This window comes from Galendromus occidentalis, unplaced genomic scaffold (assembly GCF_000255335.2).
Source record: "Galendromus occidentalis unplaced genomic scaffold, Mocc_1.1 scf7180000077501, whole genome shotgun sequence".
Taxonomy (NCBI): Eukaryota; Metazoa; Arthropoda; class Arachnida; order Mesostigmata; family Phytoseiidae; genus Galendromus; species Galendromus occidentalis.
The window spans coordinates 395,742-466,331 of NW_003805489.1; the positions used below are offsets into that span (position 1 = coordinate 395,742).

Here is a 70,590-nt window from a genome sequence, read left to right on the forward strand (position 1 = left end):
GAATGAATTACGTCGACGGCTGGGCGAGTCCTACGGTCTCGCCGAGTAGTCCTATTTGACTACGAGGGATTCAATCGCCTCCGAAGTTCGCCGACCGACGATTGAAGATGAGACCTCGAGCACGGAAATTATTGGAGAGAGAGAGGAGAAGACTCGGGAATCGAGGAATTAGGAATCGATGCGCGGAGTTGCTCCCAAGGAAGACTTCAAAGTCCCAGAGGCAGAGCGCTCGTATCGAAAGAGTCTTCGACTTGTCTGGGTCCCTTTCTTAGCTCGGAGACAGACTCGTCGACTCGAACTCGATTGTGAAACACTGAAAGATGTGATAATCCGATTTTAAACCGGCTGGGTAGCACTTTGCCGTTGTTCACGGTGAGTTCGGCCGAGTCTCCTAGAGCTGCCGCCGCCGCCGCCGTGGATCGAGTCGTCGCTAGGGCTCGTAAGATTTTAACGAGCTCCTTCTCCTCGTCTCGGTATCTCCCGCTCGTTGACTCGCTGATTTTCTCGAGTCGTGTTGCAGCGTTATTTTAACACCATCACAAGTCGAACGGGCGCCGAGTGAAACCCACCCCAACGGGAACCGACATTATGGTGTACGTCAGCGATGACGCTGACGACGGTGATGACGATGAAGACATTAACGTCGTCGCCGGCGGCCGGCCCCTTCCTACTCAGTCTACCTTGCCTTCTTCTTCGGCAATGCGTTCGAGTGGGCTGAGGCGTTTATGAGGGCGAAAATTGGCTCGCTGAACGTTTTCGGCTCGTTTTGAATGTGTGTTAAAGAATAAAAATAAAATCATAAAACTACCCCCGAGAGCATCGCCGAGAAAGAATCTGCTTCGACAGAGCGGAGGTGAATTCCTGACGAATAGGCCGGTCGATGGGAGGATGGACAGATAGGTACTAGAGGATTTTTACAATTTTCCCTTTTTCTTTCGCTCAACGCCGCCTTCAATAGCGTTTATGGCCCGGGAGAAAATGAGCGAAACGGAATCGGACGGAGTGGAACTGCCCGACACGGAGGTGTCCGCGTCGCGTTCGATGGAAAATAGATGCTGTAGTCGTAGGGAATCGGCGATTATTTTTCCTCGGATGACCGTTTCCGCATCTGAAAATTCGCCTCGGACCCTGCATTTTGCTCAAACTCAGTGGGATACGTATCGACCGAGCTACTGACACCGTTTTCGCTAAGCAGTAAACATTCTCGGAGCGGACGATATGCGGATTGACTGATTTTTCGAACCAATGTCTCGACAAATCAATGTATGCATGCAGTTTGACCTGAGGGACCCGACCAAGTCGATCTATTGTGGAGGGAATCGACTGGAGCAGCAACAACAGCAGCAGCGGCGGCGAACCGAAGTTCCCACCGTCCTCTTGCTTTGCGGGAAGCGCTTTCGACTCGTGATTCGTGATCGGTTCCAGTGTGGGGGAAGCAAAGCTCACCACAACAGTCGATCGAGAATCCCTCCCGACCTCATCGAACGCTTCACAGACAGTGCTATTTTCCCGCTCCCGCATATGACACACGATGCCCGCAACAACGACCACAACAAAAACAAATTCCCGTTTTGTCTGTTGAAAGCTCCGGGTCGATGACGGGTTCGACTCGTCGCAAGCCGACCGTCGTTCCGGGTGGCTCAATCATCGACTTCTCCTCCCGAGGAGCAATCGCCTGTTCGGGTCCCCGAATTGTCCAGAACCTCGACCCGATGGTAGGTACCTCAGAAAAGCGGGCACCCGAGATTCGCGTGCCCGAAAGACTGATGATCGCAGAGAAATTCCTGCACGCTCCCAATATGCAAACTCAAACAGTCCAAGTGTGTGGTCACGAAAAAACGCACACAATTTCGTTCAGCGGCGATTTTGCGGCTGGGAAACTTCTGCGATCGAAGTATTTCCGCACAACTCGTGCTGCTTTGTTCGCCGGAGAAACTCGAAAAGAGTTCAATCCGCCAGCTCGGCGAGCGTCTGTTTGTGTGTTTTCGTTAAATCTATAAGATCTAAAAGATAAAGACGAGGAAAGTCTCAAGATGAGTAGCACCGCTAGTTTGGCAGCCGTTTGAAATATGCTCTGTTTACGAATCCACCACAACCAACGACGGGTCTAAGAAGCAACGGCTCGTCGTGGAAGGAGCTTTTTCCCCCGATGTCGCGCTGGAGCAGATCATCCTCTTTTTTTCGCTCTTCCTCGCTCGCTCGATTCTGGGGTGAGTTCGAGAGAATGCATTAGTTCTCGTTTGGTTCTCACAACAGACTCTTTAATACAAATTGGCTGGATGACAAGTTGTCTCTTTATTTTGCCTGCTGCTGTCGATGCGGCCGTAGCTTGTTGCTGAACATCTCTCTCGCTCTGCCGTCGGTCCGCTCTCGTCCGGCTGTTCGCTCTCGATTTCTTCCAGCAAAGGAACACAGGGCGGCGGCAGTGGCAACAGAGTTAATGAAGGAGCCTTGGGCGGCTCGATTATTTATGACTCGAGGAACGTCTGCCACTGGAACAGCGAGCATGTCCCGAGCGAAGATAAAATTTGCGTCGCCGCCAAACAAGAGGGATTAAATTTCGATGGCGCGGCGGCGTGTCCCACAGTAGGGATTCGGTTTCCTAGACCCATAATCGGGAGAACACTTGTGCAAGTGGTTCGGAAGCGTCAGCGGGCGATCTCGTTTATCCTGAGCGTAGACGGAAAAGATGATGGAAAGTCGGGGATAAGCTCGTCGAACAGAACGGCTTTTATTCGCAGTGCGGATGCGAGACGGAATTTCAAGCTATACGTAACTATGAAGATCTCCTTTCAGACAATTCTGAACTCAATGCACAAGTACCAGCCGCGATTTCATCTGGTTCGGGCGAACGACATCTCGAAACTCCCCTACGCTAACTTCAAGACCTTCGTATTCCGGGAGACCGAGTTCATAGCGGTGACCGCCTACCAAAACGAGAAGATTACCCAGCTCAAAATCGACAACAACCCATTCGCTAAAGGCTTCCGCGATACCGGCGCTGGCAAACGAGAGAAAAAGTGAGTTGGCATTTATTATTCCGTTGATCCGGAACATTTGTCCCGGGGAAAACGGCGGATTTCTCCCTCGGCGTAGCGCAGAAGATCACGACAAGTCAGTCGGCAAGCGCGCTGAGAGGTTCCATCAAACTCATCGACGAACGGTTTCGTTTCAGAAGGCAGGCGCTCTTGGCTCAGACCGCTCACGGTCACCGGATTCTCACTGATCGGGATCGGTTGGCCGCTCAAAACGCTTCGGGCAACGTTTCGGCGTGCGCGGATTCTTCAGACGACGAGGACCGCTTGGACGTTGGAGAACCGTCGGACCTTCGGCCGGCGTCGTTAACTTCAACGAACGCCGAATCGGCGACCAGTTCCAGTCCAGTTGTAGCGACCCCACCTTCATACCTCGCTGGAAGTCTGCCGGGTCTTCCCGGTGTACCCGGTCTGGGCAACCCTTACGCAGCTCTGCTACAAAGTCTTCCACCTCAGCAGTTGTCCCTAGTGATGGCCTACCAAGAGATGACGGCGCGGCTGATGCTCGCCAAGCAACGCTTACCGTTCCCAGGCCAAGCGTGGCCGAACGTAGGGAATTTGCTGGCGCAGCCCGGTCAAGATCCGTTCGCCACTGCTGCGGCGGCCGCAGCACTGATGTTTTCCCCTTTCATGCAACAGCAACAACAACAACAACAGCCGCCGCAGCAGCAGGCGAATCTCAACGGAAGCGCCGGACTCCTGAACCAGAACGGCGCGAGTTCGCCGCCGAGCTCTTCCCGATGCGAGTTGAGCAACATGGAGGCGCTCGTGGACAGTTTGCAGCAGCAGCAGCAGCAATCCGCGGGAGCTTTGAAGAGAAAACGCGAAAGCTCGACAGAGTCCGACAACCGACGGCATTCCCCCAACGCGCTATCGTCAGCTGGCGCCGAGAGGTCCGAAGACGATGACCATGGAGACCATGACGATTCCAACAGCAGCAGTAAAGTTCCTAAAAATCACGCTTTCCAAACCGCAACCTCGCGTTCGGTTCTCCAGGAAGCGCACAATTCGGCAAACTCGGAAAGCGATTTGGACGATAATACCGATAGCGGTCGTGACGACGAATAGAGAATTTAGATCGATACTAATGGACGGCAGAAGAGAACGACGATTTCAACGACGCGACGCAATAGTGTCGCATTGGATTTGACAGCAATCCATCAGGTATCGGGTACAGATGCGAAGAGTTGATTTTTCCTCCGTCGACGTCGACCAATCGGAGAACGATTCAGAGGCGAACCGATTCGGTTCGAGCGAGGTGTGATCTCGGAGTGGAATCGCCTCAAGCCGATGACCTCCACACGTTTAGCGATCACAGGATCAGTTACCTAGATAGGTCAATGAATCCGAGGAGAATTCTTTTGACCGTTGCATCATCGAACAGTTCGGGGTGCGGGCGAGCAGACGGGACCGATCACGTTCAATTCGGCGTCATTGCGTATTTCCGCGGGGGAGTCGCGGTGGTACGAATTATACGTTAGGTGCTCCTCCATCGAGATAGACCAGATCCTAATGCGCGGGATAACGGCTGAATTTACGTGGAGCTCTAGAATCCTGTTTATGGGTTCGTTGGGAACTTTCATTTCCAATAGAACTCTCGATTTCCGAGAGGGGCTCCGGAAGGTTCCGACGTCTGACCCCTCGCTGGGATTGCGACCGCTCCGATCGCTAGATGCACCACGGCGCCGGCGAGATAGCCACCGGCCGCGATGGTTGAGCTGAAAAATCGGAGAGTGAACGAAGTTCCAACACGAAAGCCATTCAAGTAGTCTAAATCACGCACAATGATGTTTGTATATAAAGGGAGAGACCGAGGGAGTCCTCCGACTACTGGCATGCATACCTAGAGGGAAGGCTTCATCACCGAGAGGCGGTCCAGTTCCGACCCGAAAGGGGACGGCCGGGCATCTGCATTTCCACGCACGTTCACTCTTCCACCGAGATCAGTCGTAGCCGAGGCGTATCGGTCAAGAATCTCACTCAGGAACATACGAAGATGGGTGCCTTTAGTGTGATACATCGACTCTTTTCCGATGATCGCTCGATCGGATTTCGAATCTGTGTTCATTCGACCTCTTGGCAACCCGAGTCCGGAGCGTATCGTTGGCGTGGTTGATTATCGCGTCCGGCGAATCTTTGAAGGATAGCGGATGAGTGATCAAGCGAGCGGTCAGAACCTCGAGGAGCCGGAGTCCAGGAACCCGAATCTAATCCATCCGTCTGTACGACTCCCTGGATCTCGGAACTATTCACATTGTGATTTCCTCATGCTCCGGGGTGTCGAAGTATGTCGCTTCGAATATCGGAACGAATTTCTCTCTGGGGGAGACGCGCGGAGCAGCCGTTGAGACATAGGACTGTCACCGAGGCATCGGAACGGGCTCTCATTCGAGAGATTTGGTGGCTCTTTCTGGGGTGGCTCGGTATGGAAGCTTCCACCATCGCTGGACTTTCCAGAATCAATCCGATGTGTGTCATCGAGGCTACCTCACATCGCGACTATTGCGTGCATTTTGGAAAATAATTTCAGAAGTGATCGGTTCCGAAAATGATGATGACGACTGCCTTCTCAAGGCGTAGCCGGGCGGCATCAGCTCTCGGAGAGCACACGAAGTTGACGAGAAGCAAGATCGGTCTGATGCCTGCGGCTGTCGTATCGATGGCACGCTCAGAGTTCTCCCAAGTCATCCCAAAGATTGAAGACCTTAGGTAATGGCAGTATTCGTCATCATCTTCAACTTGGGAACTCTCACCACAACCATGCGGGTAGGAAGAAACTGCGACAAATGAGCGGAACTCCGTCGGAAATGTCTCGAATGTAGAAAGTTGTAAACCGTCCTGTACAGACGGATCTTATCGACGGCACTTTGAGGCTAGCGTCGCTCTGTCATCTCGTCACACGCAAACCGAGGCACAGATCCATAAATGTTCGCCTAGATCATCAGGATTTCCGATCACGATGATGGAACTGGAAGGAAGTAGACTCCACTATCGCTATTCTCAATGAGTATGAAGTATGACTGATCCATCAAGATCATTGAAATCATGTATAACGTAGGATATTCCAAAAGGGAGAGAGAGGTAGAGAAATCCCCGTAGCGATGTGCTCTTTGAGGGTTGAGGAAGAGCAACGGCGGAATGAGATGAGTTCTCGATTACGAAGAGATCTATATGGAGATGGGCTAGATGACAATTACGTGTCCGTGGGCTACGCAAATGCTGTCTTTGACTACTGGAGGAAACCGCGAATTCCAAATAAAGAATAACCCAGATCCTGAGGGGATTGAATAGCCGGAACCTACCGAAACGGAGTGTGCAATCTTGTAGCGTTCGTGTCGCATTGATAAGATTTTGGGTTCCTCAGTTGTGTAGATACTATGAACAAATGATCCTCACGGAGAAGATGGACCTCAGACCGGTGCGGACTCGGTTCGTCGGATATAGCTAGATTAGGTCTGAAGAAGCATCGATCGCTCGCAAGTGCGTCGCAGCGAGCTTCAAATTGAGTGGGGGGGGGGGAAACTTCCCTCCGACGGCTCCCGATTGGCGATGCGTTATGATTTCCCATCGAGATCCGAAGGCTCTCCTGGGAGAGTCACTTTCGAAGTTGCGGTCTTCGCCGCGACACATCTGCGGGACCCTTGTTGCACGCTCGTCGACGGGACGGCTCACGCAACTGCGAAGAGGATCGATGAATTCAATCAATCATGACGCTCCCGATGTAATTGATAGAATGATTGCTCGACTGACTGAGTGATTGATTGACTGACTGATTGATTGATTAACTGGTGTTTGTCTGGCAGGAATATTTACGATCTACGTAATCGGATGGAATTGCAAGGAACCGAAGACAATGTTGACGGAAGGATAGTTTCCAAATCGAGACACTTAATAATGCGTAGCCAACCCGTGAAAATGTCTACCAGCATTGACCCCACACACCGAAAACTCATTGAATAAACTGAACGCTATTTATTATTGCATTATTCTGGCTGTCATTTGTACAGATGAATGGAGTATGTACGTGAGACTATCCTCATGGCCCATTACGAGAGGAATATAATGCTTTGGAATCGTCCTCATCACCGTGGCAGCGATTCAGAGTGCCGAAACAGGGTCGTATCGCTTTTAATTCCCGCAGGTATGGAGCTATCTCGGAGTTTCGGATCGCGACGCGACGTACAGCCGCAGCATTCTCGCCGTGATGTTCTCCGTGTCCGAGCTCTCGGGTGAATATCGGATGTTCACACGCGCCCTTAATCTTCCCATCAGAGTGCGAACCGAGAAGAAGTCCGAAGGTAGCGGACTCCGAAGGTGATCGCGTCATCGAGATAATTTGGTGGTGAGACCGTGGTCAGGAGCGCGCCGGAACGCAACGCTCGTTAGTACCGACAGCGATGATGCAGCTGTAGGGTGAATCCTGTCGATTCTCATCTCCAACACTCTGTCACCTTGCACCATTAGTGGCGAATCACGTACGGAGCACGCCGAAGCGAGAGTGTTTCACTTTAGATTGGCACGCAGACCGTCCGGACGGGACTTCACAAGAGCTTCACACAGAGCGGTTGTCGCCAGCCCATGCTGAGGTGGGACGTTTTGGCCGAGAGGCCGTCTGACTCAACAATGAACAGCATCGATTAGCTCGCAAAGCAAACATACGTGGCGCCAGGGGCATTTGTGTCGTTGATTTTAGCGAATGCGCGGCAGGCGGTGGCTGCCGCTGCTGCTGCTGTCAAGTTTCGAATTCCACGACAGATGCGCGCCCATTGAATGCTCGTTGTCCGTGAGATTTGCCTTCGGTTGCGCTGCTACCACTTGCTGCATCGGAGTCCGGTGTGTCGGGACGCGATATTGGGACGGACCAAACGAGGACTGCTGAGCTAGACAGCTCTCCGAGAGCAGACATCAGGCTATTGCGCTCGCGAGCCGCTTCCACAACGGACGTGATACCCACGCCACTAGTCTCTAATGGTCTGACCGCAAGCGGAGGACCTGAGCTCCCTCGCCGGAGCAGGCGCCAGCGAAGTGAAGAAAAACACCCTTATGGTAGATGGGGACACCCGAAGGCGGGTGGAGGCATGAATAGGCGAATAATACTTGAGTAACTCCTTTCCAGCTGACTGCCTGATTCACCGGAAACGACATCATAGAAACGACTAGTCTGGCTTCGACGTGACGTGTCGTCAGCGCGACTACCATTTAGGAGCGTCGATTCAATCGGGAATACTACGATTTGACCCTCTAGTTTCCGAATCATTCACGCGATAGCCTCGGGCTGCACGAAGTGTGCAAGCCGACGGAATCACACTCTTCTCTTCGCGTTCCCTATTCCGCGTTCAAAGTCACAATAATTCCATTCCCGCTCAGTTTCTTTACGTTTTCGCAATATACGCTCCCCATAGACCGTCACGACCCACCATCGATAATTGCATTCATGCGACTCGGATCTGAGGGAAAAAATAGCAGTGGCACCAGTAGGCGTCATCGTAGCCGACGTAAAGAACTCCTGGCGTCAAAACGCATTCTGGTGGCACCAGGTACTTCATCGTCTGCTATGCGCTCCGCTATGTCATATCTCAAAGGTATATCTTCCGACGTAATATCAGCCGACAACTCGCTGTCGCGGCGTCTACCGTCTTGCAGCGGCAGCAGCACCACGCAGTCGAACACAAATAAATAACGGAGACGCCGAGCTCTGCGACAGCGAGATCTACAAAGCGGAGGAACTCAGACAGCGAACGACGACACATCAACAATAACAACAGTGCCAACAATGACGGGGCTGGAAACGGTGCTCACGACATTAGCAAACAGAGCAAAGAGAAAAGCTAGGGCCCTTCCGAAAGGCTTTCGTGCCTTGGCTGCGACGACTGGAACGTTCGCTCTGGAAGTGATGCTCACCGACTGAATGAGTCGCAGTATTCATCGGTTGAATCGGTGTCGCCCGAGAGTCAAATCATGGGTTTCGCATAAAAATCAAGCGATCGCGGGAGCGTTCCGTGCAATCCAACAATGGACACGGGGAAAACACGCAGGGTCTCGAGTCAATCTTCGATAGCCCGTAATACCCACGAAAAATACAGTAGATTAATGTTCGAATCTGAATGTCAGTTCTCGATGGACGCAGCGGAGGAAGCCGTCGCGAGTACGCTGACGGAGAGTGCAGAGTGGGCAACGTGCTGCGGAGCATTCGCGAGTGTCGGGACCGCTGTGTTCTCGGAGGCAGTCATCGGTTCTGCAGCAGCAGCGGCTCCGCTCGCCGCGAAAAGTCGCTTTCCCTATGGAGAATGCCGGCAACGATCTTTCTTCATGGATGACGCTCAGCTCATCGTCTTTTCTGATCGGTATCACGATCCGACTTCCCCGTCCGTCCATCCGTTGCCTGTCTGGTTGGCTGTTTCGTTCGTTCGCTCGTTCGTTCAAGTGACTCTCTCGGCGGAATGATATCTCTTCGCGGCTATCTACAAAGAGGCCAACTTTTGAAGACACCTTTTGGCAACGCTGGCCCACTAGACGGAATCCTCTACGGCGCGGAGGTAGCCGAAGATCTCAACCGGTTGACCTTCGACCGGCGACTCGTCGTACGGAGGCTCTTCAACGAACCCCAACACCTCATCGACAAGATCCTTCGAGGCGGACAGCCCCTAGCCCCATGTACGCGGATGATGGCATCGTTGCCGTCAGAAGCTCGAGCTCGTCCAATAGTTCATCATGCTTTCACTCGTGGCGAGAGTTCTGCTCTGATACGCCGACAAGTAAGCGACCATTCGAGAGAGCTGCGTATTTTTGGCAGGGCCCCGCAGTCGTCATCGAGGGCCCGGACACCTCCTCTGAGCAGGGAGCTGTGGGCGTTCGAAGGCGCCTCGAATGTCCGGGCGGCTTTGATATCACTATCAAATGCTTCAAGAGGAAATCTACGAGGACGATGTGACTGGCAGCACATTCCATAGCAACATCTCAAGCAGCGCCTCGGCAAATGGTCTTCGTCGTCTTGCTCGCTGCTGTTATGCTTGGGAACGCTTGTGTTCTCGCTGTGGTTTCTCCATCAGTCTGATGTGCTGTCTCTCGCTCGTCGTCAGTGTGAGTGTCCCGTCGCGGCTTCGTATCTACCTGTCTTCCCCTCGGGCCTGTTGGTGCGCCCATTTTTGTAAATAAGCCGGTCGACGGGCCGGCCGACCGTTCGACGACGCCGGCGGGCGGCATAAAGGCCCTTCTATCGTACATACGATGCATTCGATAAATGATGCTCGGCCGCCTCCACGCATAATGGACAGACCTCACCGAGATCCCGTGTGCGTGAGTGACTGACTGTTTGCTTGCATTGAGCGACATCACAAGGCTCACGAACTCGATAGGTCAGCGTCGAAAACGTAATCCTGCTTATTGAGATCACGACGATTATCCGAATCGAGTCCGGACGAGCGCCCCCGTCCTCGAAGAGGGACGAGTCCAGGAACTTTCGCAGATCCAGACATCCCTCGCAAATCGACCGTGGGAGATAGCTGCTTGGCAGGAACGGCCCAGCGAAGATTCTGCCAACTGTCTCTGAATGATAGTTTGGCGGCTGACTGAAGCAGAGCGATAGATTCCTGGCCTGATATATCGAGTGCCCACGGTCATCGATCACCGCGACATGTCCGGACGCAGAATCGAAAGAAATCTTAATGCTGCCTCAACCGACCCCGTATAAATCGCGGGTGCGAAAGGTTGCTGCGCAAATATGTCACTGATCCGTCCCATCCCTTTCGGTTGAAGGGCGAACACAGCTCGTTCTCGACGCACGGAATTCTGTTTCAGAAATGTGCGCGCAAACAAACGAAAATATTCGACTCATGTATCGGGAGTCGTTGGGCTTCGTGTATCCGAGCGACAAATCCGTCCCACGATCCGATGTCTCTATAAACTTTAAGTCGATACGATCATAATCGCAGGCGATAAATTGTTCAGCCGATACGGCAACAACGGGATGACTCCCCTTCCGAATGAGGCATTCAACGCGGCTTGTTCTACTCTGGAATGATCGTTCCGGGGATATTCCTCGATTTCCTAGTGTTTTTCGATCAGACCGCCCTTGGATATTGATCACAGTCTCGGACCGTGATATCGGAGGGGATTCCTATTTGTCCCGATGCATCAAATGACGGACGTCACCTACCGTGGAAGGATTACCGTCCGAGGAAGGTCCCTGCGCTCTGCTGCGAGCGTTGCGGCTAGAGTGAGATATCGGAGAGGGCTATGGGAACGAGATAGGAGGATGACATCCGGACTCTGAGGGGTCTCCATTCTGGGAGCGTAAAGCGCCAGGTGCTAGCAAGGAGTCGCTTCGAATGATTCTCCCTGACTAGATTCGATGATTCGCAAGAGCTCGTGACAATTATCGAGCCCTTCTGGCAGGTAATATTCGCGAGCAGGAACACTGCATATTCGCCTTTAAGCTGCCGAACACCTCTTGAAATTCCAGGAAGGGGGTGTCGGCAAGACGCAGGGAGTCCCCTGGAAGTGAAGAACGTGACCATGATACTGGCCAGAGGACTTTAGATCAGGCGCGTCCGTAGAGGGGGGGGGGGGCTACAGCCCCCTCCCAGATTGAGAGTTCGTAAAACTAAGGTATAGGAGCGAGTCGCCATATCAGCAATCAGCCCCTTGCGAGGACCCGATCTAGCCCCCCCCCCAAGAAGAATCCAGTGGACGCCACTGCTCAGGATCGATCAAGTTTACATGTTCCTCATTTGAGGAACTCTTATTTCCGAGACCTAGATTTGTATCCATGCGATCCCTGTTCCTCGGTAGCCTAAGCTAAGGAGTGTCCCCAGGTCATGAATTATGACCGAAACTATAAAGTGATTCTCGACTAATCGATTTTGGACGAACTTCACTAGTCCTCCAATCAAGTTCCCGTTATTTACAATGCCGCTCTGTCGGATTGGAGAGACCTCCACCCTAAACCACGCAAGGGGGTCAATCTCGAATCGGTGACTCTTCGGTGACGCCGCCGCCCCGACTTGAAATCGGCGTCCTGGCGGGTGCAACTGATTCCGGTTCGCGTTGGGTAGCTACGTCTAGATCCAGCGAACAATGAACCAGTGCCGAGATCATGCACCAGAGCTTTACAGGATGGATCCTGTAGACATTCTCCGACAGCGGGTCGCGATGCCGTCGAGTTCAGAGCGCCCAACTTAGCTTTCGGATCATGTCGATGCTGCTGGTATGGTGTAGGAAAAACGTTGTTCTGTTCCGTTCGCACGCTAATGCTCTCGATCGTTGTCTCCAAGTTCGTGCAGTTTTCCCTTCCGATGATGATCTCCTCATCGTTGTGGTCGTCGTCCACCGGCGCCGCGGTGGCGCCGTCCGCCTCAGCAAGGACAACGCAAGCTCCTTGTTCTCGCCTGGAAAGCAAGCAGACTGCTTTCCCCCTTTGACATGTCCCGTGGGTGTCTGTGTGTTTCTCGCTCAATGAGAATAGACCGCCAGTCAGCCAGCGGCAGTCGTCCGGGTGTATATTTCTGCTGCTCTTTACCTGGATGTGTGTTCGTGAATGGAAGAAGACGTTCACTGTCACGCCGACGACGAGCCGACGAGAGACAAAGAGAGCCGTCCAGGGAGGACGAGTCATCAATGAGCGGGAGTCGAACAATAACAAGAAACTCGCGATGAACTAACGACACCAGCGGAAAACTCTGCGTTCTACGAGACGGCTCTCTCGCCACTACGACGAAAAGCTGTTTCTGCTACTGGTAGTCGGCGACGACTGCGTCGCTAAAAGACCTGGAATACAACACCCGATTGATGACGGTCGGCATTTCTAGGTTTTCATCCGATCCGGCCGACCACACGATCGGAGATCTCGAGATAAGCCCGAACAAGTGAGTCGAGCGGAGAGTTTCGAGAGTGTCGGCTCTCTTTGAATCCGTGAGATGATACAATGGACTTAATAAAGGCACTCGATTCGGGCAGCTATCTACCTCCGGACTTTTTCGGACTCAGAGTTCGCTTAACGCTCAGCCAGACGCCGGTGACAAATATGTGGAATCGGAATCCGAATTTTCAATATCGATTGAAGGACCTGACTCGATTGGAATTATGACCGCTGAATCTGAAGAATTCCTTTCTTTGACGGGTAACGACTCTTCACTTGGAATCCCCCGGAGGGAGGGAGAATCCATTTCCGTCGATGATGAAAGCGAGGCTCTCCGCTCACGACGAGCCCTCTAGGAGGTCGGAATGAGCGAAAGATAGGCTCCTACCCCGCAGTGAAGGGACAACTTGTCGAGGAAGCGAGCCCTGAGATTGAAGCCTCAGTCAAGGAGCAGCGACAGCGGAGTCGGCTGGCGGTTGGGACGGCCAAAAGAGGATATCATATGAGGAAGACCTGGTGACATGCGATCCTCTTGTCGCTTAATCTCCTGAGGTCTAATTACTCTTTGTTTCCCTTGTTTAATTGGCTCTCTCGTATATTGGCCGAGCTTCGCTCAGCGGAGCCACGGCAACTCATATCAAGTCACTCATGGAACCGGTTGTTTGATGCTCGGCCGTAATGGAACCTTATGCAGAGTCCTACGCAGAGGAGGGTGATCGATATCTCATACCGAATAGAGTTCCGATCGATTCTACCGTGACTCCACCGGGAAACTTCTTATTTTTGTTCCATCCGATCTCTGCCATTTGGCAACCTTGACTCCATTACGGATCTCCGATTGCCCTTCCCGCTGCGTATCACCTGTTTCTGAGGTCGACAATACAGCTTGCCTCATTTAACGTAAGTAGTATACATAGCCGAATCGGGCTCCGCCATGTAGAGGTTCAAGACGCTTGACTTGATTCATACTTTCCGAAAGTTTGCCGGTCTTCGAAACCCAGGACGCATGGATGAGTTTCGGCGGGAATATTGATGATGGAAAATTAATATACCACAGCTCATCCTGTGAGAATCTCACCATCGATTCAAATCATCTGAGATAACTGTAGGAAGTGTCCATTTCACCTCATCCAAAATCCACAACGTCCGCTATCGGCTACAAACGCAGTAGCTCCCTCCAACAACGATTGACGACGTACCGAATGAATTACGCCATGAGCACATTTACATCGACAAGGCGATCTGACCGCGCGGAAAACGAAATTCGGCAATCGACACAAGTTCATCTCGTGCTCCACTGTTTCGTTTCATCACGAACTCATCGAGCTTCAGAGTCGGTGTCCGTATTGAGCTCCTGTCAGGCTCAACCTGGCGGAAACATTCGGTGGACAGCGGTAGGAATTCAGATAGAGATTTCGACACATATTGCCGCTCATTTTGACGTGAGCCTCCGGCCGTATGTTTGCGGGACTCTGTCTTGGGTCCATGGGATACCGAAGCTGCTCGGTGGGGTCTCCAGGAGGGTTCCTGCGGATTATCCCGTAGGAGAAGTTTCCGTCAGGCAGCTCTGCCATCTTCTCACGCAGATTCTTGCCCGGATGAAGACGCGCCGACATTCCTCCATCCTTCTACCTTCCGGATGGAGGCAGAACCCCCACCCTCTCGATCAACATCGAGACGTCCCTCGTGCTGAGCTCGAGCCAAGAAGATGCTCAACACACCAAATCTTGGCCAGTCTCATGAGGAGAATTTTTTTTTTGCGAGAAAAATGAGTCCGGCGTTCGTGCTCTCGAGTGGGCGAAGATCCTCGAAGCGTCCGTGTCACTCATTCTCCATGAGAGAACGGTTTTTCATTGTTTGCGCGACAGCGGATAGGGTGGCGCTGCCTGGCGGAGCAGCTCTCAACTACTCGCTGGCCGCGCCGAGTGGAAGCTCTCTTCCCTCTCGTTTTGCTGTTATCGTGAGGGCGCCAATTCATCGCGTAAGGGCGCGTATGAAAGCAGTTTCGAGTGGCACTCGATACGTCCGCACTGAAACCACTGAGAATGGCCTCGATGATCCGCTTACGGGTCGTTTAATGCACTCGGGCATTCGTCACAGCCGACATCAGCGAAAGGTTGTTCCGTCGCCTCCGGCTCCGGATTTTCAATCTCGATCAAGAGCTCAGGAGAGTTTCTGGGCTTTTGTCTCTCTCTAAGGTTTCCACAAATTCCTTTCATATCGCCTTGGGGGGAGAACGGGTCTCGAGCGCGGCCGGCGTAGAGAAGGAAATTACTTGATGGATTCTTCATGACCCGAACTGTGCTGAAAATGACCATATATGTCTTCCGGTCCGATTCTGTCAGACAATCTATGGAATGCTCCCTACCCGACTCGAGCTATCGGTGATTCGTCTGCCGCATCTAAGGGTCTGATTTGCGGCGACGACGGAGAAGATGAAGTCCTGACCCTGTCGATTGAATCATGCTTGGTAATTCGTCTACGTATATACCCCGGGCATGTATTGCATACGGCTGAGAAAATACAGCTGACGTGCGATGCTGCTGATTGAGCGGGCAGAGCCAGACTCAGAACCTCAGCAAAACACGGGACACGAAAATCATGTTTGCAATGGTCTTTTGCAGAACACGGTCTCTCGTGAACTCGACAATCGGTTCTTCCGTCCACTGATTTCGAGCGTCAATACTGTCACGGATGGACCCCTCAAAAACTACTATGAATGAATGCACTGAAGATCGGTTCACTGATGGGCTTCAGAGAGGGTGGGACACGGAGGGTTTTGAATGAACAAATCCCTTCTCGAGTTTTCCGGTCGTCGGGAACGACCGGACCGGTTTGCAACTTGCAATGTTGTTATCGTTCTTCCTTCTCTCCTAAACTCTGTTCCGCGTAACCCTCTCTGTGGCGCGCATTTATTCTCCATCGGAATCATGTAATACTAGAAGTTATATGTACATTTCTACTAATTAACCGGCCTTCCCGATTCAATCACCATGCGACTTGTTCGTATGCGACAAATACCACAAGACGGACGAGGTCAACCGAGTTCACATGGGTCGCACAGGATTCCGGAGCAACCTGCGGCTAGTTTTCCCATCGACTCCCCCTCCTCACCGAAAAATGCGGTCCCTTATCGTGAGGGCTCACAATCTATCCACAAGAGGGTCGACTCGGGTGCGCGGGGAAGAAGCGGGGCATCATCGTCCGTGATCGCATTGATTATCAAGACCCATCAAGAGATCTATTCTCCACCGCATTCAGAGATGCGACGGAGAGATCTCACGGATCGGTCGTGAGATCGTCCGACGATGGAATGCATGGATAGCGAGTCGGACGGAGCGATTCCCTTATTCTGAGGTCCGGAATTGCGAACGAGACTGTGGACGTTTCCGTGCTGAGATTCGCTGCTGCGGCAGGTCTCTAAACCTCCGGGACTGTGAGCTTAGGTCTCCCCGTCGCAGCTTGAATGCTTCAAATCGCGGCGGCAATCATAGAATTGGCGTAGCACCTAGCGCGGAAACAGCCAGATCTTCGGAGCCGTCCTGCCAGATCGCTTTCTACCGATGAAGTACTTCAGCTGCCGCCTTTGAAGAGAAGAACATCAGCGCAAAATCATCTGTTCCGGGTGATTCTGTCGCTGTTGATCCTCATCGCAGGTGTGCTTCGAAGGGTGCCACAATATTCGATTTCTTTTCAGACGTCGAACGGATGTTCTAGGCGCGCGGCTCCGATTACGTGCGAAACTCGAACACTGAGCGAGGCACTGGTGAAAACTAAGGCGGCCGATCCTCCATTACTGCATCGAATATTCCGCATGGTGAATCAAGCAAACGACTAGAGTAACGTAAGACTTGAAATCGGGACTCGGAGCAGCGAATGATTCTTCGGACGTCGGCGAGCAACAACTTGAAATGCATAATCGTAGGAAAAAAATATCAAGCGGTCGAGGGAACGAGCACAACCGGCATAAAAAGCCTCTTCGGCGCCCTTCATAATGGTTGTGCGTTTCTTTCCAGTGCGCTCTTTCGAACGGTTGGGCGTCCAAGCATCCATCTAAGCAACCAACCAAGCGGCCACGTCCATCTGTGGCTCCGTCCACGGACACGCGAAGCAAAGTGGACCACGTTACTTGAGAAGCTCCCGTCCTAATGATCGACAGCACGAAATCACGCAAACACGTTGCTGTGATCATTCGTCAAGCAGGCAACTGTTTTAGAGAAATTGTAATGCCAGAAGTTGTTGAGGGATAGGCGCGCGCACACACACACGTTTTACACAGGAACCCAGGCAGATGGATGGAAGCCCACTGACCATCGCTTGAACGATCTTGAGATAGCCACTCACAGAACAATTTAAGGGGGAGAAAGGGTGGGACTGTCAGAAGCTCGTAAAGTCTCCACAGTCCGTGTCTCTGTGTTTATGCGGAGCTTCCGATTTTTCTCGGGGATTCCACCCGGGACCGTCGCTGGTTTCCATGGGTCGAGTATTCGATTCCCATGCGCTCGATTCGAACGGGCGATTCGCGTCGAGCCAACGAATCAATGAGCCGTTCCCGTCATCGAATTCTCGCTGATCTCAGAGGTGATTTCCAACATCGAATCCATCAATAAACGTTGCGATGAAAAAAAAATTGAGAACATGACGCATGAAATATAGCAGAAAAAAATGGAATACAAGCATCAAGTCGGAAAGATCAGCTTATATGCTCTTAGTAAGCTCCACGTACAGAACGCGTCAGACTCCCGGAAGATGTCCCCTCCAATCTAATTCTCGAGCCCGAAGAATTTAATCTAATAGCTCTCGCGTCCAGCAGGATATTCTCGTGAATATCCTAGATAGCTGTGTGCTTTCGAGTGTTCCTCTGTTGGAAATTTCGAATATCTAGCGAGGTCGAAGCGGATGCCGCTAGTGTAGAGAGCGCTCCGGGCCAGCTCGCATTTTCCTGAGTGATCGTCTTGTTTGACGTTTAAGGGCCGGATAAGCGAATGGACGAGGATCATTAAAGTCCAAATAGGAGCGAAGAATAAGAGATAAGACACTCCGACATCCGCAACCACCCGCCGCGTCGCCGAAATTCGAGTTAAGGTAATTTGGCATCGATCGCTCACAAGCACCGAGTGAGCCGACTCGCGGTCGCGGCGGACAAGGTGCTGGCTGGAGAGCATTCAATCAGACGTATCTTATTTTGACTTCGTTGGGCTCGGAACGAAACTCTGGATGTAAACCCATTCAATACCTTCAAACTTGTGCAGGCCTGGGCTCCACGGCCGTGCCGATTATGGGGGCCCTCCGAACTTTGCGAGCGTCATGGAGTTCGCGGGACTCGCGTGATGATGCTCTCATACGTTGATTGTTGATTATATTCGAACGATCGTTGAAGAAAACATATGCGATACAGTAGCTCCGGACCCCTCGATGCTAACGAGGTAGATGAAAGACTTTTGTGGAGGCATGAATATCGAGGCAGAGATTCATTCTGATTGTGATGGTGAAATCCCTCATTCATTCATTTCCGAGGAAAATCACGATCTCAAGCCGATCTGAATCCAGCTCGTGTGAATTCCCTTCATTATAATTCTCGTCGTGGGTGGTCTTCCACAAGGAGGCAGAAGATGCATACGAAGCAGAACAGCGAGTAAATTATTCACCGGTCGACGACGAAACATTCCCCAGATGTAATGCCACCGAGACCGGTGCCGCGCCTCATTCTCACACTGCTCATGTGGCCACGCATGAGATTGTCTTAAGCGCCGAGTCATCCGGACAAAGATCTTCGTCCGCAGACGCGTGCGCGGAATTCCTCCGAAATCTTCCGAGAGCGAATGCCTCATGTCTGTCGAGGAACCTCGAAACATCTCTTATTCCGTTTCCCACTCTCTTATATGCGCCATTGTTCTCTCATTCATGATTCGGAACGAAAATTTTCGACTGGGAATAATCGCGCAAGTTCTGCGGATTTCATTGTGCGGTCATTATGAGGGAAGCCCTCCTCGCTACGGGGCTCTTGACCCTCGAACCCAATCGGATCCGAGCTTCCAGGATTACTTGGGAAGTGCCCCTTGGGTCTCCCTTGATTCCCTCCAGATTCGAAGTCAAATTAATGCTCTCGTCGTTACGATCCATTGTCCCTCGCGAAAGGACGCTCTGCCATCTCGCGAGCCGAATTCTCGAGATGCGGAAATCCTTCAAAGTACGAATTCCCATCGGAGGGAATGTGCAAGCGGGTCGAGTTTCGAGAGGAAATCTCTCACAGCAGCAACGGAATCAGTCCCCCGACTTAATCGGATGCGCTGAAGTCAGTTGTGACTCAGCTCCGACTCGAGGGAGGCATTTTTAGACTTGGCGACACTCAGCGCCTCACTCGCTCGAACATAATGCTGCAGATCAGTGCAAAGTTTTGGATTTACTCGCTCTCCGGCTGACTCGACGTTGTCTCCTCGATATATCCCATCCGAGCCCTGCATTGGAAGCTTGCGCGCTCTTTCGTTTGTTCGCTCGCCTGACTGACTGGCCGCCTGCCTCGCAGTCAGCTTTCACAAAGCTTTGCATAATGAGCGTCGCTCCTTCAGGCGCCTCTGGCTCTCACCGCTGGAACTCGGGCGTCAGCTTTGTTGTACATCGGAGCCGTCGGCCATAGGAATTGCCGAAATATCAGTTCGCAGGCTGAGGGTCCTACTATCGCAGCTGACCGAGGGGATGGCCGATGGGTGCATGCGTCAACGGGAGCGACACCTACGAGGTGATATCGCGAAGTTGAGTTCTCCGTGGAGTTGGAGGAGTCGGCCCGGAAAATCGCGGAGCATAATCGCAGGGATGTGCAATATATTGATGACGTGTTCGCTCACCGACGGAACGACATTCGCTGGCGTCGCGAGGGGTTCCTATGATGACCGTGCGAAGCAGTCCGGAGGAAGACTCCTTGAATGCGCGGATTTGATGCACGGCGGAATCATCGTGTTTTATTTTGTTCTCGTCGCGAGACGTCCCGAACGCAGTGACATGGATGAGCCGGTCAGCCAACCATGGTTTCGATCCGTCCGCCGATAGATGTTCTCCCAGACGGAGAGCCGAGACAAGCTGAAGAATGGAAAGTTTTTTCTATTCCGTTTAGCTGCTGACTGTTGACTTCGGACAGTCCGCCAACATTTGACAAAGCTGCGCCGCGAAGCGTATGATCATATCGGCGGAGTCAAGACATGAAAGCAAATCTTTTTTTCTGTTGCTGCTGCCCTCCTACTCTCGGGTTTGAATAGTTTAGTCGGCCGTCAGAGTAGAATAATCCGCTCTCGAGTCATTGTGGTCCGGATGGGATCTTCCTTTTGTTGCGCGCTCGGCGACGCTGTCGAACCCCAGGACGGCGGGAGCGGTGGCGGCAGCAGCGATGTCGACGAAGATGATCGGGATGGTGATGGCGAGCTCTCAGAATTGACCGAAGTTCCGATCGGTCACTCGGCCGGAACTGAGCTTGCGAGAGAAGAAGGACCCAGAGTTCTGAAGTTGGCGGAACAGACTCTAAAGTCGATCATACCCAATAAGGACCGTGATGCGAGGCTCAAGTTCAATTGTCGGAGAGGTTTATGTTGTCACCGCCCTTGCGACGATTCCGGTTTGTTGCCGCGATCATGTGGAGCCGGAGGCGCTCGCGACGGACGGGTGACGGCGCCTACTCTCAGCCGAGCTCCCGATGGAACTCCAGGAAACGTATTGATTCTCCTCACGAATAGAAAAGCTGCCTCGATATCAATCAGAATGTTCTGATTTATGCGAGACTCCGACGATCAGACGTCAGGGATGAAGTTTTTTGCAATGTCGAATTCAAGGGAAGGCGTAGCCGACACTCAGATGCGCATGTCGGTTTCAAGTGTTCGAACTAGGATAGAGAAATGATTCCCGACTTCACCGGGAGTCACCTTGATGACTGACCCGTATCGCCGAAAACCCTCGAAGTCGGCGGGAGTCACGAACGCTGATTTCAAGGCGATTTTCACTCGTTGCCATCGGATTGAGTTCCCCAATTTTTTTTCTCCGAGTTCGCGGCGCTTCCCCGAGAGGTCCGATGGCATCGAGCTTCACCTAGCAATAGCGATTCGTGAGCTCATACATTGACCGAGAGGATCGATTCTTATCGATTTCAATCAGAAAGTCGAGAGACCAGCGAAGCATCGTTCAGCGCTCCATGTAATTGGAGCGACGGCGAGAGTTCTGAGCTTCGGCTCGCATACGACTTCCTCCGTTTGAATTTCGAAGTCCGAATGCAAGTACCTGGTTAACAGTTCTGGCGCTGCTTGATGCTTACGCCGAGCGGCCCGACTCCAATCGATGATTTCTTTTAGCCGAGTTTCAAGATTGTTCCATTACTGTCGCATTCACGAGGAGAACCTTCCATTGAAAGCTGGCTTCCAAGTTTTACGCTCTGCGAGTCTTTTTGTGATTTTGAGCCTTGATTTACATGTCTCAGAGTGTTCAGGGTGACGTGCGGTCCACAGACTGGCTCTACGGAGACAATGTCGACGCCGCGCTGTCGACAGCTCGCCGGCTCGAAGGGTCGCTTAGCATAGAGTGGGAGGTGCCTGACTTCTAGCGGTCGCCGCCGCTCGCGCGGCAGCACCAGCAGCAGTCATTGTCACACCGCATAATGTTGCCAGTCTTCTTTTCTGCAGTGAGCAATTCTTTGAGGTGCTTGCTTCGCGGAGTTGAGGGAACGCTCACGCTTTACCGAGACCTGAATTCTTGAGCCCTCTTCGAGTCCGCAAGGTGGCTCATTCGAGATGGGATATCGCCGCTCTTATGTTAGACCACCTCCAGGTCCAAGACCTCGTTCGAATTCTCCATCCTCCCGTCGGCTCTAATTTTGCCACGAAGGGGAGAATTCCGTCTCGGCAAGACTAGAAGCCCGCCGTAGGTTCCTTGTTTCGGAGCGTACCGCGGAATGGCGAATGGAGGCACGCCGCTGCCGCTGCTGGGGCGGCAAGAATTGCACATAGCAACAATGAGCGTTGTTCAACGGGGCTTTTGTTCTTGTGTGCTGGCTCGAAGTAATTTATGCCGTTGTCACTTCGCAGCAGCTGAGCGGGAAGCCGACCAAGTAGCCGAGCGACCTCTGTAACAACTCGTCTCTGACGTCGCCAAACGCGTATTTAGTCCTTCAACGCATTTGAGCGGCACTTCTCGTCCTTTCATATAGGCGTCATGTTTAGTTTGACCCTGGCGACTGTTAGCGTATTGAGCACTGCAACTCCAACCGCGGCGCGAGAACCAATTCCTGAATCAAGACATCATGGCTCACCCTGTCGAAGCTGTCTTGCTTAAGTTTGACGGATGTATGTAGTACATCCCGGTTTTAACCGGCAGCCCTTCATTCTCGGAGGAAAGTTCCGATACGGAGGTCGTGGTGTGACCGGAAATTTTGCCCTGAGGGAGTGTGAAAAACTGATCCGTATACCTAGTCGACGATGCTCGAGGAAGAGACACTACAGCGAATCGAGAGATGTTACTCGACTCACCGCGTATTCAACGTCATGAAGAATTCGACTCGAGAAATGAATTCGTCGGAAACCATTTCCGATCCCACGATTCCACAGATGAGTATGTAGTTGATGCCGTACTCCCGGATTCTCGGGGAAGCTTCCTGAGTTCAATTCTTTATCCGCAATGTCCTTTTCGGACGTCCATATGTCCGACCACCGGATGGTCTGTCGCCTTCGCCGTAATTTCGAGGTCCCCGGGGAGAAATTCGGGAAGTTATCTGGGGAACTAGATCTATGAACTTCAGAACAAGAGCGATGATCGGGACGGCCTATCCTGGATCCACTACGAATTATTCGGATCCGGGGAACAGAGCAATCACGACTTGTATGCTCAGTACGCGAAGAGTCGGGTAAGATCCCATCGCATTCGTTGAGCTTTATTCGCTCTCAGGGACTTGTACAACTCATCGTCCCGGCGGTTGGTATCTCTGAGTTTTCGCCTAGACGTCGGTTTTTCCCGGCGATACGATGCAGCCAATGTCATCGTCGTCATCCACAGTACTTACTGCCTGGGTAGCTGGTTGACTGCTTGACCGGTACATTACGCGACTTGTTCACAGGCACCACTTAGCTTCTCCGGCAGAATTCTGGCGTTGTGCGCGGACCTCTATCGCGGACGGTCGCGTTACAGAGGTCGAAGTCAACGCTCGATTCACGTGCAATGCCTAGAGTGTCTTGATACCCTTACGACCCGAAATTTCACACTTCATGATGACCAGCCCGAACATAGATCGATCCGAGTCGGCGATCGCTCTCATCTAAAGGAGACCATGAAGGCTAGAGCAGATTGATGTCCGCGCGCTCCAGGAGACGGCGTCAAATTCTTCCATTGATTCAGGGGAGTTAATGTGTCTTAACCAGTACCATTCCCGCATCGATTCGCCTGTTCCCTTGTGCCGCGTCGCTCGGAGCTGTCGCGCAGAACTGTCCATCGTGAAAACGTCAATTTAACGGCGGTCCGCTGGTGGTCACTAGCTCGCTCGCTTCTATCGAATGGACGGAACCCATAGAGACTCTCGGGATGATAGGGATTCAGACGGACAGATGATCATGATGTCTCTATTAGTACCCCAGTCAGACGAACAGTCAGCGGAACAGTCGAGTCAACAAAAGTCGTCGAAATGACCGCAGGCACGGACCGACTAAGACTGTTTGACCATTTGACGAATAACTCCTCTTGTAGCAGCAGAAGCGGCGACGACGGCTGCTCTGTGCGAGCTCGTCACATTTCCCTCCATTCAGCACAATAACTCAGGACTTGTCCTTATTGAATTCGAAACGACGCGTCCATTCCCGATCCGTCCAGGGACGAAAAGCAGGAGCGGGAACTCTCCGTGAGCATCGCCAGGATGACGGCAGAAGACGAGATTCGGGAGCGTTTCGGGATTATTCCACTTGGGATTCCCAGGCTAGAATGACACGGCTGCACCTTTCGGAAGTTCCGATCCCGACAGTCATAGCCGGAGAACTTCGCACGGACGAGGAACTTCTCAATCGGTCAAGAAAGAGGTCTTCGGTCAGTAGTCTGGCAGTCAGTCGATTGTAATCCTCCGAGCTTGATTAGGACTTCCCCGAATGTTGTTCGACTGAGATTCGTGTTACCGTTATCAGCACGAGCTTCGCAAACCTCAATCGAGCAAACACAAAAACGATCGATCAGAGCCCCACTCCCAAAATACAGTGCGGTGCCACCCAAGAACCGAAAGTTCGCGATCGGTACTGACGTCTCCGTCGTTGTGTTGCTCGCGTTTCCCGAGACTCGTTCGGATCGGATTGGCCAATTCGAGCATCGCGAGTCGTTGACCATCATTATCTTCCGTAGCATTGTTGTTACCGTCTTCATTTTCTCCATAATCTTCATCATCATCGCGGTTGCGAGCAACCACCCACCAAGGGTTGGATGGGGATGAACAAAAGAAACAACTGTGTGACAGCGACAATATCCTAGACATTATGGCGTAGCGTGCCGGTATAAAACAATTAGGACATTTCCTGCGGACCTGCGTGCCGCGTATCTCGTCGGCGTATCGACGCACTGTGTGTTTAGTGATAAGTTCAGGTGGCGATTTTGATGAGGCATCTCCGATCCCACAGAATCTTTCTGTTGCCTAATGGACATGACTTCCTTACTGTGCTTGAAACTTTTAACCATCCGCCGTATTCAGATGCTTAGAAATGAAAACAGAAGGACCGAAAAAAATTGCAGGCTCACTAGCGGAGAGGAGACCGAAGAATGAGATCTTCCGCGCTTGATAAACGCCCGTCTGCATCGAAATGCACGAGAGCGCCGACCGAGTCCGCGGCCACGCCAGCCCCGACTTCCTGTCGACTGAAAACGCATACTCCCCACTCGGCAAGACCGAAAGCAGAAACTCAACCGGCGACGTGCCGACGGGCGAAGCACTCATCGAAAGAGTGAGCAACCGATGTAAATGGCTGCAACAGAAGCCTAACGTACACCCGTACTTTCACGGATGACCGCCGCATCGGTGACGCCGCGCCGCGATTCATCAAGGATGCGTCACGATGCGGGATGATCTTGCGAAAAACATCCATTATCCGATTGCTGATTCAGACAGCTACGGAATCCGGGCACACTGCTCGCGAGAGCGTCGCATCGAGCATGGCGAAAGATTCCACGCTTTTCTCAGTCGGAATCATTCTTTTGTTTCGCTGCAGACTTGCTCTTACCGACGCGGCATCAAGATGCTGCGCCTCGCAAGGAGTCTCAGAAAGTTCTCTGTTCTCTCCCTGGGGACGACCTCGCGGAAAAATGATGAGGACAGATACTTTCGAGGACGAAGTCCGTGTTCTCGGACTTCCTCCGTGGATCCGTGGAAATCGGTTGACCTCTCTGCTCGCTGAAATCTGCCCGGTGCGAGGAGACCGAACGCCGATCGGGGATAACGTCGGATCAGGGAATAGTTTTCATGAGCCAGAGATTCTTGCACACACAGACTTAGACATCAGTTGCATAGAGCTCCCTGCTCCCACTGGTCGCAACAAACTCAGTCAGAATATTTCGCTGCGGATCTCTGTGATTGTTCAACAGGGAAGCTCAGCTGCGGCTCCGTCGCACATGGTGTGGCCCCACATCGAGCAATGCAAATCGGCTTCGGAGCTGCTTTGCTTCAGAAGCAAACTGCGAGCGACTCGCGACAGAGAGAGGTAGATAGGCCAAAATCAAAAGTCAGTTTGCTTATCCCTCTCGGCCACCCCGCTGTGATCGGGACTCCCCGAGTCCGAGGCTCCGAGTTGCTTGGGGTGGCTCTACGCCAGAGGGTGAAGAATGGCCATTATGAAGCACCTCCCCCTGAGTCATGCACTCAGAACTGTCGCTGAGCGCACGGAAGCTCCGGCTGCCACCATCCATACAGAGGACAAAAATCAATGAATAGGAACCCCTCGAGAAGGAGCTCTCGAACGAAGCTCGCGTCATTATGGACACCAGCATCCGTTTATGTCTCCCGGCCCGTTCTATCAAAGCAGCCAGCGACTGCGAGCTGCGACACCAAACCGTCTGATGATTTGTTAGGAACGAAAGCTTTGAAAGTCAGCATTGGGTCGCAGACTGGCTCGTCATTCTAACAGCAGCAAGGGCTCATATTACCCGACGAAAGTTGAAATATCGATACGGCTGATGGCTTCGCTCATTGAAGCGGGTCGTCGTTCCGTCGTGGTCGCTGTCGCCGCTGCCGGCGCGGCGTTGTCGCGATGAGGACGGTGATGATGATAAGTAGCGCTTTCAAAGTGACCACGTTCGTTATCTCGGCATCAAAGGGTACACACAGGCAGCTGAAATCACTCCTTTTCAGAGGCGTGGCTCACATTTCGTCATCACGAAATTACAACACCGAATAGAGAACGCGTCTGCGACCAAACGGCCAACAGACTTCCATCGGGCATATATCACCTAGACAAGCTGTCTCTCAGTCCTTCTTTTTGAGGGTCAGACTCATCAACATACGATTTCTATGAGCAGAATGGACCAGAAAAAGTTTTTGCCGCGCGACATCTAATCGCCGATTTTCTGTGGTCTGGGAGAGCCATCCGAACTTCCGAAGACCCGGAGCTGGGTTTCGGTGCTAGCGTACCAGAGGATGCAGAGAAGCCCGGTTAGCTGGAGACCAGGCTTGATATCCCGAAAAGAAAACGGGCTCCTTTGGGAGTGGGCAATCTAGAATCTAGACCTAGACGGTCTTCCTGAGAGGGACAAAGACAGGCATTCTATAACTGGAGGGCTTCTGTCGAGTCAGTCGGAATCGGAGCGACTCCGTGTCCGAAGGATCAAATCCGACGTGATGCGATCCAATCCGCCTAGGACTCCGTCAGGCTGCTGAAGGAAACCCTGAGGAGGGGGAGTGGGGGTACGACATATATCGGTGACGAGCCGAGTATTCCGGGCTGCGTATTCTGTACTAGATACTCTAAACGCGGACTCCGATTGGCCACGCTGACATGGAGACGACCGGGAGGTCGCTGGTTGGAAGCCGGGAGACCTCGGAACTCTCGTGTCAGTCTCCTAAGCTCCTGTCGGTGGAGCTGGAGGTAGCCAGGCCAGCAGAAGTCTGAATCCGGCCAACGGCCGGGCATTGTACGTTGGAGGGATTGGCTTCGGCGGAGTCAGTAGGTGCATCTTCGTCGCTGGTCGACAACATCCACGGGGAATAATGATCGTCTTTACACAACAGCGCTTTGTTAACCTCGTTCCAGATTTCGCACGCTAGAAGTCTTTCACGGACTCCGCGGGCTTCATACAAAGATGCGACCACCTTCCGACGACCATTTTAATTGAGAAGTCAATCGTTGTATTAGAACAGCTGCTTATCCCGTTGATAAAATTTGGCCGTTTTGTTTCGAAACTCGGCAGACGTGGTTGTTGAATCAATCGAATGCTGGCTTAACTATCCGAGTGGATGATTCGTGAATTTTCAGAGGCTATCCGGCGTGGACGTCCAAACCTTTTTCTTCCCTTGAATCGCTGAGGTTATCGCGGCCATCGTTCCGGGGCGGCTCAGGCGAGAGCAGGAATTACGGTTGAAATCTATTTTTTTTCTGGGGAGCTCCAATGGCTATCCCGAAGTGACGGAAGTGATCATAGGTATCCGTCTTCGGCTGATTGCTCTGGATCGAACAGTGTTTTCGGATAACAGTACGGGATTCATTATGGTGCCTTTCCACGAAGTGAATTCCCCGTGCCATGGATCCCCTCGAGCCAGAATCGAGGATTTTCGAAGCGAGCGTGCTCTCTGAGCGATCATCTCGCCGCGAATGTGAGTGTCGACAAAACGATCCGGAATGAGGCTATAGCTCGCTTCATGAATACTTCGCTCGTAGCCGCACAATTTCCAAAATCCGAGGTTTCCCACAACCCGGCCTGGGATGGACAGCTGAGTCCGCCGCGCTGACCACGAGGCGCTTCAAGGAGTGGTGAGACAACGATTCAAGCTTGGTGGCTCGATAGGTACTTGTGAGGCTGCGAGATCGTGATTCATGACGCCTCACTCGCAAATCCGCCTCGCTCCCCGAATTCGAGTCTGCGTGTCTATGAACTCTTCCAATCACCAATCCGATATTCCGAAGCGAGCGCAGCTATTGACTTGAGCTAGAATCCGGGTAATCGAGTCAGGGCTGCTCGAATTCGGACTCCAGGTCAGAGCTCAGAAAGCCTGACGCTGACGCCTGAAGCTGATTCGCAATTTATATTGCCACGGAACGCTCATCCTTCGGAACCTCCTCGCACATGCTGCGGAGAGAATTAACAGCTTTAGCTCGTCGAATCCATGGCGCAGCGAGGCCGCTGAGAAGGGGCTCAAGTCTAGACTCCTGGAGGTCTCCTCATTTAAGCACGCGCATGATTTTGAGGGCTTTCCTTCTAAGATACTATGATTAGATGGATACTATACAAGAAAGTTCAAGGCAGAGGTTCAAGCCGTATGGTGAGCTGTACCTATACACGAACGGGAGCATGAGGACGGGGTATGGGAATGTCGGAGGCCTATCAATTTTTTTTGCCCGATCTTGCCCCGCGGGTTTTTCAGACGCCTATGCAGGGAATTGATGCTGAGGGATGAAGGAGAAACTCAGCAGAAAATCAGGAGCATCGGTACCACGATGGGAGAGGTGCTGATGATGAGCGCGGACGGTAGGTACAAAAATTGACCGGACCACAGCTTTTCGCCGGATTTTCCGGGGCTGGATGTGAGGAACAGCCCCGCGGCCTATCGAGACTAGTTATCTCATCTCAAGATGGAAGAGTTCTAGAGCCGTCGACTCCCTTGATCTGAGGCGTTATCCTCTAAGCAGGTGCGACTGATGGGTAGACAGCACGCCTCAAGCCCAGGTGCGGAGGGGTCGACAACGAATGACTGCTTGCGTCTTCCGAATGACGTGGAACGACGACTTCATCTTCTCCAGAGAACACGCTCGATCCGATCGGGAGGATTCTGCGAGACACTCTGCAATTCTCTGTCCTGAATCTGCCTTGAATTACCTAGTTCCTTGATGCCTCTCGACGAATCCTTTTTGCGGGAATGAACTGAGCTAGGCTCGGAGCTTCTCTGGAAGTATCCTGGGAGACACCTTTAATACATGTACATGTGTAGCGCGGTCCGACTACTCTGAATTCCCTTTTGCCTTCCGAGGTCGAGATCTCGATTGGGTCTTTTGATGCGTTCCGATTATTATTGATCTCAGCGGATTCGATCATCACCAGCATCCTCCCCGACCGCACGGACCGCGCAATAAGAGTGGACACCTGACCACGGTCTAACGAGGCTTGGGGCAACGTACACCGATATATTCGTTGAGCTTAGCGCTCCCTGGAATTCGGCTGCACACTTCGCCACGAATATTCGAATTCAGGCATTCCATGGAACATTGATTTTCAAATGATTCTGGCGGTGGCGTCATGCGCCCGCTGGCGGATCGGGAAGTTTCTCAGGAACGCCGGCCGAACCTGGGAAGGAGCTCTCGGTCCGTGTGCTCCTTCGAAGTGAGAAGGAAGCTGGACCCAGTTGGGGGGGGGCTGGTCGAAGGATAGGAGCCTCGGTGAACGTGGGTAAACCCCGAAGAGTCTGCTGGACCAATTGAGAGGCCGGGCTATATCGGAATCTGGACCATGCTGTGATTTGGTGAGATCGAATCGGTGTCATCTGCCATGAGCTCCTGATAATCGTCCAGAAGGAGTCACGACCTCGGAACGGGAGCAAAAGTTGGCAATCGAGGGGCATAATTGGAGCCGCTGGGCACTCATCGCGTCAGAACTTATTCTCCACCGATTCTCGCATGAACATCCCAGCGCCTTCGGGACCTGCGAGGAGCTCCCGCTTTGTTGGAAACTTCAGCGTCGCAGGATTAAACAGGTCGCCGAAAATTCTGTTCATGGACGCGGTCTGCGGCTGCATAAAGGTCTTCTGAAGCACACAGACCCGTTCACGTCATATCTGCCTTCCCAGCTGCGGAATACGATCGCTTGAAGGATATTACCATCGTATAGGAATCAAGCATGGAGAATGAGTGGATCCTCCCGCGCTTTGGAAGACAGCGCGTTCGAGCGTGGAGAATGGCTTGGCAGAGAATTCGCTCAGAAGATGAGTTCCGCTCGGAAACCCTACTGGACCCGAGCAGAGATTTGCTCCTGAGCGGGCACGTTGCGAGCTCCTCTCGCTGCGATCTCTCCCCCGTTTCGAGCGCCAAGCGCCTGACCCGCCTCATCTGGGTCGGAAATGCGATTCAGTCGGCTTCCATTCGAAAGCCTGGAAGATTCCTACCCTGAGGCTTGGATAATATGCAGACTTCCCCGACATCATTCTCGCTCACGTGAGATTGAGCAAAAATCACATGCCCCTGAGTTCTCGGAGTTATCGTAGGCCAAAGGTCACCATTCATCGGGCGAAGAGATCACATGAGCTCTCTGATTCCCGTTATTCGCTGCTGGTTCCGGGAATTCCGCCTGTTGCTAGGAGCATTGCTGGACTGATGATGGAATGAAGAGCCTCAAGCCAGCCATTTCTCGGCAAATCCCATAACTTTGCTTCCTCCAGCCCGTTTCTTCCCGGAGTAAGTTGTGCGCGGCTTCCCAGGGTGCTTCCCTCCAGCCCTCACGATCAGACTGCATATCTGATTCCGATCAAGTTTATCGACTCTTCGGTGGTGAGAATCCTCCTGCTGGCGGCACCGCGTGAAGAAAAACACATCGGATCACTTTCTCACAAGAATGACTGAGAAAATGACACTAGAACAGGGAATCCGAGCCAATTCTGTTTGCGGAGCGCCCGCCGCAAACCTGTGTCTGTTTTCGCAAGGACCTCATGGATGTTTGCCTCTCCCCTCTGGAGCTTCAGCTGTGGGTGAGATGCAAGGAGCAACAGCAGAAATTTCAGTCCGATAAAGCTGAAAAACTCTAGGCCGACCAAGTTTCTGTACCTATGAGTTTTCTCAAGTCCGTCGAGGAAAACCCAGAACGTCGGCGTCGGGTAAGTAATCGTACTCAAGTCCGGAGCCGAAAATTGACCGCAAATCCCTCAGAGTCAGCAGCGCTCGTCTTCCAATCCTTCCGCCATCCTTCTCGATTGTTCGAAATGAATGTCAAGGGGACTATTTGGCGCAGATCCAAGCAATCTCGGCGGAAGGGGTGCTAGCACGGTGTGTCGTTGAGCTCCGCCTATGATACGGAAGCCAGTGCGGGAATCATCCGTGCCCCAGGAGCGATCCCATCGTCATTGGCCCATCTGTCGGAACTCATGCCTTCTCCGGAGTCGCGATGCTCATACCCAAGTGATATGAGACATGAGCATCGCTATTGGCAGGCAGGACATGTCCTGCGAGTTATTGCGAACGCTCCGGTCAATGACTTACAAATATTCAGTCCCCAGACTTTCACGTCGTGCATCGTGCATTATCAGTCTCTAAGCTCACAATTCAATGTCACTAAGGGGGGCGTCCGACGACTTTCTTGAACTGAATCTCAGAGAGCACGACAGGTTCCGTCCCACGTCGGGCCGGGATGTCGCCGCAGTTTTCTCCCGGAAATTCAAATGGCGGATGTCGCTTGTGGACGAGTCTCAGAAAAGCCTCGGGACGACTGTAATGGTAATAGTGTTTATTGACCTCCTCGTGTCCTATTTGTACATATGTATAGGCAGGAGACCCTGTTTCAGGGGCGATTTCTCAGCAGATCCTTCGGGTTTCCCTCCCCCATTCTTTAAGCAGTCTTCTCGAATTCCTCATGAGATTTTCGTCGCTTTGTTCAGTGAAACCCAATATTCTAGCCACTTCTTCAAGGTGAGGGATGTCGAAGTTTTGAGATGTCGAAGCCGCTGTAGCTTCTCGAAGATCTTGAACCTACTGTGTCTCTGGAGGGTTGCGCCCCGATGATGCACCCGCCTCTACCGAACCCGCTCTAAAGGCATTCCGGGAGGGTCGTTGTCGAATATAGCGTAAAATACCCAATTAAAGCCCACTACCTATTAGTAGCCCCTCTCCAATACAAGCCCCACCCCTCCGACGGTTCAAAGATATAGAAGCCCCTTTCCAATACAAGCCCTCTTCCCAATACAAGCCCCCCGAAATCAGAGTATGCGAAACGCAGACGATACGGAGAGCGATTTTTCGATCGCATTGAACGATAGGATATTGATTGAGTATGCGAAACGCAGACGATACGGAGAGCGATTTTTCGATCGCATTGAACGATGATCCATTCATGCCGAATGAATAGGATGCGTTCCGCGCTCATCTCACGAGAGACACCCGCGATGAGCTAAGAAATCTGCGCGTCGCTTCCGCTGTTTTGCCCGGAGGTTGCACTACATTCGTTCAAGCCCCGGACGTCAATTGGAACAAACCTTTCGAACAGAGAATCGAGGAACAGTACGGAGACTGGTTGCTCTATGGAGAAAACTCGTACACTTCCAAAGCTGATATGCGAGCTCCGCCGATGGACGTGTACCTAAAATGGATCGTCGACTCCCGGTCGCGACTGACTCCAGAGATCATCGAGGAATCCTTCATGGCTTGCGGGATACCGAACGCTATGACGGTACCGAGGACCACCTCATACACGTATTCAAGCGTGATGCAGCTTGTCCAAAAGGTCTGGCCGAGCTAATTGAATGCACGAGGAATTTGTGAGTCCGCGACGAGTCCGCTTCAGTCTCGAAAGAGAAGAGGAAGAAGAGCCTATTCTCCTGACAGACGACTAACTTCTCCCCGAACCCGCAGAAACATACGAGAGCGACAACGATATATCCATTTGTGAGAAATGACATACCTTCGTGATATTGTAAATACCTAAGAGTTTGTAGACCATAATCTCTAGGATAAAATAGATGTCTTCATTTGGGAAATGCAGTTAAGCAGTGCTCCCAACTTTTGTTTTGATCATCGGCGTTCCTCAGTCGAAAACTAGGGTATTAGAAGCCCCTCTCCAATAGAAGCCCCTCTCCAATATAAACCCTCCCCAAGAGGCTCTCGAAATAAATAGACGCCCGGGCTTGTATTGGGTATTTTACGATAGGTCTAGAAGTCACGTTTACTCCGCGAGGCATCGGGATTGATTTTCACCCCGTTGACGTCCATTGTCTGCTTGGGGTAGGAGAGCCCTAGTCCGGAACTGCCATTTGTGCGAGTCGCTCGATTCGCGGGTCGCGGGCGCCGGTCGTGTGTTGACGTCTGCACAGAGTAAACAAGCGTCTGCTAACATTTCTAGGAGTCCGCCGCTGTCGTTTCCTGCGAAGTGTTCCTTCGGAGAGAATTTCGATTTTGTGCTATTCCTAGACAAACCAAGGCAGTTCCTCTGAGATGGCTGCTTCAATGGACAATATCCCAAAAGATTTTAGAAATCTCCGAGCGTGTATGCTGTGTTCCTTGGTAAAGGTAAGAATTATTCCGTTCAGAACTGTTTATCCACTATGAAGTGACTCGAGGCTCAGACCGCTCAGGAGAAGTTACTCGGTGTTCTGGACGAGGATTCCAAGCGAGAACACGAGGCAGCTGTACTCCTCAGTAGCGGTAGCGACAACAAAAACTGATGTTTCGGGTTCCCCCATCCTGACACCGCACTCCTATGTTCGTAGTGGGTACTCAATTTTTCGAACTCCGATTTTTGCATCAACAGTCCGTCGACCAGTTCGAAGATATGGGTTGCGAGAACTGTGACAAATATCTGCAAATGAAAGGGAACCGAGAGCAGGTGTACCATTGCACTTCGACTCGTTTCGACGGCATCATCGCACTGATGCAGCCTGAGGATAGTTGGGTTGCCAAATGGCAAAGACTAAGTGAGTATCGTTGGGAGTCCTTCCAGATGTTTCCATATGCCTGGAATCGAGCATGTTCCTCCCGGTAGGTTTCGAGTCTGTGAAAGGTGACTAATCTCAATTTGTTTCGTCAGCCCATCGTCTACCAGGGATGTACGCCATCTCGGTATCCGGCCGAATGCCGAATGGGATGATCCGAGAGTTGAAGAGCCGAGGCATAACCTACAGATCGAGAGACATGAGCTGAGCATTGCTCTGTCGGCATCATTGTACATTATTTGAACATAACCTCCCCTGTAATGCATACATAAATGTGTATTCTAATTCCGTATCCGAATCTTAATAATGTAACGCTTCCTTGTTTCGGAAATTATGTCATGCTCGAAGATGCGGTCCAGAGTCTGTCCAGCGTGTTTCTGTCGCGTGCCGGATCCGGTCGTGCTCGTGATTTGCATGATGCTTTGCAGCCGCGCTCAAAGCACGACCGCGCTCTCAATTTTCCGCGCGCTCGAACGGAACCGACAGCTCATCCCGATTACCCCTCACCGTCTATGCGACGTCACAAATAGGCATACGCAGAATGATGCGACGACTGACGGAGAGAAAGCTTGAACGCGAGACTGATGAATTAATACGATTTTTAATTGGTATTCCAGGCTTGGGAGAAAAAGCTTATTCCTCTTCCGCCGACGCCTTTCAGCGGTCGACTCGATCGCATGCAAAGCTGATCGATCACAATACTCGGTCGGGAAAGTTGAGCTTGCGAATCCGGGAGCCTCTCCTGTAACTAAGGCTTTCCGATTCGAAACTCCCGCTTACCGGTATGCAACACTCGCCCCATTCGACCAATCAAGAATTCGGACCCAACCCGTTTGGTTGAATCACGAGCACTGTGGCCTTATCGAGGGTTCAGACTGGCGAAGCAGAACCCGTCGACGGTGAGCTCAGGATCGTCCGAGAGGTCGATTTTTTCTCACGAAAAAGAATGAGGAGCTCCGAAAGCAGAGAATTCGCCAGGATTCAACCTTCGTTACTCGGGCCGGAGTTTTCGGGAAGAGAGCGCAAGATCTGAAAGAATTTCTCCTACGTAGGTTGTGATGCAGATGCCTTGACGATTATTGAAGGGGAGATAAATTCCGAAGGAATGACTCCTCAAAAACGTCTTGCTGTGGGGATCTCAGAAAGCTGATCCCCCGCCTTATCTCCCCATACTGTGTGCACAGACGACCTCGAACGTCGTCTGCGAGACTGGAGGGTGCGAGAGACGAAATCTGCTTCCTTCTACCGGAACCGCTGTCCTTTACGTAGGTAGCGTCGGAGTGTGACCGCGAAGGATATTACATTGTGATTGCGATTGTATAATGCGCCGCCGAGAAGAAAAATCGCGAAGCGATCCTTCGCCAAACCCGGTTGCCCGGTCTCGATTGATTCGAGCCTTCGGGGAGGGTCCGGAGTTCAGAGTATTCGTTCACAGTGAGTTCAACATTTCCATCCGGGTTTCGGCCCCCGACGAAATCAGATTATCCTTTCGAACCCGATCAGATCGAGCGAGATCAATCAGCGGATGACCTCACCGCTTGCGTTGCGATCGAATTCTTCATCGACTCCACCGGCCGTCTGAGCTGAAGAAGATAGATTCGATAATCTGAAACAAGTCCATAACCTCATCGAGTCATCCTCGTTCTTCTCTGCCAGTCGTGCGCAAGAACGAGAGCATGCGAAGGGTACCCTCGAGTCATCGATGCTCCTAAGTTGGACCGCAATCCCGATCAGGAATGGCGCGCCTCATCTGATCTGATCAGACATCTGACGAGATTAGCATTGAATAATGACTCACGACTAATGACCAGGGCTTGGAATTTTCCGCGAGCCGAACTTCTTCTGCAAAGTCTCGCGGTATTTTGCGACGCGTCTCCGTAGGGATAGATACGATGCAGACCGCAAAATTCCGCGATTTCCGCCAAAAATCACCGCAGGAATTCCTCAGTCCCTTATTGGGCTAATTGGTGACTCATCATATGAATCGGGCAATGCGTCGAACAGGATTTCTCAGGGGATTTATGTCATTTTAGGTTCCTCCGCCCCTTGTTCCCCGAATATCATCTAAGCCAGTGAGATGCGGGGAGCGCGCCAGCAAACGCAAACACGGAGCTCCGCTCATCCGAGCTTCACCAATGTCATTCCATCGAATCGATACGTTGTCGTTGCCTACGCCATGCCAATGTTCAAAACAAGCAAGCGATCGAATAATATCTCATTCGTCGGGGGGAACATCGCACGCGAAAAAACGTTCTATCCCATCCGGAGCAGCTTCTGAAAATCAAAATTCTCTATATTGATGAGAAGGACTCCTCGCGGACGGTGCGAGCTCCTGGATATCTCAGACAGCATCCATACAATATCGTTGAGCGTTAGACATCGAGAAGCGGCAGCACCGGGGAAGCGTTTCAAGCAATCATAAGGCTCAAGCACTCGTGAGCATGGGCGTTGGCAGCACTCTCCCAGCGACTCTTATCAGCTCAGCGTGGTGAGCATGGGAAAAGGTTTCGAGTTACTCCACTGAGCATGGTAATTCGTTGAGATGATTCAAGCTTGCCGAGTCCGTGACGTGTGTACATGACTGAATGAAATCCGGCGCACCTTCAATCTCCTCGCGGAGAAAGCAGGTGTATCATTGCACTTCGACCAGTTTACAATAATCGATTACGCGTTGAAGTCTGTCGATAGATGACACCGATTGTGTTGCCGCACTCAGGAGGAGAAACAGGTCCACACATAAAGGCGACGGACAGCTAACTTTTCATTACTCCGCTCACAAGATGAAGCCCCCTTCACTTCATCAATTTTCCCGTTCTGGTATCCGCCTGTCTTTCGATTTCGGGGCTCAGGAGACGACGTTTCCAAATACTCGACCTGCGCATGCCAGTGAGTCATCATCGGCACCTCCGCTCTGTCTTCCTCTCCGAGCTCGGATTGAACAATCCAGTGCTCGAGCGCGTTGATCTCTCAATATTGGAGATGATCAGGCCGGGAACGAGACGCACAGAGGAATCGATTCTGCACCGAAAAAAGGAGCCTGGAGCGCGACCTTGGAAACTTGCCCCTGCAAAGGTCTACGAATTCCAGAGCGAGCAGCATCTGCGGACGGTCGTGGAATTTTCCTTACTGACGTCAGCATGAGCCACTCTCTAAACCCAACCGCGAATATCCCTCGTCCGATCTGATCCGTTTGGTCGGACCAGTGACGCTGTGCCCGGTCGCTCCGTCGACTGATAAGCTTTCGATCTTTCCTTTCGGCTGTGCAACATATCTCCCGGCCCGCCATGGGATCTCTCGACTTCCAATTGCCTCGGGGACTTCAACAAGTCCTACGGTCACAATATCCCGTAGCCTATGGCGACTCCCTCGATGACCAGCACCTTGCGAGGCCCTTCCCAGTAACTGTCCTTGTTCCCAGCGGCCTCGTTTTGTGCACCGCGAGCAAAGTTTCCGCCGGCTCCCTCGGAGCCCCGGAATCCCCTGATGTCGCCTTCGGCCCCTCGGATGGAGTCCGACCCTCCGCCTCGTTCAGTCTGCCCGCCCCCCCCCAAAAAAAATGCTGAACTCGGAGGCGAGGGTCGTCCGGAGGAGGAGGGGTCCGCACCAGACACCGCTGCCGCATTGGGTGCTCACACACGATCGCCCGGAGCACCGGGCAGGCAGAATCATCGGCTCTTGTATCTTCTACCGCTGCGGCTCTAACGGCGACGGCGAGCACCATCACAAACAAGCAAGCATTGGCGCAAGAGGACTGAGCGCTGCTTGGCCGCTAGCCTGCTGCAGCCGAAAAACTTGTATGTAGATACCAGGCGGACACAAGCGCGATAAAATCCGGGCGCGACTCACACTCGGCCGTCATTTGTGTTCTAGCCTTGGCTCATCTGTGAAGTCTGGAGAGAGAGGGCAAAACACCGTCGTCCCGCCTGTATGCTCGCTCTCGCAATTGGCAAGAAGGATCACTTACCCACCGTCGTCTACATGCTCAAGCCGGAACGGTTTCTGGCGCCACTTCGAGGAGCAGAAAAAAAAGTGCATGGATATAAACTCCTCCAGCAGCCCTAGTCCGGATTGACGTGCGGCGTTATGTGCATACGGAATTGTGCAGTGTGTTTCATTTCTCGTGCGATGTTCAACGGGGATATACGGTCGACGGTTCCGTCCGCAATGATGGGCTGAGTGAAAAATCCCTGGGAACCCAACGATTTTGAGAGCGGAAAAACGCCGACGGCTTGTCATTCCTCGGACGGCTGTCTGGAAAAAGTCCCGGATTTTCGGCCCTGTACCTGCTCACGCAGCTCGCCACGGCGGTTGAGGAACGAAGTGCGACTATTCGCGCTCGGGAAGCCGGGTTCGCGCTTTTCTGGATCTTCCGTGGATAAGTCGGAAGGGAGCGAAGCGAAAAGTGCTTCCTTGCTGAAGGAATCATGGCTCGCTTAGAAGGGATCGATCCAGATAATTTCGTGCAGCTGGCTGAAATCGAGAAAGGTGAGTGGCCTCGCGGATTAATTAGGGAGCTTGTCGAGTGAACTGGAATGGTTCGATGTCTTGCACGTTCTCGCGATAGTCGAGTGAAATATCGGTGGTTTTCGAGTGGAATGTCGAGTCTCCATGTTGAGGATCGCTCTCCCTCGGAAAGAAATCATCTCGCTGCTTCCTCCGCCGAAAGTTTCCTTCGTCGGTGGATGCTGGAAGCTCAGATGAAGGCCGCGATGGCGAAGAGTAGAAACTGACTTTCACTTTTTCCTGAATACGAAGGGAGTTGACCGTCGGTGGACGGATATGTTGCGAAAATCCAGCATTGAGCTGTCAGCTGTGTCGCTTGTGGAGGACTGTCGCAGCCAAGTCGGTCGAAGCTGCGAAAGAAGAATTAACTAAAGAAGTCGTTCCGCGCGGGTCGCGAATACATCGAGCTGTTTCGTGATTAGAATTTTTCCCATACCGTTTCCGACTTGTTGCGTAAGCTGCTCTATCACTCGGCAGGAAACGAAACTTCGCTGATGTGTACGTCGAGTCAACGCCACCTCTCTGTCCGACGTAAGATTGTCACTCGCATGGCCGATTATAATATTAGAAAGACTTCCAAAATGAAGGACAGTTCAAGTACGATGCCGTGTGTCCGTCTCTCGCCGAGCACAGGCTGTACTCCGCCGGATGCAGGCGATTCCCTGTTTGTGGATGAGTCCTCGCTGGGGCTGGGAACTTCCGGCAGATGAATCTTTAACGAGCGATGCCGAGAATAAAGAATCGGGCTCTACGGAAATAGTTGAGACGGGAATCGACCCGGGGGTCACGGCCCGCCTCGAGACCCCTCGAGACATGAGACGAGACGGAGGGAGTTCGAGTGAATCGGGAAACCGCTTTCGTCGATTCGAATGCGGTTCCCGCGTCCGGAGACCGAGAACGACCGATCGCTCCATCCGTTTATCATTCTACGAATGAATGACGTATCGTCTCTTCTCGTTTGGGAGGAGAAGATCTTTTCTATTATGCTTGTTTCGCTAATTTGAGCACGGAAAAACTTTGACGGGAATGACGGTGCACTTCACATCGATCAGATGAACTTCAGCTATCTCTTTCGACACCTCTCATAAGTACGAGCGCCCCGTGGGGTTCACTGTCGTTCGTCGGGACAGAAGCAATCAGAGGTGACCACTTAACCGAGCAGACGTTATAAAAACGAGAACGGGAGCAGCCGGATAAGAACGTTAGGAAGCGTTTCCACCGGCCGTGATGGCGACTCCCAGGAGTCTCGCATCTGATCAATATCTGATCAGTCTTCCGATCCGAGACGTCGGAAGTGGCCGAACTAGCCTGTTTCTCCTGCCGAAGCTGCAGGACGGAAGGCAAGTTTCTGAGGTACCAGGACGTGCGGTCTTCGAATAACTCTTTGACTCCGTGTAATTTTTAGTTTCGGAAACTTTTCGAAGCTCGGTATAGCTGCCTTCCATTATCGGTGGTGTTTCTTTTTCTGGGACGTCTAGAAGAAGCCGGCGGATCTTTCGGCGCCAGTTCCAAATGCAGACGTAACCTTGCGCCCACTCGCTCGTCTCAGGGATGCCCTCTCGTGAGTGGACCCGCGCCAGATAATCCACACGAGCCATGTAGAAACACTCTCACATCAAGAGATTTTTTTTTTGCCAGGCAGACGCGCGAAGCGATTCCCTAGCACAGGCTCCCGAGGGCAGGGACTCGGGCTCGCTCATGGATGGCGCGCAGTTTGGCGCTGAGGCACAGTGCTGAATGCGCGTTTCCAGACCTAACACGTACCCGAGTGGAAACAACTGGAGACATAATTTACGCTGACTGAGTGAGACGCACAAAGGCTTCCAGTTTGCACTGCTGTGACAAGCGTCGCTTGCCGAGGGCTTTGGTAGAGAATCTGCTGCTCCTGCTTCGAGTCTTCGGGGGGCCATACAAGACTCTGCGAAAAAGCCGGAGACTTCCCGTTCGCTCCGGGCGCTCCGCAGCGGCCGCAAATTCGACACAAAGTGGCCTGCATCTATTCCGCACCGTTCTCTTGTCGTGCTCACGTTCCATCGCGCTCTCCGACGTTTCTCGATTGTGTTTCCGGCCTCCGTCCACTGGAGTGATGGAAAATGAAGCAAATCGCTCCTCGGGGCGCCGTTTCGCAGCTTTACGGCCTCCTCGCACTCCCTCATTGTTCCTTTTGAAGCATACTCATAAGGGGAGGCCAGACAATTTTTCCGCCATGATCGACGCCCTATTCCAAAATGTATGGTGTTTGCATGGATAGTCGAGTTTGGCTCGTGATGGAGATGAAGCGATGGCGAGAAAATGATGCTCTAGGAGCTTCGGTGCGGTAATTGAATTTCCGAGGAGCGACGGCGTCCCATCACTCAATACTGTTAGAAAAAGCCTCGATGACGATTTCGAAAAACCGATGTCTGAGGAACTCGTCTGGATTGGAGCGAATCTTGCGGGTTCGGGGAACACCAGAAACGCAATCACTGGCGGAGCTCGGATTTATTTCCTCTTGTCCAGGAGATTCTTTCCGATTCGCGCGGAAGTCCCTGAATCTTGTTGAATCCCAAAGGCACTATACTGAAAATAGATCCATAACACGATCCCGGTCATTAGGTCGGAGTGAACCATAATCCCTCTAAGGCGTCTATCTTGTCCCGAGGATTTCGGGACACGGAAGACCAGCCCGAAGTTCGGCAGCCGACGATAAGGTTTGGTTAGTCAATTGGTCAGCGACCTGACCGCCCACAGGGTCCCTTTTCATCATCACGGATCGGTGGAGGGATCCCTTAAGCCTTTGTTTGCCTCGATAAGAGTCACAACAGCTCCCGAGAGCTGAATTAAGCCCGATGGCGATTATGATAAGACAGATGAATGCGAGCGTACATCTGGGTCGACGGCGCCTGCTCGCTGTCAACCGAAAATGCGTCGTATTCGATCCATCGCGGTGACAGAACATCGACGCTGAAAGGTAACAAGCACAGGAAACAGGTGTGCCGCTGTGACGACGAACGCTTTTTGTCTTTTTCATGTTTAGAAACGTCTGCGTGATGCTTTCGTTGCGCCCGAGTCCCGTCACACGACTCTGCCCGAGTCGGAGAGTCTGTGAAAGTCCATCGCATACCGGTCCTCATGTCTGGCCTGTCCCGTGGTCGGCTCCATAGGGGCTCCCTATTCTTCATGCTCGCTCAAGCGTGATGAGCTGCCACGCACTGATAGCATATTAATAATGTCCGTGAACGTACTCTTGAAGCAGACGCTCACACTGTACATGTCAGCTTACAGATAGTGTACCGAACAATCAGCCTTGGTTCAATTTGTCCGGGTCGTGCCTCGAGTCCGCTGAATTTGACTTCTGACTGAGGATGTGTCCCCCTCATATCCTTGCACTGAATAGCCGGAAGTCTGTCTCGTCAAAGGCTCACCGAGGGTGAAAGAAAAAAACCTGACCCGTGTGGAATAGCAGGTTATCTCAGGGGCTAATCCAACGGTCCGGACCAATATTCTGAAAAGTGGAGCTGCGCTCTTCGTTTAATGATCCAATTTTCCTGCGAGCAACAGATAATCCGAAACTAATCCGATAGGCACGCCGCCGCTGTAAATGAATGCGCTCGCCCACGTGAGCGATCCACACGCTCGTGGGCAGAGTCAGATAGCAACACGGACGATATTTTCGATATTGAACACAACGGAACTCGTGGAATTTCAATCACGAGTTTATTAAAACGACTTCAGACTCTCTTCTGGAAGATCACACCATTCATCGAGAGAGACTCTCTACGAGCCGAGGTAGCGGACAGACGATCGCTCATTGTCAGCCAGCCTCGGAATCCGCCTGCCGGACTCTCAGATTCATGAGAGTGGCCACGTTTGACGGGACATATTAGGTTTCCGATATAAGTGGTCGCTGAGGGAGGGAATTTACCGCAAGGCTATAAGAAACGAACGAATTTCCGAAGTCTGCTGAATAACCCGAAACAGAATCCGAAATCGGACGTAACAATTCTCCCATCGGCGTACTTGTCCAGCGGTCCGGCCGAGCTGGATGTATCCCTTAAAAGGAAGCGCTTTGGCACCGCAAACGCTGTCCCTGCATCGGTGACTACCACCACACGGCAGAAAAATCAGTTTCATTCCGCTCACTCAGAAATGCTGTTTTTTATTTTCGGCGCTATCTTTCGCATTCGCTCTCACAAAGCTCCCCGTAAACCGCTGGCTTTGCTTCGCAAACTTCCCGCGGCTCTCGACAAATCATAGCGTTTTTTCACGGAGGAAAAAAAACAAATCACGCCCGGAAAGCAGTCTCGAGCACTCTCGTACGTCAAGGTTATCTCAGTCAGTCAGACGATTCTCCTTGCTCCCGCGTTCGCGGCATGGCTCTCCGATTCTCCGCAAGGGAGGTTGCTAGGTAGCCCTGGGAACAGTGTTTCTCCTGGCCATGTCAGAGGAGAGAAGTTTTTGTCTTGATGGGCCCAACCGAAAGTTTGAATCACGTGCCCATAAATTTTTAGGAACTTTTCCGCTACCTCTCCCCGAGTGATATTTCTGCGACGGTGGTGTCGTGGCTTTTCCGGCTCGTTCCAGCGCGAGCCTCACATTCTCGTCGGATCCGTCTCCTACCCGCTCACTGTTGAGCTGAGTCGGCTTTTTTGCACCTTTTGTCCGACGGTTTATCGTGCACCCGAGCCCCCTCCGCGGAGTTATCATCATGACGGACGAGACCGGTTGCCGGTCCGACGACCGAGCGTATCTGAAAATGAGTTCATGATCGTTTCTGATTGGGTGGTCCAAAAAAACGCGGTCTCTGCGAGCAAATATAGAGACCCGTCGAATTGTGACGAATTGCGCGATCGTGAAAGATAAGAGTAGGGAATGAGTGCTTGGAGTGATTTCTTAGGGGAATCGAATCCTCATTAGGACAGGAGTCAAATGATATAATCCCTCTTCCATCTGCTCCAAAACCGGAGTTCCATATCGGGAAGCGAAAGGGTCTGTTTCGTATGCTGGGCGGGAATATCCGGACCGCCTGCGCCTGGAGCACACCGGCTGCGGCTCAATTGATCAGTCAACTGATCGGTCATGGAAACGCGATAAGAAGGACGGAATTCTGTTTCTCGACGTGACAGCGACACGCTTATGGACGATCCGAGCTTGTTCGGCTACTGTCACGGACAAGGCGAAGTATGTGGCTGCAGAGGACCTTGTCCATTCGCCACAATTATTATTACTGTTTTCGGACGCGAAGCGACGAGGCAGCGACGGCGCCGTCGTTTCCGGACAAGATGAGTAGAGGGGAAGGCTGGAAGAGAGTACGCGGGAGAAAGTGAAAGAAACCGGCAAGGTTACGGCGCGCCGGGGAGGGATGATACGTCTCCTCGACGGAGCTTTGTTCGGCGGAATTCTCTGTGGGGCAACACTGCCGTGTCGGGGTCGAACGGCCAGGCGCAAAAATAGTAGACGGGTATTAAGCGCCTAGGGTCTGCGTCTGCCCCCTCCAGGCAGCGGGCGACATCGACTCCTGTCCCCTCATGCTCTTCCCGCCTTCGATCGATGCGGACAGCATCAACGACATCGAAAGGAATCAGGTATCTTGCTGCGAACACACGCCGCCTTCACGAACTATTCCGTATCGAGCGGCGACGAGCTCGTTAACAAGCGAGGAACACACAGAAGGAAACTAAAAGCTGGCAGTCCCACGCCGACAATCGAAATGCTTCGAAACGAACGTTTGCGAACGGCCGCCAAGCTAGCCGACGACCGACGATGACGCTTAGCAACGAGGCCGGCGCTGTCGGCTCGCCATTTTTTTCCGAAATGGAACGCTTCTCGAAGGTAAACGCTCCTAGGATATGGATAGGCTTGTCAGCTGTCACAATTTGTTTCGCAAGAAAAGAAACCGCCGTGCCAGTCGCAGAACAAACACTGACAATGTGGAACACTCACGAGCTGTTGTCACCGTCGAGAGAACATTTCCCAAGTGACTTCCAGCCTCAGGCATTGTCGACTGCCGTCTTCGAACTGATCGAATTTGTCAACCTGCGGAGATACCTGACCCAATAAACGAGCCATTATTCCTCGAGTTGTCGGCTGAGGGATTCTTGCCGTTTTGGCACGGGCTCCCGAGCTAAAGTTGTACGTTCTCGACCGCTCGGATTTCAGCTCGGATATAATTTCGCTCGAAGAGCTTCCGCCGAACGGTTCCGCCAACCGAAATCGATCTCGAGGGTTCTGGCTCGAATATCGATTCTTCGTCCTATGATATCGCGGAATGTTCCAAAGCTCTCTAGGTGAGTCCGCTAGTCATTGACCCGATGCCTGACCGCGGGATAATTTGCATTGGGGTGAAAAAGAAAGCATGCCGTATGGACAGATATAGATATCCTATTCTCGATGTGGCTCAAATTCGTTCGGCGTTTCGAGAGGGAAGGAGTGGAGTTTCTTGGTCTCTGTCAGATTTTCAAAACTGAAATAGGATGACTCGCTGCGCTCCCGTCGAGAGAGTTCGAGACCGTGCCTTGAAGAAGTGTCTTGGCCCGGTACTTGTGCCCTTTCGCTGAGTCGTCCCGACCGCCGAGGCGATGTCGAACTCAACCGTCGCCGACCGCGGAGATGAGATTGCGGAACTCGTGTTACGCTTGCAGAAGAACTCAAGTGGGGATTAATATATATTTAGGCGAAGCTGTCTACAGCTCGCTAGTCCCTGACTTCCCGGGCGCGTGTATCATCATCATCATCATACATAATATCCCTCGCTCGCGTGAATTATAAGCGGAACACTCCTCCTTTGCATGGGGTCTCGGCGGCTCCATCCGTCGTCATCGCTGCTGACGATGTCAAGGCTGTTGTGTGCTATCTGTCTTGCTTTGAATAAGACCCCCTGAAGTTCCTAGGACGCGAAGCCCCGCCCATATGCTCAGGATCGGATTCATGTCGGAGTAAACTGATCGATAGGACGAGAAAATCGCTTCTTAGTCGTCACTTTCAAAATCCTCCGCTTTCTCGCGACGCACTCCGAAGTCGTCGAGACTCTTTTCCTCGGAGGAGAAAAAAGCCGCGCGTCCTTGGGGCATCTTCGTCGCGAACTACTCATCCTGTACTTCTATCGTGGACAGCGAGTGATCGATCGGAAGGCGTCGCGAAGGGAAAATATTCCAATCTCCCTCATATAATAAGCATTGTAGTGGTCCTATCCGGCATCCTTTTCTCTGGCATGGTGAATTCCGTTCTGGTCGGCGGCGGGGGCGATGATTGGACGAGACAAAAGAGCCGAGCAGGAAATGAAAGCCAAACAGCCAGCTAAATCATACCGAACCAGCTTGTCCAGAGACCGAAGGGAGGCGGACGCGTGTCTTATACTTAATTAGACCAAAATCACCAGCGGGCGCTTTCGCTCAAACTTGCGAGCCGGCTCACCCATCCGCTCATGGAGTATGCTGTCCCTCCCTCGTTCCTTCGTCTGACGTTTGCTCGACAAAGACGAACGGGAGCCGTATCCTTGGGGAGCAGTTTGTGTTTTAATTGAGATCGAGCTGATTATCGCCCGTTACGCGCCTATGAGAGGATGGAAGCCACTCGGCGAGCTCGAATAGAGTGGATTTCTCGCAGTGCGATGATAAACGAGGTTGGAGAAGCGGAGCTGTCGACTCGGGTTGGAGTAAAAAAGAGCGCCGTTTCTCCCACGTTATGTAAATGCGGCGACGCCAACGGTAGGAGCTTCGAGAGCTCGAGGGGCGCTTGAAAAGTCTGACAGGCCTGGATGGAGGGAACGCAAGTCTCGATTTGAGAAACTGACCGACCGATATTCCCTCAAGATCCCGCCTCTTTACAGAGAGGGATTGGACAGAAAGTCATGAAGTTGCCTCCTCGAGAATATCGCTCGCCGGAGAAACGTTACGACGCTGCTACCGACGGATGCGGGCTAGGATCCGTGCCGAGGACTCGAAACTCGGGCTTACGGTTCTCCGCTGGGCTCAGCGACAAACTTATAGTCGTCCCTCCCTCCGATGCGTAGGCTGCCGCAGAAGCTGGTGACGAGTTTTTTTTCCGAGAGACCAATCGAAGTTCCATACTGTCTGGCTAGGCAGCGGTTTCCATTTGAAAAGAGAAACTGTATAATCTCGACTCGACGAAGCGTTTTCCCTCTTCATTGAGTGAGTCGTGTCTCGCAGCGGAGCTCTCCAGTCTTCGGCAGCAGCAGCAGAGGCAGCGGCGACGTCATCAAGCTAAAAACGGCGATATTCATCTGCGGGACAGAAATCCCGCAGAGGATTTTCACCGACAGACGTCGACAGAGTTTTTAGCCGTCAGCGACCCGCCAGTCGCTTCGAATTCTCCCCGTGGCCAGAATCAAACGCGGACCGTTTTGCCAAGGCAAAATACTCTCCGATCGGCGCAATGCCCCGACATCCACACGAGAGACCGCATTTGCGCGGAAACGTCACAGGAATCTCGCTCTCGGAGCCGACATAGTCTCGATGGGATTCAGACGTCGAGCAATGACCGGAGGCGGCGTCGTCGTCGTCCCCGAAAACATCACCGACTTGATTAACCCGCAGCCTCGACCCCGACCGGCGTCGTTGTTGCGAAGTAATTCTCGGCACTGAAAGGTCCGAGGAGAGCCCATGAGATCGGAAGGCGGAAGCCTCGCTGGAGAAAAAAAGGAAGCTCAGGTACAGAGAATCACTGCCCTCGGGAGATAGTGGGCCGAGCACGGGGGTCAAGCATAGATGCAGTTTACCAGACCTTCGCGGTAAACTGAGGTGTCGGTCGCCGTGGCTCGCCAACGCCAAATCATCGCAAAGCCTTGGCAGCTCGTGGGGCTAAACGTTTCCGTTTCGACCGAGATCCCCCTCGAGCCGTGATTCCTCCATTTTGCCCGGATCTGTCGGCTCAAGTTCGCCGATCCGTCGATGCCTCTGCATCCGTCCTTTACGCGTTAGGGTCCCGATGATAGACCAGGGGTGGTCGCCGCGGCGGAGCAGGCAACGCAGCTGCTACTGCTGCTGCGTCCACGACGAGGAAAAGCACTTTGCCATCTGCTGCAACTGAGGCCTCCAGGGCTTCTGGCATGGCTTCTTATATGGGTGCTCACAGTGGCGTTGAATGCTTCCGCAAACAGCAAGCAAGACGACTCCAATCGCGAAATATTCCTAGCTCTTTTGTTAGTCGAAGGCTGTCTTATCCTCCACCCAAGCCTGTATTACTGACTCCATGGTCCTGACCTCTGGCAGCGGTGAGGAGGCTTTCCGGCCGCTTTCTCCAATCTGGATTGTGATGTGTTTAATTTGTCCTGGAGATAAGAAAGAGTGGGAGGCTGTGGAGCTCTATTTGTCATGAGTCATGAGTAAAGGTCTGCTGACCGAGTTGAAAGAGCATTCCGACATTAGCTAGGCTAATGGCCTAGGTTTCTACCGTATGAGTGGTCAAGGTTGCCCACACTCCACCGCTGCCGGGCCTTCGAACTCCCCCTGAGCGTGACACCTACGCGACCGAGAAACCGAGTCAAGCGTCGAGTCAGTAGCGGAGAAATCGACGATACCCATCGGATGCCTTGAATTTATCGGAATTCCTCTCCTTTCCAGACACGTTGTACTTCGCAGTATTGGCCTCGCCGACCGGGAAACCTCCGCAAAGCCCTTCCATCCATTTCTTCAGCATCGACGATGATTTCATCTATGAAAATTTCTACGCGGATTTCGGTCCGCTCAACCTCGGAATGCTTTATCGATATTGCTGCATCGTCATCAAGAAGCTCAAGGTACGTCGATTGTTGTTTCCTCTTCGAACACACACCGAGCCTGTGTACGATTAAGGGAGCGCGCAATTCGGGCATCCGTCTCAATCTCATGGGGATCTCGAAATCTGTGCCGGTGGCTTCGCGGACGGCCTCTGTGTCGACAAGGGCCGTGTACGTGTGTCGCAGGCCCGACGGCTGACGGCAAGAGTTTCTCAAACTTATTTCATAGCTCCATGGCAAGGATTCAGAAACACTCGTTTTTATTCGAACTCGGGCTTCTAGACCTCCCATGTTGTTCGCTATCGCCATCAGGACGCGAAAGAAGTGGGCCAGCGATGTGGAAAGCTCCAACATTGCAAGAGCTCTGAGAATAGTACCTCGAAATACAATACTTTTGTGCACCGATGCCGATAGGATCCTGTCGCTGGAGACCATTCAGCCACAAAATAATCTTGGTTTTGAGCGGCCCACCATAGACTTCATTTGGCCGCGAATCGCGCTCCGAATACAGTGGTATCACTTCACTTACGGTAGAAATAACGAAAAGCGCTTCGACGCTTCATCAGGACGTCGAAGCCGGATAACAGCTTTAGAGTCCAGAACAACATATACGCTACTCGAGGGCTTGCGTCTGGCCTTGTTTCGGAGGCAGTTCAATCCATGACTGAAGAGAAGGCGTTCATTAGGGCGGGCTCCATACATCATTCCGGATGTGCGAGTTTATTGTATATGTGTAGTTCCCCCTGGTGGTTTCAGAACATAGAGTCCACGTCATCGGCCCAGGGGGAAGAGGCGGACGCATTCTAAAACCCTCCTTCCTCCCTTCCAGAGCTGCGAGGCCAACGGCAAAATTGTAGTTCATTACTGCTCGAATAAGGAACGCCGAAGAGCAAATTCGGCGTTCCTGATCGGAGCGTATTCGGTGAGTGAAGAACGAACGACGACCTTCCCTATATTTTTCCCTGCTGTCGGCGAACAATGCAAACCCAGCGAGTGCTCTCTTCCGAGTCGTCCCGACCGTTGAAAATATTCCTGTGTACTTTTCGTATTTCGAGACGGGGACAAACACGGTTCCGAATGCGGAGAAAAAGTCTTCCTTCCTCCCTCCCTCCTAAAATCCTTATCATCCTTGTCGAATTCTCGCGCAGAGTTCAACTGTCGATGAATTTCTCTCGCCCCACTAGCGGGGTTCCGAATTGAAGAATCAAAATTCATCGTTCCCTATGTTGAGGAAATCCATTGGAAAGACCGAACAGAGAGCTCCGGTCGAAGATATTTCGACGAAAAGCTCGTGGGAGATTTGTCCGTGTCGCGAAAACATTCGATCGGCGTCGAAAGGTCGCACTCGAGCCAAATGTCGCCCGAACGCGATCCCGTCTTGTTTCTTTTGTTTGAACACTAAAACGAATTCTACGACATGTTCTGATTACAGATTTTGTTCCTGGGACGGACAGCAGAACAAGCGTTCCGACCCCTGCACTTGTCGAGCCATCAGCCGTTCCTAGCCTTCCGAGACGCGTCTCTGGGCCCAACGACCTACCAGCTCACGGTCCTGCATTGTCTGAAAGCTATCGAGAAAGCGGCCGAAGTTAAATTCCTCGATTTCGGACCAAACGGCTTCAACCTGCAGGAGTATGAGCACTACGAGCAAGTCGAGAACGGAGACTTTAATTGGATCGTTCCGGGAAAGTTTCTCGCATTCTGTGGGCCGCACTCTAAGTCCAAGGTAAAGACGTCGTGAGGCACACTGCCGCATTTCGCAGAATGTTCTCTCTTTCAAAGTAAGCTATACTTACGTTGCTCATCCCGCTCTCAATTGTTCTCATCTCGTCGGTCGATGAGCCCCGGTATTCCTCTGCTTCCTTTCTCCTCGAATTCGGCCTCATACATTCTGACGCCTATCGCAATCGTTCACTCCCTACGACTCGATTTCTTCCCCCCATCGACTCGCTAGTTGCTCCAATATCCCAAATCGGCCCATTTGCCCGCGAACAGCTGTAATTCACAAGTCTCGGCTCGCTTCGTTGCGTATTCGTTTTTTCGAGAGTCAGTATGATCTCCCGGAAAATCCTCCTCCGGAAGGTCGCTGAAGAGGAAATTCTTGATCGTTTTCCTACTGTCGTTCGAGAATTCCTTCCGTTCGCGGTATTCCTTACTAAGTCTCCTGACGTGGGTCGGTGCCAGTGGCAACGTTTAAGCCGACGGTCCTCATCAACGTCGTGGAGTCGTCGGCGTCGGTCGACGGAGCCTAATGGCGTATCTGCTTTTGTTCGAGAGACCGTGCGGTGTCTCTGTCGGTGTTCATATCGTTTGCCTCTTCTAAAGTCTGATTTGATTGCAGATCGAGAACGATCATATGCAGCACGGACCTGAGACGTATTTCAGCTACTTCAGACAACACAACGTTTCCACCATTGTGCGGCTCAATAAAAAGAACTACGACGCCTCGAAATTCACGGAACAGGGTTTCATTCACAAGGTGAGAGCACTCCTGACGCTTGATTACGGTTTGAAAGCGCCGACGTTATCCCAGCCAGCTGTAGCGTGAATTCGTTCTTGGTGTCGTTTACGGGCGAAGAACACGTACCACCTGCACGTGCCAGCGTTGTTGCGTTCGCCAGCGCTACTTGTTTCTCGACTGTTGTGCGCAATAAAAGCGTGCAATGTATCTGTAAGGAGAGGGGCAGGGGGCGGAAGCAGTCGAGACGATACTCGACACGGAGTGCTCCTCGAAACGGGACCATGGTCTGGCTCAGGGAGTCTCAGCAAAGGAAAGGAAATTCGTGCCGACCCGTACTCGAGGAATCATTCGATGGTCAGCTTCAGAGCAGACAAACGAATCATGGCCAACGGAGCCGTCTATCCGGACTCGAGTCGTCATCGGATGTGAAGATCTCGCGCAGTGCACGCACGCGTGCGTGTGCCGACTCTTGCATACAGACATGTTCAGCGCCCCGGACACGTACGCCAGAAACAGCAGGCGGCGAAGACGATTCTACCTTTTGCCGATCACATATCATAGGATAACAACTGCTATATGATTCTCTTTATTGAGGAAAGCTGTGACGGAGCAACTCGGCTCATATCTGCGGCTCATATCTGCGGATCATATCACCTGACTCTATATCGCAACAATTAGCTTCTGTGGGGTGGCTTTGTCGAGCTCTTCTGCTCATTCAGATGAATCACGGTCGCATTCCTGCTAATGTTTGGCGAGTTCGGCTCCCACAATATGAACTGCAATGCAAACTGCTAGTCAGGGCTCGCTGGGTCGCTCGCAGACAGGGAGGGTATGGCCTGTTCATTGTCTGCTCGTCGGGCGCTTTCATTTGGTCAGTGTAGAGGTACTGTCCAATCTTACTAAATACGAACGTACGACTGCGTGAACCTCTCGACTTGCGGGCCGGGCAGAAAGGAGAACAGAACGTCCGTGCTCTCAGCACTATGGCGAGCGCCGAACGACTTGGGAGTCGCATACCCGAGGGCTCCTCGGTAGGCAGTTTCTCGTATTGAGGGTCACGCATTCTGCACCGGTATTTTCTAGAGACTGACCATGCCTTCATCGCGAGTGAAATTCGCTCTTTCTCGAGATCGACTCGTCGTCTCGAGAATTCGTCTGAGAAACTCGAAACAGTCAACTTATCCAGAGGTTCTCCTCGGTGACTGAAATTACGGCGCTCGTCTTGACATGCTATTCGCTGGATAGACTGTCCGTGTCATATCAAATTCCTCGCATCTCGGCCGGCAGCCCTTAGGTCAGTGGGAACCGCGACGTAAAAGACGCACGTCCGTGTGCGTTCCGTCCCAATCTCTCGGCCCGTCTATGCACCGGGTCCGACGGGATCGAGTACGGCGCGAGACGGGATATTAAACTTGGAATTTTCGCCGGAATAAGCGTCGATGGAGGACTCCGGAGAATTAACAGTCGACCATACAATGTGGGGGATTGAATCGCTCAACGAATGGAAGCAGCACCGGAGCAGAAAATCAAAAGCCTATGACGTCAGAGCCCTACTGGGCCGTGCTGGACTCATGTGCCGCTCACGTCAGTAAAATCGAGTCTCGGGTGCCGATAGAAAGGCCCTTGCCAGAGGACGACTGCTTTATCGTGCCACGCCCTAGAAAGTCTGATGTAGGAGCCAGAGTCTGGTATACAGCAAACAACCGAAAGAGTATTGACTCTGTGATCCCGCTCCCCCGCACGCCGAGTCAAGTGTAGAGATTACCGATCAGTAGTGAAGTCATGGCTGACTGATCCGACTTTACGGATCACTAATGAGAAATAAACTAATGATCAGACATCGAGCGAATAATCTGTCAGCACCACGGCCCGAAATCTCCACTTACACAGCGGCTTCGACGGCGTCCGAGGCCTCGCATCGCAGAGTCCAATAAACGGGCCTAAGCAACTCAATGGACAATGCCGATCGTTCGGCCCCATCGGTGTCCTGACCGAGTGAGATTTGTCATTCGTCCGTTCACGGAGCGAGCGAGCATTCTCGACCCGGGCTCCGGTTTATAAGTCTGCTCGACCGGAGCTGCACGAGCGGTCGTCCGGACGCATTCGTTCAACGTCCGTATGTGTGCTGACGTTTCGCAATTATTCGAAACTCCGCGCTTGCCTAAGCGCGTTGCGCCCGCTCCTCACGGATATGCAGGTGTCCGACGACGTCCAAACACTTGCGTATAGCTCCCCCTCCGTTTCGGCGAGCCTGTGCCGATTGCCGATCCAAGGTCGAAGCATGGGGATCATTTTCATATTGGACAGTGATTTTATTGAACGGCCGGTCGCATCGTTGGAGGAGCCCCTGAAAATGGCCGACGTCAGAAGAGAGTAATATCTGAAGTTTCATTCTTCTCCTATTCCAGGATCTTTATTTCGTAGACGGAACGACTCCGAGCGACGCCATCATGAGGGAATTCCTCGAAATTGCGGAAACCGCCCCGGGCGCTCTCGCTGTGCACTGCAAGGCTGGTCTAGGACGGACGGGCACCCTGATCGCGTGTTATATCATGAAGCACTTCAGGTGGGCGGAGCTTCTTTTTTCTCGAGAGTTTGAGTCGCTTCTCTTCCCTTAAATCCCTTCCTGTGGGATGAGGATTTTGCCTTACGAGAATCTTCCTTGAGAGTGACCTTCGCCCGATTTTTCCGACAAAAGCGATCCGCGAGGAAAAGTCCCGCGTTAGGGCGGCGCACTCTCGCGAAGTGCGACGTTTCGATATTCGCATACGGGTCGCATACCATTCAGGGTTCCGCTCCCGATAAATGCGCAGATACACGTACATGGACACGATTTCGCTCGGGGAAGGCCCCATCGGAGCCACGGATCTCTGCGGACGTGGTTATAAGGCGAAGATTCATTTTAGGTTCAGCGCCGCCGAAGCCATCGGATGGATCCGCATATGTCGTCCTGGAAGTGTCATCGGACCCCAACAGCACTGGCTGGAAGAGTGAGTCCTCTTATCAGAACTCTTCGAGACGACTTACGATTCTCCGTCTACTTTTCGCTGCTCCCCGAAGGACTCAGCCAAAAAAGGGTTAACGCTTGCGGGTCAAAATCGGAGTTTCTTGCTAATTCTTTTGCGTCACTCGACGCAAGGAAAATAGGATTCGATGTCGCTTAGTCAAGTTGCGGCAGTTGCTCCCCCATTCCAAAAGAGATTCCGGAGCTATTCCGCCACGGAGATAAATAGAAACGCAATTCCTGCCAGACCGACCAAAAAAAAGGCTCTCTATCCGAGGAGACATCTTCTATGATTCCCTGCTTGCTGATTCGGAAGGGAACAGCATCGCTTCCCTGAGCCTCGATTTCAGCGCCATTGCGCTCCATAGAAATTATTTATCGCGGAAAGCAATGGTGAATCCAATGTCCGAGCTGCGAGGCTCCGATGGCTCTTGTCGTGTTCCCGGCTGCGCTTCTCAGAATCGCGGGATCTCCTTCTGGAGTTGCGTCGCTTTGGTTTCGACTACCGTCCATGATTTACGCGGGACGCATCGGAAACTCACTCGAAATGTCTCCAAGGGCGCTGCTAGGACGTCAGATTCGCCGTCTGTCGACTTTTCAAAACGATCTGTCACAAATAGAATTTTCCGGTTGGAAATCCCTGGAGCGGGACTTGACAGGAGCCTCAGGTTCTCCTCCGGAGTTCGCCCCAGTCACTCAGTTAGTGGAACGGTTGGATCAACGGTTGTCGCCTGTCTTGTCGCTGCGAGAGCTATTGCGGATGAGAAGGGGGAGCCTCGAGTGTTTTCTCCGATCTTTAGGGAGTCGACTGAAACCTCCGCCTATTTCCAGGAAACAAGCCTATCTGTGGCTGCAGGGTGACATCTACCGAAGCAAAGAACGCAAGCGACTCAACGCAAACACCAGTCATGACAACATCGAGTACATAACGTGCTCTTCGCCCAGAATCACCAACCAAGCTTACGCGGCCAAAACTCTTGCCAACAACAATAACAATGTCGCCAACAACTCAGCTGTGAATATCGACCACGATCTCGTCGATAGCAAGAGCGATAACGATAACAATAATGCTGTTACAACTCTCAACAATGTTATAAACAACGTCAACCAAGTAAACCGAAACGCACAAACTCTGCAACAACAGCAGCAACAAAAACAACAGCAGCTACAACAGTCTCAGTCACAGACCAGACCTGGATCTACGCAAGAGAAGTCGTCTCCGATCATCACGAGAAGGTTAGAACCGCGTCGACTCGACGAGATATAATCACTGATTCAATAATAATCATTATATTTTGGCGTTTTCGTCACGAAGCTCCACGAACTCAGAGTTCATGAAACGTTTCGCACGAATGAGACTTCTAGTCGGGGGAAATGCTCGCCTCCTCCGAAGTCGAAGCTGAGCAGCTTCGAAATCAGGTTTCGTATCGAGCTCAATACTTGCCATTGCTTGCAGCCGCCGCGTGATGCAAAAATCTGAATCGGTCTCAATCGAGTCAGATCGGCGTCTTGAGAAGATCCTCTCGCAAGTCGATCGCATACAGCTGGATTCGGAAAACAATAATAACGCCTCCAATATGACGACGGCGACGACAACTACTACGCTCGTCTCGGGCTCGGCGAGCAGCGGCGTCACAACAAGGTCGGCCAGTGTCCGCGATAAAGAACGTTGCACGCAAGGCGACGAACTCAATAAGATCAAAGCTCAGCGCAATCGGAGCTCGAGGAGTGTGACAGCTTCCGCATCGAAGTAAGTAGCACCCGGATGCGGCTCCAGGGGAGTTTTTTTTCAGAATCCGATAAAAAGGCGCTGCGCTCCACGGTCTCCGCATCAACGCCGTCCTCCGGGTACCAAGTATCATAGGGGTCACGTGTTAGCACGTGGGTTGTGTCCTTTTCCTAGAGCTCCACTGCACAGATCCGAAACGAGAATCATAAACTGTTTCTAGAATCCCGAATCGTGAGCGTCTTCCGTGGACCGTCCGTCGTTTGAAGAATGGTTTTATTCGGTTCAAAGATTACGGCGGACCCATAGAGGATCGGACAACGATCGGCCAGCACGGTCGAGCTGAGCCCTCGTAGAGCTCCAACAAGAGCGCTCGTCCAGAATCAAGTTTGGACTCGAGAGTAAGTCCCACTTTGGAGACGACAGCCATGTCGACCGTGACGGCGCTGGGAAGAGCGCCGCCGAGGGAGCAAAGTACGTGCGGAGCGCAGGGAACCCCCGCCGAAGCCCGCTCTTGATATTATCACCGCGTTGCAGCGCTGACGAGCCTGATTGAAGGGTTTGTCGTTGCGTAAAGAGGATAATTTCCATGTGTCTTGGAGAGGAATTCTCGCCAAGTCAGCCAGCGAAACGCCTGATAATTAATTACGGAGCTCCGGGACCGCGTACGACTGTTAACGCGTACCGGAACGGTAGTGAGCGCCCTCGGTAGGATTTCTGAGAGGTCGGAGTTCGGGAGCCGGTTCCGAGAGATACCGAGCTTTGTGAAGGTTCAGAGAACAGAGGACAGCGATAAGATCTTCCCTACCCGGAGAAGCTTTTCCCATGGGTGGAAGTCCCAGGAGCCGAATTTTTCCCTGTCATCCCCTGCTAGAAATCCATGAGTCTCCCGACTTGTCATTTTGACCGGAGCTCCAGGCTCATCAGATGCGTGTGCTGCATACTTATTGGCGATTTGTCCTCAGTTCAATCTCACTCCACCGTCTCGCTCAATTTTGACTTCGCTTGGGACGGGGCATTCCCTCCCTCACGGCACACAGGGCTGCTCGGTACACACAGGCCGTGTTTTCCCCGAAGTTTGCCGACGACGTCGACGACGGCGTGGTAGCTGGTCGTGTAGTTGTGTTTGTCGAGTCGAAACAGCTCACGGCCACAGCCCACAGAGGATAGAATCGGATAGAAGCAGGGAGACACAACACACATACTTAGTCAGACCCTGGGGAGCATTCAGCTCTGCGCCGGAGCCGTGTTCTAGATTACTGAGGTCGGTGTCGGATTCGCTCGCCGCGAAAGTTTAAATCTGGATTTTTTAACAGCCATTCCGCCTCTCAGCGACAGTCGAGCTATGACGACTGCGCCCTGCCTCACTACATGTCACCTCTGAAGAGCATGAAATTCCAAAAGATCGATTCGAATCGGAGACAGCTCGAAACTTCTTCGACTATCACCGGCCAGCAGCGGCCGTCGCGAAGCGCTGAGAGACGTAAGCCCGACCGGAACGGGAACAACAGCGCCTCAACGGGCTCCGGCACTTCGACGCCTTTGCGGCGCCCCACGAAACCCGAAAGCTCCGGGAGTCGACCGACGAGCGGGAGCAATGGGACTCCCAGACGCAATACCTCACGCCTCATGGCCCCGACGACGGCATCCATGAACCGGTACTTGGAGCTTGCTGACGAGTCTTTCGTTGGACGTCTGATCCGCTTGCTTGTGGAAGTTCGCTTTCCAGCTAATCGTGTTCCCGTCTGTGTTCCGCTTCGATGTTCTCCATCCGTGAACGAGCTCCGGTCTGGAAGTCTAGACAGCTCGGAGAATAAGAGCTTAGCCTCCTAGAATTAGTCGCCTGAGTAGCTGCCTTGTTCCAGCGACGCCAGTTGTGAGAACCGCGGCTGTGTAACGCTTCTCGGTCATTCCGTCCTTTCGGGGATCATTCTCAACTCGGTAACAGATTCCTGCATGCTTGGCCCTCTTCGGGGAAATCAGCTCTCGAGCGATAACTTCCGACCGACGAGGCAATCGGAGCCGTCTCGGCCCACAATTTTCTGCTTCATCCAATCTCGTCCGGGATCGGAATTCCGTACGAAAGACATTCGTGCTGCTCGATCATGTGCAGACTAATCGTTCCTGCAAGTTGCCTGCTTAGTGTCTGCGCCCGACCGGACGGAACAAGGCTGAGGATCCGCGCACTGAGTCGCTTGGAATTATTGGCATTCCAGATGTTTTCCCCGTCACCGACTGCGCATGAGATATCCGCTTAGCACGACCAGGACTCTGACTCGGGTCAGGGTCCTATCCGTCCCGAAAACTCGTACTAATGGGGGTCTGATTCGATTTGCTAGGTGTCGCGCCACGGTCATCACCAGATCGCAAAGTCCGCAGCAGCATCGCTTGAACGCGACAAACAACAGAGACAACAAGACGCTCGGAGGTTGAGTCCCCCGGAAATTCTAGAGCCAACGGTGGGTCGGTCTTCTTCGTCTTCGATGGGGAGTTTCAACTACCCTCTCATTTAGGAACTGTTCCATCTCACCTCTGAGGCTAATTCCCGGCTTTTCTTCTAGGCTGCGCGAGCTAAAAACTGTACAGTTTCTCCAACATCCCCAACCTACATATCAAGCTATATTGAAGTTCGGTGGTTTATGCTGTGATAGTCGGTGTACGGACAACTCTCTACACCTCGTTCAACCTCATGGGGTACGGACGCGTCGACACCGGACGTTCTCTCTTCCCACGCTCTCGTTGAACGACGACTCGTTTTTTGTCAAGTCCTAAGCCCTCATCAACACCAATCTCAGCAAACGCGACGTTCCTATATCCTCAGTTCGTCCGCATCATCTCGACTCGTGCTCGACAGCACGTGTAAGAGGGAAGTCTGGGAAAACTTCAATTATTCATACCTCTGTAGCCGAAATCCACCGTCGTTCTAGAGAAGCCGGAGTCCGAACTCCTCCGACGTGGGTACCCCACGAGGTTGCCTTCGTCCAATCGCCGTCCTTGAACAGCCTTCGGCGAGGTGACGGCGAAATTCCATACTTTAAAAACGCGTCCGCATCTTACTCAGACGGTAGCATTGGCGTCGAACGATGCCGTGCTCGTCGAGATACGTCCACTTTGCTCTTGCTCTCTTTCTCTTCGTAAGAACCCGCCATATACTCCTATCTACGTACTGCTCTTATCAGGAGCGAGATTCAATTCGTGGTCGACTCTTTGCGCTTCTTCGAGTTGAATCGAAACGAGGAACCATCCAAACGCATTTTCGTCCGAGGTCAATATCCGTCGACATTCTTGTTGGTCAATTTTCCCTGCCAACACTCCGTCGGGGACATGAGCTCTTCCTTCTGGAAATCATCGACGAACACTTCCCTCCAGGAAGGAATCATTTTCGTCTCCCGGGGCAGTTTAGACTCTCTGCAGAGTGAGACCTAGCGGCACGATGAATATTTGAAGAGAAGTGCTCCGAACCTGAGCACGCTCATCCCAGTTTGTCACCCAACGCGTCGACTCCCTGAAATTCATATCCTTTTCGTCGTGTCGATGTCAGTAGCTCACTAGATGCTGAGTAGTTCAGCGGTGACACGAAACCTCGTTCATTCGGAACGTTTCCATCCGACCGTATCTGATCTAGTCATACTTTATACAATTCAATAATTGATCCTCGTGAGTATCTATTGATCGAATTCAGAGCGTGATCGGATGCATGTCGAGTAATCAACGCGGGGAAACAGCGGCAAGATGACGACTCCGAGTCCGTAGGAAGGTTCCCAGAGTCGGAAGTCGGAAAGAGTGAAGCTATTCTGACGAATCTGTCTATTTCGACAGCCTCGCAATGAATAGAAGATGGTTCCCTTTGACTGGGAGATTTTGTTCCGAAAGAGAGGAGCAGTGCTGACTGTAAGATGTCGTTCGTGTGCTCGGTGAACTGGAGTTGGAATTTGCCGACCGACCGCACTGTTCAGACGTGTCGTGGAGAGTCCCCGAAATTTTCATGTACCTACGTAAATCGAAATGAAAACTTTCTCGAGAGTACAAGCCCATCGAGGCTTCAACCTTCCGCTTAGGTTTCGAACGCTAGGTAAATAAATTGAACTACTCCCTGGACTACCTCGGGATCGATGGACGAGCGTGTCATCCTCGAGATTCCGGCAAACATAACGTATCGCATGCCTCGAATCTGGGCGCCGGAGTGAAGGTCACAGCTCGTGGGAGGAGCCGCGAGCGAAGCGCTTGGGAGGGATCGGCCCGCGGCGATCCTGGAATGAGCATATCTCCTCCGGGAAAGTATAGTTTTCGGTGTGCTATCCCCAATTTTCTTTCCCATCATATCTGACAGACCCGAGATCAGCCGAGATAAGTGCCATGGATGTAGTACGGATGGACACACGAGCAGACAGTAGCGAAATCGACGAGGAGCCCACGTACGTGACGCCAGTGATTGGGGAAGCGGACATCAAACACATGCGCGTAGAGAACACCGGAATCATTGAATCAATGGAGTAGGTAATCTTGTTCGGAAGTTCCTAATCTAGTAGATGCCGTACAGCTCTGCAGACTTACACATGTCGGAAAACTACGTACAAGTACCGGGGCGATGGAGCGTCTGAGAGGAGAGGATGAGGGACGAAGGGAAACCCAACGGTCGAGCCAGGGATGATAATAATCGAAGTCAGCTCGTAGATGGATGAACTCCTTAGATCCCCCTAGCGTGATCACCGTCCCGCGTTTCCCGTCCCCGCAAGCGAGCCCCGCATCTAGAGTTTAGAATGTTTGTAACTTGTACCTCAGTTGTAGTTTCAAATTCTTGCGGAAGGATCATCTGCGGATTCGAGATCCTTAGCTTTTCACTGTACAGTAGAATTTCATAATCCAATATAGATTAGCATTCCCATCACCATGTTCACGAGGGAACCGAGCGAGCTTTTCTCTTCCTTAGGCATATGAATGAAGAGCATAATTTCTTTCGGCGAAGTATCCTCGCAACGAGCGAGTCCTGCCGGTCCCGTCGGATTCGTCGTGATAGACTTACCTTGAATTGAATTGTGAAGCGAATTTTTCAATACTTATCATCCTTCTCGCGTTGGGTGTAGACCTCAGTCCAATGAACGCAAAGACGTTGAATAAATATCGGAGACGATAGCCTACGGCGATTTTGAGCTTTTATGCATACGGAGAATGGACCAGGCTTCTCTCCCCTCTGGAGGAAGTCTCCTCAAGGCTGGACTCACAATCCCCCGCGTGAAAGGATCAGTCATCGAACGGGTATCTTGGACCGTCAGTCCTATGCAATGTGTGGGAAAAATTTCGAAAACGGGAGAGACGACTCAAAAAGTTCGGCGGACGTCAGAGACTTCAGTTGAGGGCTGGAGCCTCGGGGTAAGAACGCCTGCGAGAAGAATGTGGGCTCGACGAGAAATTAATCCGCTTTCAGAGGCAGACTCCGCGATTTCGGATCCGGCTCAAGGGAATTCATGCATGCGGAAGGCGTAATGGAACCAAAAAACGTCCGGAATACTAGGTCTCCATCAACCAAAAAACTGAGGAACATTTGCGCGGCCCGAAAACTCATTTCGGTGTACTATATTGAAAGAAGCCAAAGCGGTCGGAGTCGTAGTTGTGGGAGCGTGATAAACAAGAGACCCGAAGAGAGAGAATTTCGCGATTGGACAGCTGCTAATTCAGCTATTGCAGCATCAGAGAAAAAATCGCGTTCATCATTTCATCGTTCAGCGCTCCCTTCCACTTTTTGTGCTCGCTGTCGACTCGATTTGTTCCGTGAAGCTAGACCTCCATCGATGTCGCTCAACGCTACGAATGATGCTGGAGAAAGCAAAATATTTCCTCTCGGACCGACACAGGCGGGCCGGAAAGGCAGCGAATCGAGACGCCCTCTGAGCGGCTACACTCTTGCGAGTTTCGAAGGAACGACTATCCCCAGACGGAACTGACTCGATAAGCCACTGATGTGATTGACACCGGATGACCCTTTGATGAATCGATCGACCCGTATATCGAACCCGATATCAACGACGCCGGGGGGACAAGGAACGAGTTTCTTTTTTTCGGAGAATGATGGACAAACATAACACCTACCTATACGTACATATACATATAAGAGCAGTGTAAGTGTGGGTGTTGACGACCATACACCGGAACGAAACGCACTGGGCCCGGCTGGCGCTCAAGGTCGTCGGCGTCGTCGTTGTCGCTCGCTGTCCACACCGGCCACTGTTAGCCCAGCCAACGGAGTTTTTTGATCTCATTGCTCGCAGACCACTGAGATGAAAAAGATACGAGAGGGAGAAAGTCGAGATATCCCCGATGCCGACTCTGAATTTTCGATTGCCTGTCTTCAGTTGGGATCACGGACCATCGATCCTCCGAATGGCTCTCGTCGATGCATCACAGCCGCCTGTGGGACACAATCAGGGAATCGAGGGGGAAGAGAATGCGAACGAGCATGCTCCGACTTTCCCTCGATGCTTCGCGAAAACCACAAAACTCGGGTTCGGAGGGTGCCTGCCGCAGTCATCTATGCAATACTCATGAACCGGGCGGCTCCTCATCGCTGGTGTCGCAGGACTCGCAAAAAAACAGGGCATCACGGAATGCTTCCATTCCGAGGCGAAAATTATCGCCGTCGAACTCGCCGGTATACTCGGACCTTGAGCACCTTCCGGAGACCTGTCCTTGACAGGGCTAGTGAATCGAAGCCGAGGAAGCAGGGCGCTCGGAAGCATTGAGGAATTGCATGGGAAATTTCCCAAGAAAAGCGTAAAGATCGTCCAGGAGCTCCGGTGTTTCAAAGCGCCCAGATTCTCGGAATGATTAATGATGTTCCGAAGCCAGCGGAATAGTTTCGAGTCCGATAAGCAAGCATAAACGCACGGTACGCCGGGCACAGATACATATACACACACACTGGCAGGTTAGACGAGGGAAAAATTCGACTCCGGTCGTCGCGGCAGCTCGATCCCGCCTGCACTTTCTCGCGCCCTCTCTGATGCTCCGGCAAAATGAGGCAGGGAGGCCTTCCCCGATTCTCCTCATCACGCCCAGAGGTGTCAAACCAAGACAGAGTTCTTCTTCGGATAGCTCATGCGGGAGCGATGCGTTACGGACATCATATCTGCTTGTTCATCCCGGAATCGAGGTAGTGTTTCTGTACGCTCAGGCCGAACGAGATTTGGGAGAATATTTTCTTGAGTATATCCATTTGCCGTATCAGTGTGCCGGTGAGATTTACATTAAACACCCGCACTGAGTATCTCGACGAAAATTGTTGAGTCCTCGAGGCTCCCGAAGATGGAATGTTCACTAGAATACCTGAAGATACTTATAAGTGAGATCATTGGCTCGATAAGTCGCTTTCACGCTGAAAGGAACATGAACTGATTTCGACGTATACTAAGTTGGTCTGAGGAATCCCATCATAAATATATACGATTCAGTGAGAGATAGGCTTTTGCGTGTTGCAATTTAAGGCATGGCGTCCAGAACGTCAGAAATTTTCGCGGTTGGAGAGTAATTAACCACAGGAATCCAAGTAGAAGCTCAGCCTAGAGGTATCCTCCACGATCCCCGTCGGGGGAGGTTCCGTGATATGGTCCGCTGCTAATCTAGGGAAATTCGTGAATATGTATGATGATGGCGAAACATTATCGGATAACTCATACGTCATCATATTTAATACCTTGTTCTAATTGATGTTACCAATCATGACCGTTTATCCTGATCCAGCGATGTCTATCGACGAGCTCGGGGGGATCTAATTTTCACGGAGACATCTTCAACTCCGATTCCGAAGAGTCAATAAAACCTGAGAATCCTGTTACTCCAGAAGAACGCTCTCCTAGCTTTCGCAGGTACTATCGAGAAACAAAGTTTCTCTGAACATGATTTTGGAAGATAAGAGCCGCAATTAGGTTTCCGGATCCTGTCGGAGCGACTAGTCCGGGAAGTGCTTGATCTTACACGGCTGTCGAACAAAGGCGGGGATCCGGGGGGAAAGCTTTCTTTCCGCCTGAACCTCTTCGGTGGAACATCGTTTAATCGGGATCTATGGGGGAGCGTGAGCTGACTCCTCCATTCCCTGGAAAATGGAAGCTCGCTCCGCTTCGAAGACCGCAGATGTTCCGTGTCGGAACCTGATCCTGCCGAATTAAGTCCAAGAGAGGAAACATCATCGGCGAGTCTCCATGGCAGGACGAGGCCGAACTCTCGGTTGGCGCGAGAGCAGCGATCCGTTTTTCATGATGATTAGCCATGTTTGGACGATGTGTGCCCTTTCTCGACATCGGCAGGCAATATCGCATGATGAATGTCGAGGCTTGCACACTACTAAGCGTTCCGGCGGCAGCGAGGCTCCACTTCTCATTCCAGGTCTCAGTCAAACAAAACAATGAATTCGATACGTAGTTTGTTTTAGAGCGAAGTCGATGCCGAAGCGTAAGCGAATACTAACTCTATCTGCGCGTTTCTGACCTTCTCTTCATCATAACGAAACCCGATGTTTCGACGACTCGTACGAATATGCTATTCGCTTCTTGCTCCATTGCTCGTCGGGGGAACCTTTCTCCGGGGGGCTTCGGACAACAGATCCGGAAAATCGTTCGCTGAGCGATCGGACATCAAGTTCCTGAGCAAAGCGCTCCACTCGTTCGAAACCTCGTGAGGAGTCGGTGCCGTCGAAAGCTTCCCGCTCCGTCTCGCTGCGAGTCCACAGTCGCCTCCTCTCCATCGGAGGCAATTGGGCGATCTGTCAAGCTCAGCAAAGACTAGTACTTGGCGTCGCTCGGACGTTGAAGTTGCAAGCCGCCACCGCCGCCGAATTTTTTCGCGTGATGTCTAAGAAGTCCACGCAGGAATGCGAGGACACAACCGATCCCGCCGACGACGGCGATATCTGCGGGCTCGTCGGTAAAGTAGGACGATGGCACGTGATAATTCTGGCGGTGATTTTCATCAACTCGCTGTTCAATTCATTCGGTCAGCTGTCGATGGCCTTTATGCTGCCGAACGTGAACTACACGTGCGCCCGAAGCAAGGAATCGCTCGAGTTCGGGATGTCGCAGCCCGCGTGGGCCAAAGCGACCCAGCACGACTTCCCTGAGCTCGCCTCGAAAATGGGTGGTCACTGCTTCCGGCGGAATCTGGACTTCAACCTGGAGACGAGATTCGACGAGGCGAGTCGAGAGGTTCCGTTGAACATTAGCTCGAGCTCCGACAGCTTTTCCCATCCACCGGACTTGTGGAAGGTCACCGAGGAAATCGTCAAATGCGACTCGTGGGATTTCGATAAATCCGTGCACAGAGCGACCATAGTGGAACAATGGCAACTAATGTGCGATAACGACTATCTGCGACCATTCCCCCAAGCGGTCGCGATGGCAGGACTCATTGTGGGGAATGTTCTAGTGAGCCACTTCTCGGATCGTTTCGGACGTCGACTGTCCGTACTGTGCGGAATCTGTCTCTGTGCGATAGCCGGTCTCACAGCGACCACGGCAACGAGCTTCATCGTGTTCAACGCTGGGCGCTTTCTGTCGTCGATCTCGAAAATCGGAATTAATGCCGCGATTGTGATATTCTTAGAAACGACCGATGCTTCGAATCGATGGATGTTCTCGATGCTGAGTGGATGCGGTTACCATCTCGGCATGTTACTTCTTTCCGTGACGGCTTACCACGCGAGGTCGTGGCGGGTTCTCCAGGCAGTAATCGCTGCCCCATGCGTGACAATACTACCTTTCTTGTACTTCGTGCGTGAATCACCCCGATGGCTATTGTCGAAGAAAAGGACCGATGATGGGATCGACGTAATTAAACGCATCGCGAAAATTAATGGCGTCCCGCAAGCCGAGATCGATGCTCGCATCCCCGCGATCCGCTCGCGCTACAGCGGTTTGCGTGATTCGAACCACAAAAGCGCTATCGATCTCTTCAGGGCTTCGGGAGGAAAGGAGAACATGTCCGCCAACACGTTGATCATGTGGTACCTGTGTTTTTCTTTCGGTCTCCTGTTCTACTCGTCGATTTTCATCAGCACCTCGTTGGGAACTCATCCCCACATCTCTTTCGTCATTCCCGTGGTGGGCGAGCTCTTCGCTGTCGTTCTAGTGGCGTGTGGCGTCCGTTTTCTGAAACGCCGACTGATAGTCTGCGTCACGGGCCTGCTCGGAGGAATAGGTTTCCTGCTTCTGGGCTTCACGGATCAAATTTTCTCGGATCACAGCTTCAGGGTCGTGCTGAGAATGGGCTCGGTCATCCTCATTAGGTCGTCGAGCGCTGCCTTCACCCAACTCTACCCGGTGTACAGTGCGGAGCTGTACCAGACTCCCTTACGGAATATGGGGATCGGATTCTGCGACCTCATGTTCCGGCTCGCTTCAACGGTGGATCCCTTCGGCAGATACTGGCTGCCCAGAATACACGAACGACTCCTGCCAGTGCTCTACGCGTTCCTGGGATTTACGGCCGCTTTGCTCTCGTTGCGTTTGCCGGAGACTCTAAATAAGGATTTGGAAGACGGAGTTTTTTCGCGTCTGTCTGCCGGCGTGGAGAGGATCCGACGGAGCCTACGGAAACGGGCGAGTATCTTCTCGATCGGCTCAACGGAAACTGGGGACCTCAAGAAGAAAACGTCCTCGCCTACCGAGCAGCTTAGGTTGTGATTACTTCGATACCTCAAGAATAGACGTTGTATAGTCAAAACTCAGTGTCAGATCCACGCAATGTTCTGCTGCTGCCGCCGCCGCCGGCCCGAGGCGGACTGGGCTCCCTGTTTAGATCTTCGGCGGCTGCGGCTAGCTTCGAGAGAACTCCTGTACAGGCTCCAGAAATAAATCTGAGACTCGAATTTAGAGCGGGGCCTGGCCCATCCAAGCTCGTTCCCCTGAGTTGCCGATCTCGTCTCCATCTGAATGGAGCAGCGACCCGCTCCTAGACGCTAGCCCATGTCAGCAGATCTGACCTTCCATACATGGGGCTCAAAAGAGAACGCCACACCGGCCCCACCTCGTCCTATAGTCTCGCTGTTCTCCGGAGAAAATGTTCCAGCCCCGCTGTCTCGTCTCACGGCGCACGCAAAATCCCTCAAGTTCATGGCCTTTGTCCGCCGATACTCCCTCGATGTTTTCCGCCGCGTTTCTGGGACTCAGGGTCGCGAACCCCTCGCACGCTTTCTCTGCGCGCTAAATAAACGGGGCCGAGTCTTGGATTAGAGAGAGGCTGATGCAAAACTTCCAGGATCGCCTTAGCAAGGATCATCCGCACAGGCTACACGTTCGCAGTTCCCATGTGCCCCGAGTCAAATAGACCATGTTTTTCCCTGCCAGATATATTCAGGTTCAGGATCCACATCCCCTAGACCCTAGATTCTTGAGTCTAGAATTTAGAGGTCCCCGGGAAGAGGCAAATAGATGAAATTGATGTTGGCGAGCGCACATTAGAAGTATGCGATTGGATCAGATGGGATGATGATGGGATAAGGACTCGTTCTGGGCAGCATTCCATGCTCCCTGAAAAACTCCAGGCTTGTTAGACTCTGGTCGAGGCGTAGCGTTCTCGAGTCAAAATTTCAGCTCCGCCCTTATCTATATGCGAAAGGGAACGCTTGTATCATGGCTCCGTGAGTCCGCGATGAATGTCCGGCCGGGCGCACCGGGGAAAACTTTAGTCAAGTTACAACCGATAATGTCAACGACTCCGTATAAGGAAGAAGCTGGGCACAAGAGAACCCTCACCCCTTTGGCTTGGCACACGACTCGTGCATCGCTTACAACAGTGTTCTCCTGCGGAATATGCCGAAGCGTATGTCTCCACGCGCCGTGATCACGAAGTTCGTTCGCCTGATCAACCGCGTTGACTCGGCGATCGGTATGTCGGGCTGTCGCAAGCAGTCTTGCTGTGCGAGAGAAAACTAGATCTGTCGTCTGAGACGGCAGAATGGCTCATTTTCCCTGCAGCGAGACAGCAGTTCCGGAACAGGCCATCGGTCCTCGTGGGGATTGAATAATCTTCGGGAAAGGGCAACCCTCCGATTCAGGGATCAGGGTTGGGAGCCTTCGCGATTCTCGCGCTGCAGGACGAATGGAGAGCAGTCAATTACAGCTGTCGATTCGATATCGATCCCGTCCTAAGCCTCCAGAGAACTTCTGAAAATTCTCGGCAGAATTCGGCGTCTTACTAAATTTCAACTCGACTCCGGCCCCAATGCAAGAGGCCCTCGGGGTATGTTGCGGGAGCGTCATGCAGCCGGGTTCTATCGGCCATTGTCCATGGTCCGAGGAGCGCTATCGCGCATTCACCGGCTGCGCGCGGGGTCCATAGGAATCGTTTTCGATTCCGAAACGTGCATCGAAGACCCACATATCGATAGTTTCTGATAGTATGCGTGGAAGGAGCCGCGAAAGTGTGCCATAGGCGTTGGGTTTCCTGGTCGCATGCACATTTTTGCGCATGCGAAAGTTCTTCCGATATCGACGAAATCTGGCTCATCATCCTCATAGGTGAGTCCGCGCTCAGCTTTTCAGAAGACTGTCTCCTAATTTCCATGCAATTTGCGATTCAAGTCTGCGCGAAGTTTGAACTAAACTGCTCCCTCGACGCAATCTAATGCATGCGAATGACCGTCGGCGCCTAGGGAGCTCCTGGGAAAATTCAACCCTCCTCCCGAGGCCAGGCTCCGGCTCAAGGAACATATCGCTCATGGAAATTCCTGTGGGGGAGCATGCGCTTCCATGCAGTGTTTCGATTAACACGACAAAATCATATGTGTCCTCTTCACACGTTTTGTATCATTTTCGGCTATCGATGGGAGAAGCCTAATGTCACACCAGGCTCCCAATCCGGGGCTGGTCTGTGAGTATCTTTCGTTTGCGTTACCTCGCCCTCCCCCCCCCCCAGGCACACGCCCCGGGGCGTTATTGTGAGTTATGACATGACGTATAGCAAAACCCATCTCTTGACTCACTGCGATACTCAGATACCAGGGAGAGAATCTATGAATGCTTGCATTTTCGATACAGAGCACGAGCCCTTGTCCAACGTCTTGCCCAAAGAGAAAGGTAATTTTTGATGATGAATAGCCTCTGACCGGGATACGACGCAGAGGCAGAGGCGCCCTTTGGAGTTGGCTCCACAGACTCGCTCTCTTCAGCTCCTAGACCGTCACCTGTAAAAATCGTTTCGGAACACTTCGCTTCCATCTCTCACAGGCCGACTCTATGGCGGGACTCGCGATCGGCCCTTCATCGGAAAGAAATGGATCCTTCCAGTTTCCAAAAGTCTCCATTCCCCCTGAGAGAAAAAATTAGTGAATTCGGTATTTAAACAGGTGGGTGCAAGAATGACTTTTAATCAGAGACTTCTATCGTTCAATTTGCGCGATCTGCTTTGATTGAAACACATGGAGCTCTACAACGAGCGACGAGGGACTGAAGCTGGCAACACAGGCATAATGTCAGAATTTGACTCAATGATTTCGAGCGGCGAACCAATGCAATCAGCCGTGCATCGGCTCAATGGGGATGCCGCGGTGCACACTCTGGGTTTCAACGACGTCAGCCCTGATCTGATCAGGTCGGCGCGATTGGAAAACTTTTCTGTCTTTTCCCGGCGTCCGACTCTGCGATTGGAGTTGCCATCGTCCCCAGCCGTCTCGGACGGCGATCTGAGGAGGGAAACGAGCTCTTATAAGTACTCCGCAGTACGTAGAATTTTTTAAATGGTAAGACCCAATATGGCGCGAGTCTCTGTCGAAACTCAGGTGCGACGAGGATTGTTGTTTTCAATGATGGCCGCGGAATGGACTGAATTCGATGAAGAGGATGCAGAGCCTCCTGGGATCGATTCTGCGGACCAACTCGCCAAAGATCCGCATCTAGCTTCTCTTTCAAAGTGGGAGCCCTCACCGACACGTTCAGAGCCTTGTACTGTTCCTCAAGCGCCTACCATGATGGGGAAGCCAGGTCTTTGTAAGGAGTGGATCTCCATTTTAGGGATCGCAGATCTGATCGAGACCTGCTCATTCGATCCGTTCTGAAACCCTCAGCCTGACCGGGGTCCAAGTTTCATTAGGGTCAGGATGCTGAAATGTGGGTAATCGGAGCTCCAGGCATCAAGTCCAGACTTCTTGGTAGTTCCCCTCGACACCAGCCAACGCTCCTGAAATAATACCCACAATGGCGGACCCAAGAAATCATCAGAGACCGATGCTCCTTCCCATTCCCGATTGACAAACCATTCTTGCCGATCAGGGCATGGCTCTCACCTTGGAATTATTCTTAGAGAAGCGTCTCTTCATAGACGCTCGTAATCACCTCGGACCACGCCGGACCCCACGAGGAAATCTCTTTCAATTTGCGACTTCTCGAAATCAATAGGAAAAGAGGCGCGTCGTTCGCATGCGCAATCCCCCTGAACTGGGGGTCAATTTGTGAGAGACCGATACCGACTGATGCGAGTTATCGAACCTCGTCGTGTGAAGCGGATCCAATCAGGTCGAAACACGTTTTCTGATCGGTAACTCCCAATCAGACCCAGAGCGTATTCAGCCATCCTGCGTATACAGCCTCGGCACGCAGTGATGCCCTCAGTGGCGTCCATACGATCGTGCGAAGCTGATCGAGCTTACGAGAGCTGCAGAAGGGCAAAGGAGACCGCGGAATTAGGGCAGCGGAAGACTCACGTTTTCAAGCACGCATCTGATCACTGGGTCTCGGCGACCTGTGTCGTCACATCGATGAAAAATTCTAGACTTGCGGGAAATCCATTTCGGTCCTGCTTTCTTTTTCAGACTCCCCTACATTCCAGATCTCTCACACTCCTCTCGGCGGTTTGTGAATTGCTGACGGGTCGAGCTATATTCGAAGAGCTCGATCGACAGTCTCGCCCACTTTGGGGGCGTCACGCTTCTGGGGAGGTCGCGAGATCTCCAGTTCCGAGCTCTGTATATGAAGCCGGACAGATGTCTATGTAGTATGTATGTCCTCGTTGGAAAGGAATCGATCTACGGGGGCCCGGAGTTTCTAGATCGACCATAGAGTGCGGAGGCAGCGCGCGGGAACCCGTAGCTCAGAGTGATCGAACAGATCTTACGTGGGCCACTCTCATTTTCCTTGATTTCGGAGGCTTAGATCGCAAATCTCTACAATCCACTGGAGTAATTAGGTGTGCATACCTACCGGCGGTGATTACCCTCGGATCCTGTTCTCAGATCGTGTGAGCAGGAGGAGACACGTTTTTCCGAATCACTAGCCGCCGGGGTGGGAACCTTTGCAGGAGCGCACGCGAGTCTAGAACAGACCCTCGTATTGTCGTATCGACACTCAGGCGGCTGAGGTGCTTCGCGCTCACGGGAAGCAACGTGTTTTCTCCGCGTGTGAGGGCTCTTTGTGGATTTCGACGCTAGCCTGGTAAAGTTTTGAGGGGGAATGCTGTTTTTCCACTCGGGTGACGCTCGCTCGTT

General features: G+C 52.3%; 4 protein-coding genes across 4 annotated transcripts in view; all 4 read left to right on the forward strand.

Moving 5' to 3' along the window:
* LOC100906277 (T-box transcription factor TBX2) overlaps positions 1–4,103 on the forward strand; it is a 19,745-nt gene extending 15,642 nt beyond the window's left edge. The window contains exons 3-4 of the mRNA XM_029112437.1: positions 2,785–3,020; positions 3,176–4,103. Coding sequence (XP_028968270.1) covers positions 2,785–3,020; positions 3,176–4,103 — 1,164 coding nt within the window. The remainder of the gene's footprint in view (positions 1–2,784; positions 3,021–3,175) is intronic.
* A 29,019-nt stretch (positions 4,104–33,122) lies between these two features.
* spt4 (Transcription elongation factor subunit spt4) lies at positions 33,123–33,982 on the forward strand. The gene is made up of 3 exons (XM_003746712.1): positions 33,123–33,296; positions 33,538–33,700; positions 33,814–33,982. The coding sequence occupies exons 1-3, from the start codon at positions 33,222–33,224 to the stop codon at positions 33,924–33,926; spliced, it is 351 nt and encodes a 116-aa protein (XP_003746760.1). The 5' UTR covers positions 33,123–33,221; the 3' UTR covers positions 33,927–33,982.
* Positions 33,983–38,142: 4,160 nt separating this feature from the next.
* LOC100906422 (dual specificity protein phosphatase CDC14C-like) lies at positions 38,143–57,560 on the forward strand. The gene is made up of 11 exons (XM_029112438.1): positions 38,143–38,203; positions 47,782–47,957; positions 48,766–48,858; positions 49,369–49,662; positions 50,278–50,415; positions 52,806–52,963; positions 53,304–53,387; positions 54,233–54,637; positions 54,858–55,151; positions 56,444–56,785; positions 57,467–57,560. The coding sequence occupies exons 1-11, from the start codon at positions 38,143–38,145 to the stop codon at positions 57,558–57,560; spliced, it is 2,139 nt and encodes a 712-aa protein (XP_028968271.1).
* A 6,404-nt stretch (positions 57,561–63,964) lies between these two features.
* On the forward strand, positions 63,965–65,794 carry LOC100906566 (solute carrier family 22 member 7-like). The gene is made up of 2 exons (XM_029112440.1): positions 63,965–64,318; positions 64,388–65,794. The coding sequence occupies exons 1-2, from the start codon at positions 63,965–63,967 to the stop codon at positions 65,792–65,794; spliced, it is 1,761 nt and encodes a 586-aa protein (XP_028968273.1).
* The last annotated feature ends 4,796 nt before the right edge of the window (positions 65,795–70,590 follow it).

Coding starts and splice junctions, on each gene's coding strand:
- spt4 (XM_003746712.1), top strand. CDS start 33,222: ATGGCTGCTTCAATGGACAATATCCCAAAAGATTTTAGAAATCTCCGA. Junction 33,297..33,537: donor TGCTGTGTTCCTTGGTAAAG/GTAAGAATTATT, acceptor TTGCATCAACAG/TCCGTCGACCAGTTCGAAGA. Junction 33,701..33,813: donor TGCCAAATGGCAAAGACTAA/GTGAGTATCGTT, acceptor TTGTTTCGTCAG/CCCATCGTCTACCAGGGATG.
- LOC100906566 (XM_029112440.1), top strand. CDS start 63,965: ATGTCTAAGAAGTCCACGCAGGAATGCGAGGACACAACCGATCCCGCC. Junction 64,319..64,387: donor TCGACGAGGCGAGTCGAGAG/GTTCCGTTGAAC, acceptor AAGGTCACCGAG/GAAATCGTCAAATGCGACTC.
- LOC100906422 (XM_029112438.1), top strand. CDS start 38,143: ATGGCTCGCTTAGAAGGGATCGATCCAGATAATTTCGTGCAGCTGGCT. Junction 52,964..53,303: donor TATATCATGAAGCACTTCAG/GTGGGCGGAGCT, acceptor GATTCATTTTAG/GTTCAGCGCCGCCGAAGCCA. Junction 55,152..56,443: donor GTGACAGCTTCCGCATCGAA/GTAAGTAGCACC, acceptor ATTTTTTAACAG/CCATTCCGCCTCTCAGCGAC.